This window comes from Saccoglossus kowalevskii, chromosome 16 (assembly GCF_978046115.1).
Source record: "Saccoglossus kowalevskii chromosome 16, keSacKowa6.1, whole genome shotgun sequence".
Classification (NCBI taxonomy): domain Eukaryota; kingdom Metazoa; phylum Hemichordata; class Enteropneusta; family Harrimaniidae; genus Saccoglossus; species Saccoglossus kowalevskii.
The window spans coordinates 19,086,552-19,158,640 of NC_140656.1; the positions used below are offsets into that span (position 1 = coordinate 19,086,552).

The 72,089-nt window shown below is 35.3% G+C and overlaps 1 protein-coding gene and 1 long non-coding RNA gene across 2 annotated transcripts; both read right to left on the minus strand.

Annotated features, from left to right (window-relative positions):
* Nucleotides 1-27,143: 27,143 nt before the first annotated feature.
* Nucleotides 27,144-28,535, minus strand: LOC102806863 (uncharacterized). Its single transcript, XR_014926654.1, has 3 exons — nt 28,435-28,535; nt 28,179-28,249; nt 27,144-27,210 (listed from the first exon to the last, which is right to left on the minus strand). It is a non-coding gene; the product is annotated as an uncharacterized LOC102806863 (long non-coding RNA).
* Nucleotides 28,536-56,745: 28,210 nt separating this feature from the next.
* Nucleotides 56,746-57,597, minus strand: LOC144347314 (uncharacterized). Its single transcript, XM_078007386.2, has 2 exons — nt 57,226-57,597; nt 56,746-57,050 (listed from the first exon to the last, which is right to left on the minus strand). The coding sequence occupies exons 1-2, from the start codon at nt 57,595-57,597 to the stop codon at nt 56,829-56,831; spliced, it is 594 nt and encodes a 197-aa protein (XP_077863512.2). The 3' UTR covers nt 56,746-56,828.
* Between the last annotated feature and the right edge of the window lie 14,492 nt (nt 57,598-72,089).

The following is a 72,089-nucleotide window of genomic DNA, read 5'->3' on the forward strand; positions in this document are numbered from 1 at the left end:
TATCTTGTTTACAAATACGATCAGGGTAAACAACTAAACTCTGCTTCACACATGCACCCTTAAATTTTCATTAAGAACCAGTTATTTAGAGAAGCTAACACACCATCTTAAAACTGTGCAGTTCGCGTCTAGCATATGAGAGTATAATTTAGTTCAACAACTAAGAGTAAACAACTAGATATCAATTCAGACAAGCAGGCATACTAAAATGTGAGATTTATTTTTCAAAACGAACACAATAAGGCGGCCATATTGAAATACACCTTTGCAAAACTGACCAATTACACAATTATGTACTCCAATACACGACTGGCAATCACTTATAGTTACCACCAATGACATGTTATAGTTTGATTACAAAACAAGTCCGAGTGAACAACTAATTGTAACAAACATAACAAATAAGACAAGCACCCACACTATGCACACGCTCACATACACTCTCCCACTCTCATGTCCTCAATTGCATGATACAATTTGTTCAAATCAAACAGGCAGTCATACTAACAATATCAATCATTACAGTGTACAGTAATAATGAAAACAAAATACATTGACTCCAGAAATATGTGGACTTGGTTACACTTCAAACAGCATAAATAAAAGCCAGAAAACGAGATGATGGTCATCTTCGCCAGCCAAGGACCATTTATTCTGCCTAAGCCTTAACATTGACCCTTGGTAAATTTCACCACGATTTACTGTATGTCGCACGCCCTCAAACGATTATAAGATTCACTTCGGCTCATGTGCATCACCTAATCAGAACTCATGAAAGAAACAGCACATACTCGAAAATTATAATAATAATAATATATTTATTGCATTTAGATATTGACTCAGAAAAAGAAAATGAGACGAAGATAGTGGTGTTACTAGCTTTTTCTCTAAACGAACTTACTGATCATCAAAAAAACCTCTTAGTGGAAAATTACGTGTTTGTTGCAAACGCAGTCGCTACGAAGAGACCGAATCGGACAAGTCGATATGTTAACAGTTTTTTTCAGTTTACTAAAACACAGTTTGCACAAATATTTAAACATCCCTCATTGCTTATTCACTTGCCTGCAAATAATTTCCACAGTTGGAATAAGACATTTTGAAAACGTGTCAACGAATATAGATCTTGTGTTCTTGATTCTAGGTAAATCAGCAAAACATACACGCCGCCATTGTTTTAATATGTCATGAGCTCTTCGATCTTCACATTTATGAAACAGCAACTCTGATTGTTGACGCGAGCTCCTTGACGCGCCCAATGAAATGAGTATTTGAGATTGGCGAGCTCATGTATATAGATAAATATTATATACACAATTCTTGTGAATGAGGATTTTGTAATAACTATTTATATTCTGCAATTTGTATTGCAAAATTATCTATATTATTATTAAAGATAAATAGTATAAAAAACGACTCACTGTAATACTGGCACACATAACCCCAGTTTTGCTTTGTGCATGGAACGTCATTCCATTTAAACCCAAATTCCCTTCTGTAATATAAAGATAATAACGCTATGCAGTAAATATGAGACAAATCAAACAAATATGAAACATCAATATGAAATCAAATTGTTCATCCTTAAACAATGAAATATAAATCTTATATATTAAAATTACCTCATCTCAACACAATCCTCTCCACCATTATTAGGTTCACCAATATTCCAATCTGTATATGTTACACGCCCCCCTGTCATGTATTCAAATGTACCTTCGTTGTACAGATCATTTACACCAATCCAAACATTGCCTATAAGACATTTTCAAAGGTAGCTTGTAATAATATACTAAGTCAAAAATACCTAACTGACAAACAACATCATATCATGTATCAAAATTATACAAACAATAATTGTATTGTATTTGATCATTCAGAAACATTATCGAAAAATTTAACATGTTTCCCAACAATGGAGTAGGAATATTTAGTAATTTGATGTAAGGCTAGTGGGATTTTTTGGAGTGTCAGTGTCACATCCTTTTTTCTATAAACATTGAAAACCCGTTATTTTTTAAAATCTGTTTGTTGATTTAGTAAAATGTTGAATCTTTAAAAAAAGTAATATTGTTCATTGAACATACTACTATACTACATTAATTAAACATTGTCAAATTGGCACCATGCAAATATATCACGATTTGATGGCTCGGAAAATTAGAATATAGATCAGAATATTGTTGCAAATGAACTGGTTGCATACAGTTGTTCATTGCTATTTTTTGTAGATTGCAATTTTCAGTCATATTTGCATGTACCCGGGCATTATTGATGTGTAGCTTACCTTCAGCTGAAGACAGCAATGCTCTCACATATGAATTTTCCTGACTGGAACGGATGTCTGCTAGGTGAGCATTACTAAACTTACAATATGTTCTTGCCTGATTCCATGTAACTTCTCTATTTTGTTTATGTAAGACCACATATTGACCTTTCAACAGAATTACGTAAAAAGCCAATATTTTAATTATTCATTGCCAGAAACACTGTAATACATTTTTATCATTTGCAGAACTGGTTTGAGACAATCATTATTGCCATAGAATTGTTGAAATCAAATCAAATGTGATAGCTTTTAGTCTGGGTAATATAATATAGGTTTTGACTGATATTACTGGTTTTCGAAGTTGCAAACAGATGAATATGTCTATTGGATTTGAGTAATAATACTCTTAAGAGCGAACATTCGGGCGTTTTCACTCCCTGGTAACCAACACTGGTGAAAACAAAGTATTATAAATTTCGCAGCATTGTGAATAGTGGAACATACTCAAAAGATGATTATAAAATATAGAAAACAGGTACAAATATTCTCTCTTCTGAATGCATAGCAAGATTTAGCAAGGCTGAACATAAATAATCAAAAAGAAACGTGGTGCAAAAAAGTAATTACAAGATCTCAATATTATGCACTATATTTAGCTTTTTACAAATCGATAATAGGTTTAAATTTGGAACTGTAACATCTATTTTAATTATGAGCATTAACATTCTTCTTATTTAGTGATTGTTTATGCAAATTAGCCATTATCCCCACTTGTTTTTTTTCAGTTTACCAGAAAAGTTCAAATCTAATTAGCTCTCACAATTGTTGTTTATTTGAAGTGAAGCTTTCACACAACGTGTATCAGTTGTTTATTAACGAATGGGCGTCCAGGCGTATATATAGTTTTGTGTTTTAATTTGTTCGTCAAGCTGAATGTGTGCCGTATATTCAATCTCGGTCAGTATTTCACACTTCGAATGTTATTGTACGAGTATTCAAAGCTTTAAGAATAAGCTCAGATGTCCTGAAAATGAAATTGAAGGGAAACTATTGTAAATCAAGACAGGTTTCATTCAACTACAGACAAGACGACAAAGCCTGGAAATACCACATTTAACGTATTTTGCGACATCGCTACAGATGCATGCTAGCTGACAAGGGGGTTTCCGATTAAAGTAACCAAGCTGGCATCGCAGAGTGCTTGATTTTTACAGTGATGCACGCCTTAGCAACATAGAATGCTCTGTGACATAGCTCCGCCCCGAAGTAGAACGTAGTTGTTAAGTGTACTAAATTTCGATTTTTATATATAACCTTGACTGTTTATAGTATACTGTATGTTCGTGTTCACATTTATTGACAGTATATTTCAAAGAATCATCATTTTCACAGTTATATGTTTTCTCAGTATATCATTTATGCATGTAGTACTATGGGAAACTAGCACAACGAGCGGTAATTTGGCCAATATTTGTTCGAACATCGGAATAAGCGTTTCTTATGAGTCAATGAGAACGTCCCGCTCTAAACATGTAATTGTTACTTGTAGGGATCTAATGCAACGTTGTATGTATTTTTGCGTCGGGATTCAATGGAACGTTGTGTGTTTTTGGCTTTCGTATTAGGAGCAGCTGCGTTCTAGTTTTACGAGTTCTCCCCTGTTACACTCATTGTATGTACAGTATTGAAGAGTAAATTAATTTTGAGTTCGAGTCTCACGACGTGTTCGTTTCAGTTTCATCACCCCACTGCTGGGAAGATCTAACCAGTCAATCCAGAGCAGCATTATGCTCAATCTATTTTTTCAAATATTTGCTGATTCTTGTGTCAAAATGCAACTTTGCATCATTACACCTCGTGTTTTTATTGGGTGGACTCGATGGGCCGCGCCGTCATATGCCGATCACGTGATAGGCACATCGGTCGCGTGAAGGTCAATCGAGGACGTTCCATCTTTAAAAGCACATTTGAGTGACAGCCCGGTTTCGTAATGACACGACACAGGCAATGTTCGCTGGGTATAGTCGTATAGCTCAGAATTGTCTTACAGTTTATACAGTTTAATCAAAATTACAGTGGTGCGCGTCTAAGTAACATAAAACGTTCAGTGGGGTGGCCTCCTCCCCGAGAATAACAATAAACATAGTCTTTGCTTAATTAATGTAAATATTCTACTGCAGAAGGCCGAGCGTGTCAATACAATCAAAAATATTTATGTGCAAGAATTTACATTAATAATGACATATTTATATTCCTAAAACCTCTATTTGTGCTCATATAATCTTTGTTTGTATTCGTAAAAACTAATTTGTACTAGTAATACAAAATTATTTTTATAGCTTTTGTTTTTGAAAGTTGCAGTTGTATTCGTAAAATTCATAAATCATTTATTTTTTACTTGTAAAATATGTAATCAGTTAGTATATATTTTGATAGAGTTGTGTTCATGAAATCATCGCTTTTCCTTATCGACATAGTTCAACATAGGTCCCATAATGACGGCAAGTGTCAGTTCGATTTGAGTGCTTTGCCAAGCCATCGAATTATAAGTCTATGGCCAAGCAAAACTAAATGGTTTTGTGGAATGGTGATTCGTCTGTCGGGGTGAGCGACATCGCCGGTGTACAAACCAGACGATAACACAACCCTCTTCGCAGATTATAGAGTATATTTCTCTGTACGCCAGCCCATGGCATTGGTTGAAAAACAAAATAAATACTCTGATTTAGACCAACAAAATACCTTCTACCGAAGATTACATGTTATTGATTACTCGACTACAACTTGACTTTGTATTTTAATTCTATAATACTATCATGATTATCGCACATACTTTTCGACTATAGTATTAATAATGTCATCGTAATGCACGATTATATCGTGCATGTTTTTTATAGATTTTTTCAATTAAATGTGTGTATAAATGGCGAACGCCATGTTATCACGAAACTAACAAGGAACTTGTTGTGACCCTTTAGGTCGCCCTTTTGCGATACTGATGATGTTTATCACCGGTATGGGATTAAGTATGTGATGCAGTGATTGGCGCCATCGTTAAGATCGAAATTGGAGTTACATTTTCATAAACAAACATTCATTCGGATAGTTTACTAAAAACTGCGCCGTAACTGAAATTCTCCTGCTTACATTTCACAATTATGGTACATTACAAGACTGCGTTGACTAAAGAATAAAGAATAGTGATATCATCGATGCGTACACTTCTAGTAGCGATTTGTTTATGGGCCGGGTAGCTAATTGGGTAAGTAGTTTTGCACTGACTCTCAATTCACCGTGGGTGGCCGAGTTTCATGCATATAACTTTAGTATCAGTATAGCGATGAAAACCAAAAACAAATTGTCAATAAAAAATAACACACAAAAAATAGCATCCGTGTCAGACATTGTTTGTGCACAATAAAACTGAACCCGCACCCAACGCTTATAGTAGTAACCTTCCGTTATGATTTATAAATTGTAAATACGAAACTATTCAGTGAATTTATTGACATGGTAATAAAAATTAGCAACAGCAAACAGAGTGTTTGATCAAGGAGAGCATTTTATAGGCTAGGTTTCTTTATCAGGTCACAGGTTAGTCAGAAATACCTACGTCACAAAGATTATTCTGTAGTTTTAACAAATACAGGTGGGTAAAAAAATGACTTATTCACTATTGCGGTTGTTACGTCCTCGTCAATTGAATCATAAGTATAGATGATCAACTTCATATGAATTACATTGTATGTGTTTTCGCAATACTTACAACTTGACAGTATAATAACATTATAAACTGCAGTATATCCTTATACTTGTGTGCCTATTGTTCTAAGCATGGTGCTTAATGTCGACAACAGTTTTCGTTAAGAGTGCTTCGTAGGTTTTTACTACCCGAGTTTACTCGTTTCTATGATCTAAAAAACGACCGTTGACTCGGAAAGAGATTTTCATTGAAAATATGATACTAGTGGAGTTTACAATTTCGTCCCGACTATTCATTAACTACTGCATACGATTCCATTCAACAATGTCCAATGTGGTTTTTTCACAAACATTGTTAACATCATTTACAAAAATGATATAACTAAACTCACCTGTCGCGTTGACATTCTCTAAGCTGCACATCAATACCAAAACCACTGCAGACCAACAAGGGGGAAACATCATTGCTGAAACAATTGTGTCAGATTTGGAGAATATACCAAGTTCCGTCTTGTTTTGGAATTTGTGAACTCTCTGTATTGTTTAGAGTGTGTGAAATTAAGTACTGTGTAGTGGTCTCGCCAAATTCAGATTGTGCCGAAGACGAACGAGTCACGTGATAATACTTTGACCTCTACTTTACATATGCAGTACATGCAAAGACATGTACTAGCACTTGGTATGTCTCGTATTACATTGGTTCAAGTGTTACTATTTGGGTCACAGTTTCAGTCACACAAACAAAATCTGCACGCATTATATCGAAAAATTCATCTGAATACAGCTCTCCTCGAGTTGTGAGAATTGTGTTGCCATAAATATTACTATTCTCGCTGCACTTGTCTTGGCTCTTTTTCAGTGGCGTAAATATTGCTACTGACAATACAGCTTGGAAGAGAAAACACTTTTGGATCACACGTTAAAAACTACGGATTTTTTGGCAAAGCTATCCAATTCAGTCATTTAATACTTGTGGGAGGTGGGAGGTGAGTCACTAACCTTCCAGGGACAAATGACAATATTGATGCCAACAAAATAAGTTAACGAGAACGTTGAGCATGTTAATCTTGTTTTCTCGACATATCACATTGATACTAAAAACAATACATTATTTGTCAGCAAAAAAACAACAACCTTATTTTGCCAGCAAACACGGCAGTATTTACTTGATGAAGTACAGGAATCTAATCTAAAGCCCCAAACTTAAATCATTACTTGAACAATTCCCACAATATCAATGACTGAACAAATGTGATACCACAGTAAAATACATTTTGTAATACATTTTAAGCTACAGGTTTTATTATATTTAAGGTGTATTCTTGCTCATTAGTGTTTATTTCTGAAAAAAACTGACACATGCATGTGTTATCACAGATCACCTGGTACATTCTCTCACCATGAATCTAATAATATAGTTATATTATTAAGCTAATCGTTCACACACTCTTTAACATTTGCTAGGAGACTATAAAATGGGTTAGATTTAGCCCGTACCGTAACGTAGCACAGGCTAACGTTTCTGCAAATCATGTGTGTGTATACATATATATTCAACGATCTAAAAACGCAAAACGTGACATCATTACAGTCAATATTGTTCCCCAGTGGGATATTTAGGAGTATTATGTATCACTTAATAGTGCTTCGTATCACATATTTATCTGCTAAGTTGTAATGTGATGAATAAATATAAATGTATGTGAAGGAATGTTGTGATGGTGGTAGCGCTATCGGATATGAACTAAGGTTACTGTGAAACAAAATGGATATATAATGATATAATCGGTCTAAATTATCATCGGACAATTCGAGTTGGAATGTGTCGTTAATCACGCCATATCCCACATCAATCTCTTTCCTATAGGTTTTATCGCTTTAAGCAACAGTACATCTTCCACAGACAGCCTTCAATTATTTGGTCAATCACCTCACTATACACAGCTATTGTATGTGACAACAGAACTATTTATTAATGTATAACTTCTGTTGAAACGTAAATACAAATAATGTTGATCGGCAATTAGGCTGTGCTAGGTAACCTTACTGTGGGGAAACAACGTCCGTGTATGTATATAAGGAAGGAAATATTTAACACTTATTTCACTCAAATAATTGTCCTACAATTCCTGTTGTCTAGTTTTAAATTATAACGAACGCATCGAGAGCAGCCAAAGCGATCTCTATAGACAACATGTGCATATATATATAAGAGTGGAATAAATCTATATACTGTGAAATAATTTATTTTCACTGATTTTTTTGGTGAATTGAATGTGAAATATAGGAAAAAGGGTATATTCGCTCGATTTTATTATCACTGAATCACTCTTTCAGCGAAAATAGCAAAAATTAATTCCGAGCGAAAATAAAGTATTTTACAGTACCCTAAGAAGTTTGAATCCGGTCAGTGGACACCGCCATTACGTTTGTTGTTTCACAAATTATGCGTGACGAAACAGCTCATTCATGATAAAAAGTCATTAGGATGTTGACAACAGACTAAAAATATTTCGACATAGAATAGTCCTTTGAGTCATTTTGATCAGCCAGACGCCATCATGAATCCTGCTCAACTCGCGCGTGAACTAACAACTTGGCTTCCGTAGTTAACGGCATTCTATGGTTACGCCAGTTCTATTTTTAGTGAATCAATAAACTTGCTCGGCTGTGCTCGCTCGCCAGGCAATGTCTGCTACATATTAAAATTTATCATTTATTGTGTAATATAATGTGTGACAACTTTGGAATACTACACTTTTTAACGCAGATATGCATATTTTGAAATTCAGATTTAGTGCGTAAAAATATGTTAAAGTTACAGCGTTAACATACAGGGACTTGTAGTTCGAACATATTCGAATTTGAAAATAAATCCTTTCCAAATCTGCTTTGTGCAGTGATGATAGTAGTGCTATCATTCCCCTTCCCAGAGTTCCTTGCGACTAGAACATCGAAAGTATCTCTGCCACCACACATCCCCCTGAGGTGAGACGCCACAAGAATTTTACTGCGCGTATTTCTTTCTAAATTTCAAAATATTTTACTGATAGCTACCAATGATGTTTTTGTAAATGCAGAGAAAGGGGTGAAATAGTTATAATTTACAAAAAAGTCATCGCGCACGCATTTACTAAGATGTTAAAGCGGGGAGTCGTCACCTGCGCATGCGTCAGATGCTCATTGCGTGTCATTGTTTACAAACAAGCGTCTGCCTATGAGCCTTTGTGTTTATAGAGTGTGTGGTTATCGCCGTTTGGGTCTAAATTCCCGCGCGTGCGCAGGTGACGACCCTCCCGCTTTAATTCCAGGCGAGGAAATATAAACCAAAGAAAGCATATCATGGTATTGACGGCCTTACTCGACCTTACTGCCACTCCGTTTCGGCTATAGAAAGTAACAAATGAGCTTCTAAATTGGAAAACAGACAGAATCTACAAACAACGCGTACGCTTTCGCCAGATTCTAAAACATTTCACTGTTTTGGTGGGTGCCTTTGAAAGTAGTACCACTGTGACGCATCACCCAATCAACGACTAGTGTTGAAAAGATATATTTTGAAGACTGCAAACATTAAAACACTCACAGTACAAGGCTAGTTCACCAACATGTCTCTTGAATGTGAACGTATATGGTTTAGTGACTAACTTTTTTTAAATATTAGAATTTCTTTTATTTTGGAAGGTACTTCTAAAAAATAGAACCGTTGTAATGAATTAGTTTTAATATTTTATTTTAACTTCAAAACTAGATGTGATTCACTGACTGGAAGATGGTATATTGCAGACATTGAGCTGCGCCTAGACTGCACCCCAATGGGTACAAGTTATAAGTCCTGCCTGCCGCAATATGTTTTGAGGTCAGTGCACTGTATTGCTTCATTAATTAAAGCATCACTCGATGTTCACTGCTTGTAATATTTATGAATTAATTTTAATATTTTTTTTAATTTCAACACTAGATGTGATTGACTGCCTGGGAAATGGTATATCGCAGAAATTGAGCTGCGGCTAGGCTGCAATCCCCTGGGTGCAAGTTATGAGTCCTGCTGCAATATGTTTTGAGGCAAGTGCCCTGTATTGCTTCATTAATTAAAGCATAACTTGATGTTCACTACTTGAAATATTTATGAATTAATTTTAATATTTTATTTTAATTTCAACACTAGATCTGATTCACTTCTTAGGAAATGGTATATCGCAAAAATGGAGCGGCGACTACATTGCAACCACCCTGGGTACAAGTTATAGGTCCTGCGGCAATGTTTTGAGGTCAGTGCACTGTATTGCTTCATTAATTACGACATCACTTGATGTTCACTGCTTGTAATATTTGCCAAGAAATTAATTTTAGTATTTTAATTTATTTTCAACACTAGATGTGATTCACTGCCTGGGAAATGGTATATCGCAGAAGTTCAGCTGTGGTTAGACTGCACACCCCTGGATATAAGCTCTAAGTTCTGTCGCAATATATCTTGAAGTCAGTGCCTAGTATTGCTTCATTAATTAAGCATCACTTGATGACTGCATATAATATTAGAATTCTTTTCAATTCTTTAAAAAGATTCTTCTCATTAGTAAATAGCGCCCTCACATAATTAGAATGAGTGGTTGGTCAAAAGTTCAATCAGTCAGGTGCATCTATTGGCTGAGCTTGTTGACCGTACATAAGGGCTAGCCCACAGACATTCTGACGAATTGACTAAATTTTCAAAGGTAGATTTTTCAAGGGGTTCGTGATTATAGACGTCTTCAATGTAAACAATTTAGATAATTTAAATGTAATAAAATAAATATAACACACCATCTTGTACTTTTGATTATATCCGAATTGTCGTTATTTATGTTGGTACGGGATTTGTATAAATACAAATTACATAAAGAAACTGGTGTAGGAGAACTGGCAGCACACGCATGGGGGGGGTGCACAATTTGATACACATTTTAAATATATAAATAGTTTTGCACGTGTTTTATTTTTCTTTGTTTTGTACCCCACATGTTTCAAGACATTATTAACGTTTTCACAGTAGCAGCAAACCTAACCGTGTAGTATCATATCACACACATGAACTGCTACATAATTTATGGAATTATTACCACACAGCTATGTATATGAATACGTTGGGTTATTACTGACAGTAAGTGGGTGTATAATACTTTCAAAATTTGGAATAAGTGTAGCATGGAATACTAATTCCACACGCTGAAATCAAATATTGGGCACTTATTGAATAGCTTATGATTGTCCTGATAATTATTTTTATTACGCTATTGACAAATGATAGTACTAAGGATTAAGTAATTGACTGTGATGACATGAGGAGATGGCAAAAACATGTAAACCAGCTATAATAAAATAAAATGATATAGCAGAATCCCACACCCTCCCCATGGCTTTCGTTGCATATGGAAGTTATTTTCACAAGTAAAGCTGTATATCCTGCGGCCATACTTTCACGAACAAGGCGAGTGAATGTACAGCAGAATACACCGCTTCTCCATATTTGTTTATTTCATATTAAATAAAGAATGTGCAATAAACCGGAATGGAATTTAGGTTGGGGAACCCCATTGGCCATTAATAAGTACTAAGATAGTGTTACGTCCTAGCATAGCGTGTCATTGTACATGTTTAATCTGAGTCACTGTCCGAATAAATAACTCGTGGACATTTAGTTGGGACCACGACAGAACCAGAACTTGAACTGTACGATTATGATACACAGTTTATGTTGAAGTTAAAAGTCCCCCACAGAATTTTGCATTGGCAAACATGCCGTGCAACTGCGGTACTCCACTGACGGGATGACTTTCTTCAACAGCTGAGCTGCACGCTAAATCTTCGTTTGCGATGTTCCTTGCTGGCAGTGGATTGAATGAGTCTTGGTTACCTTGCTCATTTGTCGTTAGTAATCATTATTTTGTAACTGAGTAACGCCCAAACGTTACCAACAGAAACCTCCATTTTGGTGGCTCATAGTAATCGCTGATTTTACTGCGGGTGGATCTTCTGTGATCCCTTCAAGGTTTATAAAACTCCGTTTCCTGGTTGTTAAGATATTTTAAGTTCTCTCAATCGTAGTATTCCATGTGATGTACACCTAATATGTCAAAAATTAACGAATTGAACCGGACAAAAATGTGTTTACAAAATAATAATAATTCGATGGCCAATGGAAATACCATTTCATTTGCATATCGACCATGAAAATGCCGAAAACATTATTACATGTGTGATATACAAAATAGTTTTAGTCAAAATAAGTGACTGCCTAAAAGTACCATTACTGTTGTTCAAATTTCATTTCATTCGGCAAGTATATTCGTGTAACCCAAGGAAAAAATATTGTACTTCTAAATATTGTTTATTTCTAATATGTTTCAAAAAACGCTACTCATAAAGGGACTACTCTCAGACCTCATTTGCATACGAGGTGTGGAAATACCGATTTTGATTTCAGGGACGAATCAAAGTAAACTGCAGTACATATGTAATAAATATAAAATACACAACATGTCTGATTATTTTGCTAAGATATCACTCTAAGAAATATTTTGTTCAGTTGGTTCTTGTCCTAACTTTAAGGTGGAAATTAGGGTTTAGATTTCAGAAAATTTAAAAAAAATATCTTATTACCTATTACTATATGCTAAACTCAACTAAAATACCAATTTGTAGGCAAGGGTTAAAATGTAATAGCTGAACACAAACTATCACAAATAAAAAATGAAAAAAAATACTTGCATCGCAAAACTTCGATATCACCTAACTAAAATTAGTTTGCCTGAAAGCAGATAAATGCTATTTGCAGCTAATAATATGTGTTAATTTTGCTTCCTGTCCATGAAGGTGATAGTGGTAATCGCGGAGCGCGTGAATAGGACGCACTGGATGTTCTCTCTCATTTCTGTGCCGTTTCATATACATTGGTCATAATATCATGCAAGTTGAGGGTTGCATAGTTATTTTCGTCAACAGCAACAGCATTATTTTTATCAACGGCTTGAGTGTGCGTATTCTTGTAATTTCTGAAAATAATGATTGATTACAGTACAGTTGGGAAATGACGTGCAAGTGTTATAATATGTACCTATAATTTATTATTATCTAAAATACAAGAGACGGTTAAAATAAAGCTTACCGATTTTTAAGGTAACCGACTACCAGGCCTGCGCCAAGTCCCAAACACAGACACATCACAGCCATACCAGCAAACATGCCTGTAAACAAAACAAAAGTGAGTGTCATTGTCAGGCAGATTATTAACTTGGCAATGTGTATGTTTGTGTCTATTCTTCAATCGTGGACTCCAGGGTAGGATAAAAAACTGGGACAAATAATGAATTAAATTATAAACTGTACAAGCTTGGTTATACTTGCTCTAATTTATAAATGTAATAATTAATAAATTGATTTGGTATCACTGCAATAGCCTTTGCGAGTATTTTCAAAAATATGTGCTGGCCTAGTCGTATTAGTAGCTTTATAAACAAAATTCAAAGTTCTGTAATGGCCATATTCGTTATTTGAATTTATGTGGATAAATACAATACGAAATATTTGGTTTCCACAGTTATAGTCCAGCGTCACCTATATTTTAATGATATGTGTTTATTGTAATTTCAAAACTATGTATTCGACTGATATCAAAAATGACCTAAACTCAGATTGGATCATAATTTATGTGGATAGTAATTCATGAACTAGTCTTTAAAATATATGGTGTTAGAAAAGTTGTCAGCAAATTTGTCAATAAGCTATGCACGTTTATCACTGATTTAGTTACATTATGTTCAGTACATGCAACACCTTGCCATTTGTTATCACAGAATACATCTAAGAAGTAATATAACAGTATGACTTAAGATGCACACACGTTTGATAATTCATCAGATTATCACGTCTATAAATATTAAATTAGTTATATGTGTAAACTTGATTTATTTATTTGATTTATTAGATGTGTAAATACATGTCCCCATTATACTTTTACACTGAAAGATATTTCAGATATGTAGAGAACACAGTTCCCAGATTGCATCAGGTTTTGTCCAATTTGGTCATGCCTGTAATGACATTTGCCTTTATCAATATATATTCATACATTATCATTATCCCAATCTGATACTGAAAAGTTGGTACATGCTTTCATATCTTCTCGCTTAGACAGCTGTAATTCATTATTGTCTGGTCTCCCTGTAACTAAGATAAAACCTCTTATTCGTGTACAAAATGCAGCAGCCCGCCTTGTCACTCGTGCTCGAAAATATGACCACATTACAGACATTTTTATTAAACTTCATTGGTTACCAGTTGTACAAAGAATCAATTTCAAATTACTTTTACTAGTGTATAAATCTTTGTATGGTTTTGCCCCTCTCACACGTTGTAATCATACATTTATAATTACATTGGCTACCATAATTCACACCATCTGAGCAAGATGGCCATTCAGTATTTGATCCATGTGGCAGAATATCACAATTGGTAACTGCAAGTAACAATCAAACAATACTTATCATATGTTGATTCATTGTTTTTGAAGAGAAAGGTGAACTTATTAACGCAAGTTTGCAATATAACATCTATTTACTTTTGCATAGAATGTCCTTAAGATTCCATTGACCTCTACTCTCACACGTTGTAATCATCGATGTCACAGTTCATACCCTCTAATACATGTATAATTACATTGGCTACCATAATTCACACCATCTGAGCAAGATGGCCATTCAGTATTTGACCCAGGTGGCGGAATATCACAATTGGTAACTACAAGTAATTGTTTGATATCACAGGATTATATTTGGCATGAAAAACCAATATAACATACGTCAGATGACACTTTAAGTTCAATGTGAATGCAGGTGTTAACGTATTTGATACTATACCTATGTATTCGCACTGACTGTTATAGTTTAGCGTGAGTTACATGTTGTGGTATATTACATGTGACAACTGGAAATAAACATACATATTATTGTAAAGGCTTGGGTCGAACTACTCAATCAAGATCCCAATGGATAAGAAGCATCTTAATTTTTAAGGTGAATGTTCCAGCGAAGCACTCCACTATCACCTTGAAGTATTTCACGCTTGGCCAAGCTATCCTCGGGTGGAGCTAAATGACAAGACGCTTCACGTTGCTAATAAAGACGCGCACTGCTTTACCATATAGATTGAATGTCGCCGGGCAACTCACAGATATTTAGACAAAAGCTATTCAAGCTTAGTTTCCAAGTCTGATGTGTTCGTTTATTAGTTGCACTGGAGATGGTTAATCATTATGTTATTATGCTTTACCGGCTTTGCGACCATCGAGAGTGGTAATAGGGTTGTCACCACTGTTGAGTAGAAGAGTAGGTGTTATACCTTTATGCTCATGATATCACTGCAAGACTGCAACATATATCGGCAGAAATGAAGCCGAAAACATCAGAAATGCAAAGCTCAAAGCGCTCTTTGGCAGTCATTGTAACAAAGCTTTCTATTGGTCGGTAAACTTTCTATCGCGCAACCACGTGACATACGCGGTTATGAATGGAGTTACCGCACGGAGTTGCAGAGGGAGGAATGTCCAAACGGAACAACACTGTGCAGGCGGACGATGTATAAGAAGACAACTTCACATATATTATCAAGAATAAAGTCAACAATATGGATGAACTGACAACGAATACCTTTGAATAAGAATTATTGTCTTTCTTAGTATTTCCCTAATAAACATAAACCTTTGTACATGCCGTTACATGTGATACTCGATATATTCCATTCGCCATTTGACTGACATGATGTAACCAATGGTGTCACAGCTTCATGTCCAGTATCACATGTATATTGACATTGGCTACCATAGTTCACGCCATTTGTACAAAATGGCGATCCAGTATTTGTTCCTGATGGCGGTACATCACATGTGATCCCTAATAATAAATGTAATAGAGTTAATTTATTAATTGGATCTTGGTACAAACAGGATAAACTCATGCTGTGAAATAATAAAACTAACTTTACATTGATAAGAGTTAATGTGAGAACATTAAGAGATTGTTTCGAACTTATGTCTAAAATATGGAATGTGTCATACCCAGATAATGTATACTAATGTTTCTGCATTCCAAGACAGGGACTACGTCAAACACTTATATATACAAATACTGATTAAAGTGTCACAACATGATAAATCGTTGAATTTATTACACCGTTAAATATAATTCAACTTTCAGTTTAGTGTTGTTTGTACATATGCCAATGATGCAATAACAACAGATCACGGATGATACAAGAAATGTGTGAAATAGGATACTTCTGAGTCTGTTTAAATCGAAGATAAAGGCCGAACTATGTAACCTACTTGAAGGTTTGTGCACTCGCCTTTGCATGCTACAAACCAAATTTAAACCAAATTAGTGTGGTTAGGGTTTCTAAAGATGTTTAGATTAATTTTATGCAATTTTGTAAAACAATTTACATGACATACAGTGTATGTCGGTGATAAATATGTTTTATCAACAATTTTAAATTCAGACAGGCTGTTGAACAACGTTGCTGTGGACATGTTAACCGTTTCCAGTGATCTTGTCTCTGCTAAGCGTTATTTTAATATTAAAGGCATGTTTGCAGTATACCAAATATCAGATCTATATAAACTATATGATATGCCTATCATTCATGACCACGATTATTCCAAGTCTGCCACCAAATGTACATCTATAAAATATCTGAAAATTAGTATGTGCATAATTAATTCGGTCACACGGTCAGTAAATATTAGTGAGGTCAAATACATGTCATGTACATAATAGCCTACTATTTATAATTACATTTATAAAAATTTGCAAGTAATGAGGTCACATGACCAGTTGGTACACAGACAATATTGTGAGCACCCTGCTAGCATCAAACAATTTCACACACAAAACGGATATTCTTATTTGTACACATCAACTGTGTATCTGTCAAGAATAGTTTACACTACTTTAATTTAATATTTAAACGGCATTAGACACAAGTATGTTGATGAATGTTGATGGCCATTAGTTGGAATCTTGCAATTGGTAACTTGTTATGTTTTCACTTGGTTAAATATTTAAATGCCAATGTAATCACAATGTATTTACATTGCTCGAAATATACATTTCATACATTAACGTTGTACTTAAGTACAATCCGAATTGCCTGTCAATGTCATTTTTTTATTAATTTTTCTTTGTACATACGAGCGCTGAAATGTACCCCCGCCACTGCTTTGCACAGTGCTCGAAGAGGGTGGTTCGACCCAGTTCTGTTTTTGCCACTGTCTTCTGTGTACGTTCAAACATAAAAGTGTTATTTGTAACAAATCTTTTATAATCCCGGAATACAACTAGACGTTTATCTCAACTATGTGTCATAACGCGCGAGCATAGATTAATATGATGACATTGGAGCAAGTAATATATTTTAATGCTCTATAGAATATGTTTGTATCAAGAAGGCAGATGTATGTATGTATGTATATACGGAACGACGATCTACATAGTGTTGTTAAAAAATTAAAGAATTTAAAATCCAGTTCAGGTATTAAATTTTTTTTTTTTTTTTGAAAAAGCTATATATCAATAATGCGACAACAAAACATCAAAATGCCTAGGACCTCAGACAGGGCTTGGAACCTTTGATATCACTTCAAGCCAAAATGGCTGCAGAATTCGTGGAGCGATCAGATCAAATCAGGGGCAATACGCACACCAATTCCTGAAATTAACGTTCAGCGGTGTTCACAAATGCACAATCCAAGATAGGGGCAAAACCATGTACCTGGGCAATTAGTTTCTATTCTTCTCATAAGAAGCTTTGAGCATAGATACTATATGCACAATTTCAAGTCGAATGGTTAAGCACTCATGAAATCCAGATGGTGGCAAAATCATGTGACTGATTCGAATATTTGTTTCTCTCTGGCGTTGGCGTAGTTCGGTATTTTAAATAAAAGTGTTTTCAAGATGGTCGACAAGGTAGTGAAGGGAATCTGCCACTGTACACGATCAAGTCAAAGCATAGAAAATTGACAACGGTTTATAGGAGTCTGATTTTTCGTTTCTGAGATCTGGATGACGAAATAATACGTAGCAGAAGAAGTAAAGACAACAATAACAATAGGATTTTAAACCACATAAGTGGAACAATAGCTACACCATTATATACAATGGACATTGGCACAATGATAAATGCTTAAAGAATGAATGCATGCATCAATCTAAATTATGCCTTTGTTACATGTGTGTAATTTTAATTTGGTTAACCTGTACATGAGATGGTAAAATTGAATATTGCTGTTGTTTTGTGTTCATATTTGACCTAAACCTGTGACCTCGTGACAATGATATAAGTGTCAAAAGTAAGACATACAGTAACATTGCAATTAAGTTTTTAAAAATGCACTAATTATACAAAAATGTTCCGACACACAATACAATTATTGCCACTCGTCACAAAATGTATCTTGTTTACAAAAGACGATCAGGGTAAACAACTAAAATTTGCTTCACACATGCACCCTTAAATTTTCGTTAAGAACCAGTTATTTAGAGAAGCTAACACACCATCCTAAAACTGTGCAGTTAGCGTCTAGCATATGAGAGTATAATGTATTTCAACAACTAAGAGTAAACAACTAGATATCATTGAATATAATAAGCCATATTGAAATACACCTTTGCAAAACTGACCAATTACACAATTATGTACTCCAATACACCGTCTGCCAATCGCTTATAGTTACCACCAATGACATGTTCTAGTTGGTTACAAGACAAATGCGAGTGAACAATTAATTGTCACTCATAAAAAATAAGACAAGCACCCACACTATGCACACGCTCACATACACTCTCCCACTCCGATGTCCTCAATTGCATGATACCATTTGTCAGATTGGACAGGTAGTCATACTAACAATATCAATCATTACAATGTATAATAATGAAAACAAAATACATTGACTCCAGAAATATGTGGACTTGGTTACACTCCAACAGCATGAATAAAAGTCAGAAAACGAGATAATATATTTATTGCATTTAGATATTGACTCAGAGAAAGAAAATTACAATAGAGACGAAAATGGCGGTGTTACTAGCTTTTTCTCTGAACGAACTTACTGATCGTCAAAAGAAAGCTTTTAGTGCTGTATCTGTGGTAAATGACGTGTTTGTTGCAAACACAGTCGCTAGGAAAATACCGAATCGGACAAGTTGATATGTTAACAGTTTTGTCAGTTTACTAAAACACAGTTTACACAAATATTTAAACATCTCTCATTGCTCATTCACTTGCTCACAAATAATTTCCACAGTTGGAATAAGACATTTTGAAAACGTGTCAACGAATAAAGATCTTCTGTTCTTGACTCCAGGTGAATCAGCAAAACATACACGCCACCATTGTTTTAATCTGTGATGAGCTCCTCGATCTTCACATTTAAGATACAGCAATTTTGATTGGTGGCGCTAGCTCCTTGGCGCGCCCAATAAAATGACTCAATTTAGGTGCAGTGAAATACAGCTTTTCTTAACACGGTCGGCTTTAGCGAAACTGTGCGATTCGAACGATGGAATGGTTTAGTCCAATGAATCTACAAAATAATCACTGATATATGACAGAAAATCATATTTTTAAAAGCTTTGTATTTGTTCTAGTATTTGAGATTGGCGAGCTCATGTATATAGACAAATATTATATACACAATTCTTGTGAATGAGGATTTTGTAATAACTATTTATATTCTGCAATTTGTATTGCAAAATTATCGATATTATTATTAAGGTAAATAGTTTAAAATTACGACTCACTGTAATACTCGCACACATAACCCCAATTTTGCTCTGTGCATGAACCGTCATTCCATTGAATGAATATATAAATTACATTGTATGTGTTCTCTGCAATACTTACAAGTTGACAGTTTAATAACATTAGGTGTCATTATAAACTGCAGTATTTACTTATACTTTCCCATTGTTCTAATCATGGTGTTTATTTTCGACAGTGAACTGTTTTCGTTAAGCGTGCTTTGTAGGTTTTTACTACTCGCGTTTGCTTGTTTCTATGTTGTAAGAAATGACCGTTTACTTGGAAAGGGTTCTTTTATTGAAAACATGATGTTAGTGGAGTTTACAACTAATCAATAACTACTACATTCGATTCCATTTAACAATGTCCACTTTTTTTTTCTCAAACATTGTTCACATCATTTATAAAAATTTAACTCACCTGTCGCGTTGACATTCTCAAAGCTGCACATCAATGCCAAAACCACTGCTGACCAACAAGTAAGAAACATCATTGCTAAAAAAACTGTGTCAGATTTGGATAATATACCAAATTCCGTCTTGTTTTGGAATTGTGTGAAACTCTGTACTGTTCAGTGGACTCGCCAAATTCAGATTGTGCCACAGAATAACGACACAATTCTAGAGTCACGTGATAATACTTCGACCTCTATTTTACATATTCAGTACATGCAGTGACATGTACCAATACTTGTTATGTCTCGTATTACATTAGTTCAAGTGCTACTATTTGAGTCAAAATTTCAACAAAATTACCTGCCAATAATAAATGGCGATAATGATAGCCGGAAAAAATACGTTAACGATAAACTTTGAGCATGTCATTTTTTCGTTATATCACGTTAATACTAAAAAGAAGACATCATTTGTAAGGCAAATAAAAACCCTTATTTTGCCAGCAAACACGGCAGTATTCACTTGATGAAATTCAAGAATTTATATATGCATACAGGTAAACTCGTATTTTCTGTACAACAAAATATTAATTGAAGTTGCAGCTGAAACCTAAACCATTACTTAAAATATTCCCACATTTTGCAATATCTGTACAAATGTGATACCACAATAAACTCATTAAAATACATTTTAAGCGGCATGTTTTGTTATATTTAATGTGTATTCTTGCTCATAAGTGTTTATTTCTGAAAAAAATTATACATACATGCGTTATCACGGATCACCTGGTACATTCTCTCACTGTGAATGTAATTGTAAGTCTTCCAAATGGACTTTGAATATAGTGATATTTCGAGCGTTTAGCCCAAGTTATGCGTTCGCGCACACTTTGTTAACCGTACTAAGGGTATAAACTGGGTCTATAAAATGGGTATATAGACTGAGTCTATAAAAATGGGTTAGATTTAGCCCGTACCATACCGTAGCACAGGCTAACGTTTCTGCAACTTATGTATGCGTATATATTCAACAATCTAAAAAACGCAAAACGTGATATCATTACAGTCAATATTTACCATGATGGGATATTTGGGAGTATTATGTATCACTAAAAAGTTTTTCGTACCAAATATAGTGTGATGAATGAATATAAATGTATGTGAAGGTTTTATGTAATGGTGGTAGCAATATCGGATATGAACTAAGTTAGCGTGAAACAAATTGACTATATTAGTGACGTAATCGGTAGTAGTTGTCGAGACTCTACTGGACAGTGTAACAAGATTAGCCCTAAATGTGCAGCATATAAACATTCGGTTGCTCAGGATTACATCAAAGTCGAGTTTGTGCTGTTTCCTCGACTTTTTTCACCGGTTTTTCGACCGGCATGCTACAGTGGTGCACGCCTTAGCAACATAGGACGTTCTGTGACGTAGCTCCGCCCCCGGGTAGAATGTAGTTTTTAAGTGTACTAAATTGAACATTGGAATAACGGGAAATGATACAGAAAGTTAAGATGAACAAATAAACAAGAACATTAATTTTGATCGATGTTTTTATTTTGCTAGTTAATAACACAATCGCATTCCATATAAATCGTTATCGTGTGTGGGGGAGATTCGTTCGTTTTCTTGATCTTTATATATAACCATGACTGTTTATAGTACACTGTATGTTCGTGTTCACATTATTGCCAGTATATTTCTTAGAATCATCATTTTCACAAAATAATATATGTTTTCGCCTGTATGCATGTAATACTATGTGTCGTCACTGATTGGCCGTTTCCATGATTTCAGTACATCACCATGGGTACTCGCATGCGCAGACATAAATCCCGCCCGCATCCCTTCAGACCGATTCACTAGTCGATTATTTGTAGATTTTCAAGTTCTCATGATAATATAATCTAAATATTTGTTTGTCTAAAACGCAATGGTTCGTATTTAAACGTTTTAGATAATTAAGGTTTAATAAAATACCTATTACCAGTAACACACCATCTTGTACTCTTGATTGTGTCCAAATTATTTATATTGGTGAAATCTCGTGTGTAGTCTGGTAACATATCACACTGATGTACTGATAAGTGATATGGAATATATAAAACGCAAATCACCAAAGCGTGACGTCACACCTAGGTGAAAACTTGGTTATGTATATGATAAGTTGGTTTATTACCCAATTACTCACAATAAGTGCGTTATGATACGCAAACGGGGAGGAGTGTAGCGTGGCTAGGATGATTCCTGGGTGCATGACGCACTAATTCCTTACGCCTAAAATTCAACCAAGCACATCAAACATCGTGCAGTTATTAAATAGCTTAATGGTTGTCATGTTAATTATTTTTATTTTTATTATGAGAGTGCAAGTGAATAAGTAATTGACTGTCATTACATGAAGAGATGACATGAACATATCTGGTCTTTTTGCTGAAATACACTCGAAGAAATAATATTTATTTCACAGTTCTAGTTCGTCTCTTACTAGTAAATCGAAAGTTTAGGGTTGTTTGGCTATAAAAAAATAAGTTTGGTTATGAACAGTAAATATATTAATGTTTGTGGGGTAAAAATGTAATGATTTAAATAAATGTCAAACTTACATCACAAAGACATGTTAAAATACATTTGTATCGCAAACAAGAATAATAAATATGCCTGAATGCAGACAGAGCTAATAGTATGTGGTATTATAATATTGCTTGATGAGAATCACACTAATAATTAATATGGTGAATTGCTTTGCTTATAAATGATACCATAGTGTTACTGAATTTTCCAATTCACGTTGTTATCATATTTTCATATGAGGGCGCTGAGCATACCGGGGTATCATTCTGATAGGTCGGTTCTTTGTCTATCGTCTCATATATAGGTGGCACAATATCATGTAAGTTGAGTGGTTTATATTTATTTTCATCAGCAGCAGCATTATTCCCATCGACGGCTCTGGAGTGTGTTTTCTTGCAATTTCTGTAAGTAATGATTAATTCACAAAGCTTAACAGTACATAATTTGAAGATAAAATGTAAGCATAACATATCTGCGTTATAATATGCACCTATAATATATTATTATCTAACATACAGGAGACGAATAAAATAAAGCTTACCGATTTTTAAGGTAACCAACTATCAGACTCACGCCAAATCCCAAGCACAGACATATCACAGCCACGCCAGCAAACATGCCTGTGATCAAAACAAAATTGAACGTCATAGACTCCAGAAATGAATAAGAAACTGGGACAAAAATAAATGGAATCAGAATATAAACAGTACAAGTTTGGTTATACTAACTCTAATTTATAATGGTAATGATTAATAAATTTATTTGATTAAATTATCACATTATTTGTCACACAATTGGTTGATCCATTAGCTGTGGACCAGAGTTGTGATTCATACGAGACTCGATTTCAAAATGAAAAGTATTTCACACATTGGGCGTTTATGTTCACCTGGGGATTTTTTTCAAGCAAGTATGCCAGCTGAATTTAAAGACAGTCGCCAATTCTGATCTAATTAGCAGCATAGATAATTCTAACCAGGATTAAATTGAAAAGTATTTATATCGTTCTCTGGGGTCCATTGGCCAAGTCCATTTCAGAAGTCATCAATGATTTAAAAAACGCCAGTAAAGCTGGGCATAGCAGATCTGGGATAGATGTTCAAACAATGAACTACATAGCTGTTGACAGGATGTTACTCGTAACACAACGCAATCGATAATGAGACAAAATACAATCCGTTGAAAGAAAGGCGCCCTCACGTGCGATTCCTTCCCTGCGTGACACTATGGGTTTATTAATAAGCACTTACGATATCAAACTATTGTATTAGAGTGTCGGAAAAAAGTAAAAATAACCTGGAATTGATACTGTGCCAGGACTTTCTTCTAAATGTGGTATATTTGTAATCGGTGAACTATATTCACTCTGGTGCAATGTTGAAGTAACTATTCCTGCAAAAAGAAACTCATAATATGCAATAAGATTAACCAGTTAGGTTAAAAGACACGAAAATGCAAATGCATGCAAATTATGGACACAAACATTAGTTATGAAGCATAGTCGGTAATATCGTCATTATAATGTAAACATTTAAAACGGGGAAGGTGAAGTTATTAACGTAGTTTTGCAAAATAACATCTACTTACTTTTGCATATAATGTTGTCATGATTCCATTGACCTCTACTCTCACACGTTGTAACCATCGATGTCACAGCTTCATACCCTCTAATACATGTATAATTACATTGGCTACCATAATTCACACCATCTGAGCAAGATGGCCATTCAGTATTTGACCCAGGTGGCGGAATATCACAATGGGTAACTGCAATTACCAATCAAACAATATGTATCCTATGTTGTTTCATTGTTTTGATATTACGGGATTATATTTGGCCACAAAAACATTATAGCATACGCCTGGAGGCACGTTAAGGAGTTCAATGTGGAGGTAGGTGTCGACATTTTTGATACGATCATGAATACTAGTCCATAAACATGGATGAACTAACAACAAATACCTTTGAATAAGAATTTTATTGTTGCTTTTTAGTATTTCCTTAATGAACATAGACCATTGTACATACCGTCGCATATGATACTAGTTACATTCCATTCTCCATTTGACTGACATGATGTAACCAATGGTGTCACAGCTTCATGTCTAGTATCACATGTATATTGACATTGGCTACCATAGTTCACGCCATTTGTACAAAATGGCGATCCAATATTTGTCCCTGATGGCGGTACATCACATGTTATCCCTAATAATAAATGTAATAGGGTTAATTAATTAATTGGATCTTGGTACACACAGGATAAACTCGTGCTGTGAAATAACAATAATGTCAAATACTTTTTTATTTATGTGCACAATACCTAGTTAGTAGTAAATGTGTACAAATACCAGATCTATATGAACTAGTAATGCCCATCATTCATGACCAACATTATTCAAAATATGCCACCAAATGTACATCTATAACATATCTGAGAATTAGGTATTTGGATAATTAATACGGTCACACGGCCAACAAATAGTGTTAAATAGTCTCCCGCGAACCTCGCCGCCAATATTCCTAAAGGTCAAACAAAAGCACACAACCATAATATGTCAAATCATACTAATTTTAATAATACAATCAGCATAAACCATTAACAAGAGTAATATAAATTACACACCGGTCAGCAATATATTACACTAATAATAATGAGGTCAATACATGTCATGTACATAATAGCCTACTGTTTGTAAATGTGTGTGTATAATAACTTTTATAAAAATAGGATTAGAAAGTAATAAGGTCACAAGACCAGTTAGTACACAGGCAATACTGTCAGCTCCCTGCTAGTAATTCCACACACAAAACTGATATCCTTATTTGTAGACATTAACTGTGTACCTGTCAAAAGGCTACACGAGATGAAAGTTCAGTCATTGAACAGTTACAATAATTGCAATTCACAAAGAAAAATGATATATGGAACACAAAGTACCAAAATATCAAGACGTAATATCAAGTATTTGCGAAAGAGTGAAAATATCGGTAATATATGACATCCAACTTTATCCCAACGTTTTCACGCTTCAACATTCCAGGAAACATTCCACTTTCAATTGACTTGCTTAAGATAGTGGATAAAGAAATTAGTTCAGCACAGTCCTTGAGTAGAACATCTGATGCATTATCTTAGCCAAAATGCGTTTCGTGGATTGAAAGACACTAAGTAATGTATGAATGTCAATGGAGAAGATTACTATTTTGCTATAAACACGTTAATTAGCGCCAGGTTCTTCATAGAAGTCATATGCCCACTTTCCGTGCGTAACCTTTATTTAAAATACAGAAAAATTACGTTTTATTTAATTATGACTAGAGGCGAAGTAGAGATAGAAGTCCAAGAACGGATATTAATTTGAATAATTGGAAAAATCATTCTGCTTACGGATACGTAATTTATTAAAGTGTTCCATGTTTGCTTATACGGAAAAAATAAATTAAACGTTTCATTCTAGGCGAGCGCCGCCATATTGGATAACGCGGTTCACAACAATCACAAATATTTGAAACTTTTTGAAAAGAAAGTCAAGTCAAGGCCTAGAAAATTTTATATGAGTCTGATTATTTGTTTCTGAGATTTGGGTGACGAAATAATCCGTTGCAGAAGAAGTAAAGACAACAATAACAATAGCACTTTAAGCCACTTAATTGGAACAATAGCTACACCATTACATACAATGGGCATTGTTACATTATTCAAGACATGGTGAATGTAGTATTATAGTTATGGTGGGAATATTTAGCCTGGTGTATTATATAGATATTGGTTTAATGACAAGCTTGTAGTTTAAAAACTGTAAAGTTTGTGAATTGATTAATCTCAAAATTGTATGTGAAAAAAGGTTATATAAACAAGACTTACTGTTGCATATAATACTAGTAACATTCCATTTACCATGACTCCCACATGTTGTATCCATCGATGTGACAGCTTCATACCCATTAACGCATGTGTATGTGCACCGACTGCCATACTTTGCACCATTTGAGCATGATGACAATTCAGTATTTGACACAGATGGTGGTATGTCACACGTAATAACTGTAAATAACGAACAAATCATATTGTGTTTAATATGTTGGTGGAACATCAATCGTAATTCTTGCATTGAATGATTGGATAGCTACCAACTGATAACATAGTATACATTCAATCATGGGTTAATGTATATATATATATCATGTGAAAAGAGAAAATACGGTGATAAATAACCACTACTATGTTACATTGATTAACATTAAGGTTCTCACCTGTACAATTGATTATGCTTGGATTCCACTGTCTGTTCAGTCCACAAGTTGTGACCAATGACGACTCCGCTGTATAACCACGAATACATGTATATATACACAAACTGCCATGATTCATATCATCCGTGCACGATTTCAGTTGAGCATTTATCACAGATTGGGTATCACATGCTGGAAATAAACAATGATAAAGGCTTAAAGAATGAATGCGTGCATTTACTGTCTGGACACATAAGTGAAACAGGCGTGTGGTGAAGGCGGCATTTAGTACTGACTATTGCACTGGTGGCTGATACTGCCGGAGTTGATAACTATACCAAGCATAAATGTTGTTGAACCTAGTAGTTCATGTGTTCAGTGAGCATCCTTGTTTTATTTATATATGCATATAATTGTAATGAACTATATTGGTGCCCATCAGTCTAAATTATTTCTTCGTTACACAATTCGTTCATTTTAAATTGCACCCTTATTGAAAGTATAGGTTTTCACTATGAACCAGTTATTTAGCGAAGCATACACACCATCTCCTAATTGCTCACAATTAGTGTATATCATATGAGAGTATAGTTTTCTGCAACAAACAAGTTATACAATTATGTATCCTTGCTTCATCAACTTAGTGTAAACAGCTAGATATCATCATCGTCAATCACATGATATAGTTTGTTCAGATTAGACAGGCAGCAATGCTAACAATATCATTTATTACAGAGTACTGTGGGAATGAAAACAAATTCCTCCAGAAATTTGTACACTTCTACAACATAGATAAAAGTCACGAAACGCGATAATGGTTTAGTTCAACGAATGTACTGAATAATGTCTGATATATATGACAGGAAACTCAAATTGTTAACAATCATACGGTACTACCTGGGCGACAATAATGATATTCTCTAATTCAAAAATGTCTGTGTTGTTAGATTGAACATTAAGGTAACGCATCGGATGTGTTCTTGTATTTGTATTTGGAAATGAGAGATTGGCCAGCTCGTGTATATACAGAACTATTATCCACATAATTCTTGTGAATGACGATTTTGTAATAACTGTTAATATTTTTCATTTTGTATAGCAAAATGATCTAGATATTTCTGCATTATTATCAGTGTAAGTAGTTTAAAATTACGACTCACGGTAATACTCGCACACATAATTCCTTGTTAATGTGCATGGACAGTCATTCCATTTAAAATCATATTCATAACTGCAACAACAATATAAGAATAATAACGCTATTCAATAATAATAATAATAATAATAATAATAATAATAATAATAATAATAATGGTATTCAACTGTGCATTCCATGCCAAAATCTGAAACAACACTATAATATCAAACCATTTATCTTCAGACAATAAAATAAAAATCTTATATATTAATATTTACCTCATCTCAACACAATTTTCTCTGCCACTACCATCGCTAGGTTCACCATCACGCCAATTTGTATACGTTGCATCGCGCCCCGTCACATACTTGTATGTTCCTTCATTGTATAAATCATTTACACCGATCCACACATTGCCTATAAAATATTTTCGAAGGTACCTTGGAATAATTACTGAGCCAAAAACAACTGATAAGCAACAAAATATTATGTATCGGAATTATCCAAAAAATAATTGTATTTGAAGTATTCAGACGCATTCAAGAAAAAAATTACATGAAAACGGCATCTTATTGATGGAATGTACTATAAACTTTTATATGGTGAAGTCGAAATAACATATAATGTCACGTAAGTTGGTTAAAATTCAGCTTATCCGAAGAGAGGCAATGTAATCTCACACAAATAAACAACTCAAGTTAAATCTATGTGTGTAAACGTTTCAAAGATTAGCTGAATTCAATATGTATTCACCACCACTCGTAATCCTAATATTTACATCTCTTTTGTCCAAGTGAGTGCAAACAATTCATATTTCTTTTGCTACTAGCTACTAATTATTCATTTTGTCCATCAGTATAAAATAAACATCTGTTACACAAATTATTGTATTATTGTATGCCCAGCTTGCTAATATTGACTATCTATCTTTGTGTTCAAAGACACTAACAACGGAGATAATATGGAACGTGTTACGTATCATATCCATTTGCCATTTACGATGCCACGGCGATGCAGGCGGGCACCCTTAGGGTGCTTTCATGCTCGCTACGGTAAATAATAAACAAGCTATTCATTTTCACTCAACGGTTCCTACGAACTGATGACATCACTAAATTACTAGTGCCATAAATGCTACTACTGGTAATAAATTGATACAATTCATCGTTTCGTGGGAATTCTTTCTATTTCTAAAACTTCGTTTGAAAGCGACACTTGGGAAAAGCAAAGCTCAGTTCATCGCCTGCTATGTGAATTCACATCTGCGATTGGATAAGAACCCAGTTAGATTGCGAAGTTTTTTACCATGGATTGTTTTCTGCATATGGACCCGGGATCAATCTTTTTTCGGTGAGATAGTGATAGACACTGAATACTCTATTTTCCCGATTGCTTTCTCCTTCGATTATGGTTTGCATTCCATTGTATTTTGTTGCATATACACTTATTTCTTATCCCCTATTACGTATTCATTCGTATATTCAGTTATGATCTATTTTCATTTATTTTTGCCAGTTGTTTCGTCGGTAGAAATAAAATCTTGAAGATCAAGTTCTGGTTGAGCTACTATTTCTTATTACCCACTATATTAACCACTTCGTGTGCTCCTATACTTCAATGAAGACTTCTAACGTTGTAGTTGGACAGACTCTATTTATTTTTTAATGTATACTAACTTAACATGTAATACGACGAAGGCATGTGAATATCAATTAAATTAAACGCAGTACTATGGCACAGGTGCTCGTCTGTAACAGGAAATAAACAGACCACCAGACTATAGTTGAAATCTGTAAAGTTCTTTTTTAATCCAATAAGCATTTTGGTACTCATCTGTCAGAAATACCTGTTAGATTATAAAATGCGAACAAGACTTAATTTCACACACAGATTTATTGAAGTGTAATATGATTATCCAGCGCAAGAGGAATTAAGGCCGCCAGTACTTGTTAATAATAATATTTGATCTAGCAATGGTGTGGCTAGCACCTTTCTACTATAGATGTACAACCATTCCAATGCAATGTTTGGCTACAAGGCAGATCTTTCTTCCCCATCCACCTTCCCTTCACAGTATATTTGGCTCACTTTGTTATAACTTTTATCTATTTTGTGTAGCTATTCATGCGTTTTTTGTATCCAAACTGAATTTCCTTCGCTAAGGATATGGTAGTATGGTCAAAAAGCAGTCGGTCATCTTTGATCTGATTATGGAACAATGGTAATGAACATGTATTACTATATTTATGATGTGTGTGTCAAACATGAATGAAACAAAACAGCCTGTAAGGCATTTCATCACGGTGTGGAGGTGTTTAATCACTTTTATAATTTTATTTAATGTATTTCCTGGAAACCTATGTGGATGTACTGAATCACTGTTCTCTCATAGGGGGTGTTTAGAGTCATGTGGTTATCAATTTGGATGCAACCGCGTTTTGGATGCTTGAAATCGAATAAATGCGTTCCTGTATAGGGTTGCGTTTTAATCAAGTTTAATTAAGTTAATTAAAGAAAACTTGAATATCCCGTGACTGAACATAGAAATATTTGCAAAGCTTAGGTTTAGTATCGTGGGAAGGTATGGTACAATTATATTAATATTAATATTAATATAAACTGAACCATATCCCTTGATACAAAACATAAGCTACGCAAACGTATTAATAATCGAATTAACTATTAATATAAATTATGTTTTCCGAGGAATATGAAAATGGTCCTCGGAAGGTGTGTATGTCCTCGGAAGTTGGTATACCTGTGTATTTTGGTCCTCGGAACATATAGCACTGCAAGTACACGTTTTCGTAATTTCTCTCTAAGCCCATGCTAACGAGCTGTGCGTGAATACGTATTGACTTGTTTAAAATGGGAATGACCTGGTCGCTTACTAAATCAGTTCAGTTCTCCGCTCATATCTATACACTAAACATACTTTCAAATATGTTATTACATTATCGGTTATTTTGTGTTACATTATCGTTTTTTGTTGTTGTTGTTGTTGTTAAATTATTGGTTGCTAATTGTTACATTATCGGTATTTATTACATTATCAGGTCCAACACAACTCACTGGCTTGAAAAACATAGCCGTAGCCGTAGTTTTTGTTGTTGTTGTTGTTGTTGTTGTTAAATTATTGGTTGCTAATTGTTACATTATCGGTATTTATTACATTATCAGGTCCAACACAACCCACTGGCTTGAAAAACATAGCCGTAGCCGTAGTTTATGTTTTGCAAATTACGAGATCTTTAACAAAAATAGCAGATGATTAGTGTCGCGTGATGAACACTAAATTTGCACAGCTGTAAAGTGACATTGTGTCACACGCAACGTAATATTACCGTAATTGGTATAGTACAGGTGTGATGGTTCAAATACCAAAATGGCAACAGTAACAGAAAGACTTCCCTGGCGGCGATGATAAAATACGAACACGGAGCCAACAGATGAGGTTTCAACTGGTACTGGTATTATTATACTCTGCAAACATCAAGTACAATAGCGCGGTAAAACTCCACTACTCCAATAACTAGATACTTAAACTCCAATACAATTCAACAAGATCTCCGATCTGAACTCAGTGCTGAACAACTCCCCTATATATACTCCCACTGTCTATAAATAGACCATTACATCAGCATACATAATGAGTCTGGAACTTACTACCAATTTCTAGAATGTTCCATTACCTTCTAATGCCTCCTACAGTGTTCTATTACCTATTCAACCAGTTTCTAAACAAAATCTAGAATATTCCACCCAGACACAGTACGATTCTAGAACATCCTCAGTGACACGGAAGTAGTAAATAAGTCGTATGCGACACATTGAGAGAAATTAAAATGTGTCAAACTATTTCCTAGATTACTTTTTCAACGTGTAGTAGTTAAGTTGGGGCAATGCGACTAAAACTGAATCTAGGAATTCAGCACTCAACTTTTTAAAACATGGTGCATGAATACATCTGCTGAGACGCATTCAAGTTAACAGACTACCGAACTACGAGGAAACAGCTTCTTATCACAAACATAATTGCGCAATTTATTTGTTTTCAGGAAAAGTTATATTTTATAAATGAACATGTCACACATCTTTGATACAGACACGTTTTTAAAAAGCTTGAACCCTATATAATTAATAAATATGTAATTTACCGAGTCTTTTTGTAGCCATTTAGTCACAATCGGAAGATGAAAACAACTATTCAAATTAAAGCCGCAAGCGGCGTCACAGGGACCCAAGCTATCAAACATATATTCCATAAATAGTGAGGTCACTAGATTGCCATTAGGGTAGTTTGAATGACCTGTGCCATGATGTCGTATGCAGTTGATTCCTTGTATTTACTTGGTTTGATTATCGAGATATGGTTTTCAGAATATATAATGAGCCATTTGTTTATGCATGATACTGAGGTTATGATCTCTTATGTTAGTTACATCTTCCGTTTTATTATTTCATTATGGCACTGGTTGCATGTCCTGTTGCTAGTTATTTTGAAGATTCGGCTGGGCTTTCTTGCCAGGAATCCCAGGGCGTGACCCTGAGCCGACCGTCATCCCACGCCTCACTATCATTGTGAGCAAGGAGGACTGTCAGGAGCGAATTCTATGCCCAGTTCGAGCTCTGAGCTGGTACTGCGATCGCACCAAGGTGTCTAGGGGAAATGAGAAGCGCATGTTTGTCTGTTATGGGCAGGGCAAACTGAGCCACCCTGCTTCGAATATCATCATTCGGTTGTGGATTGTTGATACGGTCGTGGAAGCATATAAGTTAACTGCTTCTTTATTGGTTTGTTTGGAACGCCACCAAGTGAAGGCACACAAGGTGCACAGTGTAACTAACTCATTGGCTTTGATGTCTGGAGCCTCGCTGGAGCAGGTGCTTCGAGCAGGGTTCTGGAGATCTCAGAATGTCTTCATTAACTATTACATGATAGACCTCCAAGCGCTGCAGGAGAGTTTCTATAGGTTGGGTTCAGTGGTGACGGGTCAGACTGTGTTCGCTGACCCAGCCCGCACCACCAAGGGGCCCTATGCACGAAAGCGTTAGCACGATAGTGTCTTCAGCCGAAATTAGCCTCTTTTGCTTGACACTACCGGTTTTGTTCAGTGCTATCGAACCCTAGTATTATACTGTTTCGATGCATTAAAATTGTCGACCGGCTTTAGTAAGCCTCCCTAAATTGTGGGGGGTCTACCCTTGAGGCACCCGTTCCCTGAAGAGTCGCTTAAGTGGTTTTATCCTGGGACTAGACTCCTTGTTGGGGAGTAACTTTAGATTTCTCAGTTTTTTTACCTTCCTTTTTGGTGTTGTACAAACCCGTTTGTTTACCTAATCATACATACCAGAAAGTCTGTGGAAACCGCGCACCTCAACACAAGCTTCCAGTTGGTGCAGCGGAAACGTTTGTGAGAATGTCAGATCAGGCCTCTTATGCATGATCACCCTGCGGGGTGACCCTGAGGAGGGGCCTTTTTTCTATAGGGAATGCTACCCTAAGGTGTTCTTTGTGAACAGGGTATATTCCCTAATAGTTTCCGATCGGGGCTGTAATCTGTAGTCAAGCCTACGAGTAATAAATGTAATTTATTATTTCCACGGACTTTCTGGTAGGTGATGTAGTAAACTGTAACTCCAATCGGACCAATATAACACACATAACTGCTTAGTTGATTGGAGCATTCAGAAGAAACAAATGCCCAAACTTTTGGTTAATTTTGCATAAAATCCAAGATTGCGGCCAAATCATGTGAATGATCTGAAATCTGTTTCAGCTTCCTGAAAGAGTTCGATATAGAGATGTAGTTTAACAAACTAGAAGATAATCGACTAAGTGTGGCATGAGTAAAAAACTGCTTCCTGTTTAGAAGAAATCCAAAATGGCTGCTAAACCATGTGAACAAATTTTCCAAACTTAAATGTGCTTCATATCTAGACGCCAAATATTATATATGAGAGCATTTTGCTTGGAGGTTCAGAAAAAGAAGCTTTTCAAGTGTTTTTTGTCTTTTTTAAAAGAAAACAGACCGCTAAAGTTGTTATTGTTTATATCTGTTGCTCATGAGTTGCAATATATGCCATAACAAATTCAGATCACCTCGACCCTCAGAAAGTGGTGAAATAGCCACCGTTTTAATTTCAATCCAATATGGCTGCCGAACCAATTGTCCAATCAAAATTCTGAGTTGGGTGCAGCAGTTCACATTAGGGACTATCAGTATAGAGCATTATCAGACCATTCCGTTCAGCGGTTTTCTCAAACGGCTTTACGAAAAAAGTTACGATGGACAGAAGAAGAAGAATGAGCTGGTTGTTAAGTTGTTATTGCTAGTCTTTTGTACATTGCAATTTTCATTCATATTTGCATGTACCAGTGCATTTTTGATTCGTAGCTTACCTATATCTTGAGACAGCAAATCTTTCACATCTGAATTATCCTGATGAGAACGGATCACTGCTAGATGAGCATTCCTAGACTCACAATCGTCTCTTGCCTGATACCATGTGCGCTGCTTTTGTATAACCTTATATCGGTCTTTCAACAAAATTGAGTGAAAAAATAGTTTTATTATTCATTGTCAGAAACGCTACGATACATTTTCATCTTGCAGAACTGATATGACACTATAATTATTGTCATAGAATTGTTGAGATCAAATCGTAACTCAAATGTTTTCCAGTGATAGCTTTTAGTCCGGCTCATATAGTATATGTATTGACTGATATAACTGGCTTTCGAAGTTGCAATCAGTTAAATTTGTGTATTGGGTTTGAGTAGTAATATTCTCAAGAGCGAATATTCGGGCATTTTCACGTTTGGCAACTATCTCCGGTAAAAACAAAGACCGAAAACGCTCAGAAACTGTACTTTGGCTTGTTGCTGAGACTCTGCTGAACAGTGTCCTATAAATTCGGTTGCTTAGAATTGTCTTACAGTTAAGTTTATGCAGTTTAATCAACATTACAGTGGTACGCGTCTAAGTAACATAAAACGATCTGTGAGGTAGCCTCCGCCCCGATAATAACAATAAACACAGTCTTTGCATAAACAATGTATACACTCTACTATAGAAGGCCGAGCGTTTCAATACATTTGTGTTTGTATTAGTAAAATCCAATTTGTATTAGTAATACAAATTAGCATTTGTTTCTTGTTTTTGGAAATGTGCAGTTGTATTCGTAATTTTTTTATTTGTATTCATAAATTGCATTTGTAAAATATGTAATAAGTGAGTATATAGGGCATTACTTTGTTAGTAAACAACCATTTGTGTTCATGGCGGCAAGTGTCAGTTCGCTTTGAGTGCTTTGCCAAACCATCGGCTTATAATTCCATGGCCAAGCAAAAAAATGTCTTTATGGAACGGTGGTTCGTCTGTCAGAGTGCGCGATAGTGCCGGTGTACAAACCAGACCCACAACGGTGCGACCCTTTTTGTAAATTAGAGGGTACATATCTCTGTACGCCACCCCGTGGCATTGGTTGAAAAACAAAATAAATACTCGGATTTAGACCAACAAAATACCTCCCACCGAAGATTACACGCTATTGATTACTCGACTGCAACTTGACTTCGTATTTTAATTCTATAATGATATCATGGTTATCACACACACTTTTCCGACTATAGTATGAAGATATAGATGTAGGTTCGTGGACACTTGGAAGTGAAATTGTTTGTTATTATCCAAATAGTCTTGGCTATAGACTTAAAATTTCGCAGCATTGTGAGTATTGGAATATAAAAGTGGATTTTAAAATATATGAATGCTTAGCAAGGCTGTACATAATTAATCAAAAAGAAACGTGGTGCAGAAAAGTAATGACGTAATCATATTATGCACTAATTTAACTTTTTACAAAACAATAATAGGTTTAAATTTGGAACTGTTACAGTCATTTTAATTGAGCATTAACACACTTCTTACTATGAATGGTTTTCAGTTTACCAGGAAAGTTCAAGTCTAATTAGCTCTCACAATTGTTGTTTATTTGAAATGAAACTTTACACAACTTGTACCAGTTGTTAATTAACAATGGTCGTCTAGGCCTATATATAGTATGTTTTGTTTTCATATTACAAATTTGTCAAAACGAACTAAGATAATGCACGTTTTATGAAAGTGACGTTAATCGTCCAAAAAATGGATATTCCATTACGACGACATGCCAAAATCCATCATACACCGACGCTTGCTGATGGTCAATCGTCAGATAAAAAAAATAAAATTAAAATATTTACAATACGAGGGAAACGGGCGTAAAATCGTCCGCGGAGTCAAAACCTTCCGTGAAAACTGTCATGGCGTAGTGTTATAACTTCCACTAGGGGGGGGGCGAAACAATGGATTACGTAAAGCCGATGAGATGTCCATACAGCTATATAGACATAGCGATCACCATTGGATGGGTTGAGTATAAATTTACCTTTCCTCAAACCTTTAACAATAATTCTTTGTATGACGTAGTTTTTCGCGATTTCCGGTGAAATGGGCCATGTAGTGTTAGACGGCCAGATTGAAATAGGCCGTAACATTTTTCTATACAGCGGCTATTTGCAGTTTTTACTACTCAATCGCTCAAACGCCGGTGACAAAAAATCGAAATGGAAGGAAAACTGTTGTAAACGAGACAGGTTTCATTCAACTACAGACGAGACAATAGACTGGCGCAGTCGGGCGATTAATTTGATTTTAATTTTAGTTGAAATAAAATTAAAAAAATTCGCGAAATGGAGGTGTTAGTGCGAAATCACCCCGACTGGTTTATTCTGCATGGTCCTCTATCGACACTGCAGGAACCCGTTGATTTTTCAACGGGTAATTATGTTAATTCTAATTGACAATCATCTAAGCCAATCACAACGTTTCTTCAACTGACCTCTGATCGAGAAGATTTCGGCTAATTGTAGCAGCCGATTATTTTTTTTTTAATTCTACTAGTACGAATTACTTGTTTATACATTGTGATGAATTAGAAACGACGACTACGACAAACTCGAATTTCAATGTGCCGCCGTGTTGGGTCTGCAGTGTGACCTTTACTATGCTGACCTCATTATGCACGTATTTCCGCGCCCACCTCATTATAATATGTGATTCATGAATATTTAATAGCATTGAATTTCCTGCACAATAAACCAGTCGGGGTGATTTCGCACTAACACCTCCATTTCGCGATTTGTTTTATTTTATTTAAACTACAAAAACAAATTACTAGTAATCGCCCGACTGTGCCAGTCTAACGAGACAATAACAATTAAACGAACTCTAAACTCTCGGAAATACCTCATTAATAGAGCGCCTTAGTATCAGAGGTCGCCGAGCATGGCCGTACAACTTACTTTGCGACAGATGCATGCTAGCTGACAAGGGGGTTTCCGATTGAGGTAACCAATATCGCACCGAAGAGTGCGTGATTTTCCCGCGGTGTTTAAAAACAGCATGTCGTTGCCGATTTTTCTGCAATTTCCAGAGTAATTTTAATTAACCAAGCATTTTACCTTTGTGTATTTTTGCCGCTGAAACGTCTTGAGGTGGGTAAAAATGGTCGAGGACAGGAAGTTACACATTGCCAGACATTGTTTGTACACATTAAAACTGAACACGCACCCAACGCTTATAATAGTAGCCTTCCGTTATGATTTATAAATTGTAATTACGAAACTATTCAGTAAATTTATTGACATGGTAATAAAAATTAGCAACAGGAAACAGTGTGTTGATCAAGGAGAGAATTTTATAGCATATGTCTTTCACGGGTTTCTTTATCAGATCACAGGTTAGTCACAAATACCAACGTCACGAAGTTTATTCTATAGCTTTAACAAATACAGGTCGGTATAAACATATTTATGAGATGGTTGGTGATAAACCGAAGACTTGTTCACTATTGCGGATGTCACTTCCTTCGTCAATTGAATCATAATATTTTCATATAAGCGTCATTATAAACTGTAGTTTATACTACTCTTTTGTACTTACTTATACTTATATTTGTGCCTATTATTCTAAGCATGGTGCTTACTTTCGACAATGAACCGTTTTCGTAAACCACGGGTCCGGATGTATAAAAGGAAAGATGGTCGCCAGTTTTCAGTATGCAAATGACACTCAAGTGTGAAACGTCGCTTCGGGGTGCTCCGCAAAAACACTCCTTTCGCGCAATCTTAAAGTCTGTGGTGCTTTATTTTAATGTTGTACACAAACATGAATATATCCGCGATACAATTTCGATGTTAATTTACAAGTTCGGAGCGATGTGTGGGTAAGTTTATATAATTACGGAGTTGATGATGTAAGTGATATCACGGAGCTAATAAGAAATGATATGCCGTGAGATGTTTGTCCGGTCACTTCAAGGGCATCGTCGGCGCTCCACGAAGTGGTCCGGCCCGAACGAGTGCTGTGGTGTGCACGAAATGGGGGGGGGGGTGCGTAAACATTCCAATAACTTCCTTAGTGTATGTGCGCAAAAAAGACGTTCGCGGTTACAGGGCTTGTAGACTTATTTTTTCAGTGGAAATAGAGGTAAACTAGGTCAGTTACGAGGAGGGAAAATGGATGGTTTTCACCCCACTGTCAATGACAGGACGAACCAAGCAGTTGGTACTGCCCTAGATTAGTTTATTGGCGGATGTGACGGGTCTGTCTGGTCATGATGATGGCGGGGTTCGTACGAGGGGCTCGTCAACAAATAACTCCGATCCCCGACAATATGCTTCGAATATGCGAACGTCTCTCAGGGTACTGGATATGCCGTGCCACACAGCCGTATCACGAAGTTTTATTTTCTTTTTTAATTTGTTGGAGCCTTTTTTCACGTTGCATAACGTCATTATTGCGCATGCCTAGCTGACAAGACACGTTATGGCACACGTTGTACTGTGCGATACTATACATTGTGTATATGTCATTCAAATAAACCACAATTTTCGTTACAAGCACGGAACTGAATAAGGAGATCTATGATGCAAGTGAGAAAACAGCTTTAAGAAGAATGAGGGGCCCCGAAAGCGTTGATCGCGATTCAAGAAGTCCTTTAAAATCGAATTATGGCATAATGCATGATGTTAGAGCTTACGAAATTGTGGTATTGTGGTATTCTCATGACGCACTGGTAAAATCCCTGGGATTGCGGAGCCGCGCTTTATAAGTGCTTTGTAGGTCTTTACTACCCGCGTTTAGTCGTTTCTATGTTCTACGAAATGACCGTTTATTTGGAGAGGGTTCTTTCATTGAAAACATGTTTGCGGAGTTTACAATTTCTTCCAAACTATTCAATAACTACTACATACGATTCTATTTAACAATGTCCAATGTGTTTTTTTTTCTCAAACATTGTTCACATTATTTACAAAAATTAAACTCACCTGTCGCGTTGACATTCTCAAAGCTGCACATCAATGCCAAAACCACTGCAGACCAACAAGTAGGAAACATCATTGCTGAAACAATTGCGTCAGATTTGGAGAATATACCAACTTCTTTCTTGTTTTGGAATTGTGTGAAACTCTCTGTACTGTTTAGAGTGTGTGAAATTAAGTACTGTTTAGTGGTCTCGCCAAATCCAAATTGTGCCACAGAAGAACGAGTCACGTGATGCATGGGAAGGAATGTTGCAATGGTGGTAGCACTACCGGATATGATCTAAGGTTAATGTGAAACGAAATGGCTATGTAATGACGTAATCGGTCTAAAATAACAGGTGACTTAGAAACACGTCATGGGACAGTTCGAGTTTGAATGTGCCGTTAATCACGCCATATCCCACAGCAATTTCTCCTATAGGTTTTAGCGCTTTACGCAACAGTAAATCTGCCACAGACAGCCTTCAATTATGTGGCCAATCGCCTCACTATACACAGCTATTTTTCAACAACTTGAAGTGTCTTACCTGTAAACTTACTACAAAACGAAAACAAAGTTGTATGTGACAACATAACTATTTATTGATGTATAACTTCTGTTGAAACGTAAATAAAAGTAAATATTATCGGCAACTATGTTGTGCGAGGTAACCTCACTGCGGGAAACAACGTCTTGTGTATGTATCTAGTTGGGAAAAAAATATTAAACACTTATTTCACTCAATTAATTCTCCTACAATTCTTGTTTGTCTAGTTTTCCGGGGATTAATGTGAAAATATTTCTGGCTTGAACGGATTCGAATTGCGTTTGTCTAACAGCCATAGAGCTCAATGCATTTTGTTAGATTATATCGAGAGCAGCCAAATGCCATTCGCGAAGCGATCTCTATAGATAATATGTGCATATATAGAAGAGTGTGGAATAAATCTATATACCCTAAAAGTTTGATTGCGTGACGAAACAGCTCATTAATTCATGATAAAAAGTCATTGGATGTTGACAACGAACTGAAAATAGTGCTTTGAGTCATTTTGATCAGCCAGGCTCCACCATGAATCCCGCTCAACTCGCGCATGAACTAACAACTTGGCTTCCGTAGTTCACGTGCTCCGGCATTCGGCTAACTCGTCCTTACTGCCACTATGTTTGGGCTACGGAAAGTAAAATATGAGCTTCTAAATTTGAAAACAGACAGAATCTACAAACAACGCATACGCTTTCGTCGGATACTAAAACATTACAATGTTTTGGTGGGCGCCTTTGTAAGTAGTACCTCTGTGACGCATCGACCAATCAACGACGAGCGTTGAGAAAGATATATTTTAAAAACTGCAAAGAACAAAACACTCAGGGTGCAAGGCGAGTTCACCAAAATGTCTCTTTTTTTGCTTGAGTGTGAAAGTACATAGTTTAGTGACTAACTCTTATTTTTTTAAATATTAGAATTTCTTTTATTTGGGAAGGCTCTTCTTTAAAAATAAAACAATTGCAATGAATTAATTTTAATATTTTATTTTAATAGTTCTGCCGCTATATGTTGAGGTCAGTGCACTGTATTGATTCATTAATTAAAGCATCACTTGATGTTCACTGCTTCTAATATTAGATCTATTTAATTCTTTTAAAGAATAATTAACTCAATAATAATTAGAATAATCACTCAACAATAATTAGAATTAGTGGTTGGTCAAAAGTCAGTCAGTTGGTCAATGAGTCAGGTGCATCTATTGGCTAAGCTTGTACATAGATGCAAATGAGTATAGGAACCATTAATGCTGTAGGGTGTATTCAGTCGTTGGATAATTATAAAAGACTTTTAGGAAAGCAAAATGTGGGAGGTGAATCACTCGCCTTCCAAGGACAAATGACGATACTGATGCCGACAAAATAAGTTAACGAGAACGTTGAGCATGTTAATCTTGTTTTTGCGACATATCACGTTGATACTAAAAACAATACATCATTTTTCAGCAAATAAAAACCCTTATTTGTCCAGCAAACAGTATTCACTTGATGAAATACATAACTGAAGAAATGTGATACCACAATAAACTCCGTAATACAATTTATGCTACAGGTTTTATTATATTTAAGGTGTATTCTTGCTCATTAGTGTTTCTGAAAACAACTGGCACATGCATGTGTTATCACCTAAATTGTCATCTAACTGTAAGGCCGTCGCTGATTGGATGCTGAGCTGGAATGACAATTTTTGGTTTCGAATACTACAGGAAAGTGTTCTATGTTCTTCGTGTAATTAGGTGTTCGTATTTAAGGGATTTTTCCACACAAAAACGACGAATTCGGTCGAATTTTGTTATCGGTTGGCTTAATAATACCCCCAACAGATCGTATTTCTGTGAAAGATTGGCATTTTTGTCCTGATTTATAGGAATCTGAAAAACGCGTTTCACAACTTTTCTCTTATTTAATTTTATGCCGCATTCAAGATATATTGTAAATATCGCAATTATTTTATTATCACGCGTGCGCCAGCTGACTGTGGCTGGGACGACGTCAGGTATCGATCTACCCTAAAATCGTCGTACAGCGCACATTCGTTGAATTGTCGTATAAACAATTAATGTATCCCATCCCTATGGGGTGAGATTAGTGCCAAAATTAAATATTTTCTCATTATTTCTTCATGATTATTTTATTTAATCATTATTTTATAATTACATCATTGTTGTGTAATTATTATGCCATTATTATTTTATTGTATTTACATTACTTTATCATTATTAATTGTGTTATTATTATACCATTATTGTGTCATTATTTCCTTGTGTTTACATTATTATATCATTATTGTGAAATTATTATACCATTATTGTTTCATTATTTCATTGTGTTTACATTATTATATCATTATTGTGAAATTATTATACCATTATTGTTTCATTATTTCATTGTGTTTACATTACTATATCATTATTGTGAAATTATTATACCATTATTGTTTCATTATTTCATTGTGTTTACATTACTATATCATTATTGTGAAATTATTATACCATTATTGTTTCATTATTTCATTGTGTTTACATTACTATATCATTATTGTGAAATTATTATACCATTATTGTTTCATTATTTCATTGTGTTTACATTATTATATCATTATTGTTAAATTATTATACAATTATTGTGTCATTATTTCATTGTGTTTACATTATTATATCATTATTGTGAAATTATTATACAATTATTGTTTCATTATTTCATTGTGTTTACATTACTATATCATTATTGTGAAATTATTATACCATTATTGTTTCATTATTTCATTGTGTTTACATTACTATATCATTATTGTGAAATTATTATACCATTATTGTTTCATTATTTCATTGTGTTTACATTACTATATCATTTTTGTGAAATTATTATACCATTATTGTTTCATTATTTCATTGTGTTTACATTATTATATCATTATTGTTAAATTATTATACAATTATTGTGTCATTATTTCATTGTGTTTACATTATTATATCATTATTGTGAAATTATTATACCATTATTGTTTCATTATTTTATCATTATTGTGAATTTTATTCGCCATTATTATTTCATTATTCTTTCGTTATTTTATCATTAATAAATAAACAACCCCCTAAGCTAGCACCAAAATGATTACCACATTCAGGCAGCCCGCTGGATAAGTTTAAACGCAATATTTATTTATTTTCCCTTGATAACCTTATGTAACCTTCAACAAATCCATGATATGAAATTCATGCTGAAAAATATGAAGTATTTGCCAACCCGTAAAATGAAAGACACAAAATAAGGATGCCTAAAGGGTCTACCCTGTCATGGCCGCTGGCGGGAGAGAACGTGTTAATGTGAGCTCTGATGCCGACTCAGATAGCATCAGAGATGCCTGCAATTATTTAAGAAGCGCTAGTGACATTTTACAGAGATCAGTTGCTATTCAAGAAGCGCCATATGTCACATGGATGTCCATCGTGACAGAGATAGGGCGCAGTCTCAAGCAAGACAGTTGTCGACAGCGTCACCGCGTGATGATGCGCGTACTGCGTTCGGTGTGTCTCCGCCATTAGATATAAGCAGCACCATCAGAGACGAAATGAGAAGAACCTTTGGAAGACGTCGTTATGGGGAAGTTTCACGTTCATTTTCAAGCACCAGAAGATGTGGTACGAGAAGACGTGGTGCAGTTCGTCATGGTCAGGGCAACATCAACTTATCTCCGAGTCGTCCAACATGGTCACATGTATGGATAGCCCTCGCGTCTACTGATCAGCATTGGTCGCCAAGTCCAGAAGATAAACGATTACTGATCAAAGCGGGATTGGGGGAAAGAAAATTACGCATGCCTATTGGATTGGATAGTGCTGAAGTTGTGAAGTTTTTGGTTGAAGCATATCCAAAATTAGAATTTGCTGGTGGATTTGAAATATGCAGAGTGTCGCAAGGTTCGAGATCACTCACTGTAATGACTTGCCCACCAGAGGGGTACTCTCAAGAATATATTGCGTTTGAAGCAGGTCAAGCCAGGCTATTTATTAGACCAGTGCAGCATGATCTGGACGTAACTCCAATCTTAAAACCAAATGAAGTTGTGGAATCCATTGAGGTAAGGTTATTTGATATTTACAAAGAAAAAAACCTCTACTACATCCTTAAACCCATCATTTCACTTGTGCAAGTTATCAATTTAGAACCTATTAAAATTAAAGCCCTGCAATCTGTAATTTTTAAGAATGGAAAATGTTCACTTAGGCTGTGGGCCGAGGGGAATAGCAGGTATTTCTGGTACCTCACAGTGTGTCCAGACATATACTAGTGCCCGAGTAAGGCCATGCAATATGTGTTTTATAACGCACGACACGTTCATAATGTACTGTACTGTGACATTGCATCCCATTCAAGTCTCATCTCGTAGATAGCGAGACTGATGCTACGACCTTCTGACATGACATAGTCGGTTTGTAATAAAACAATAAAACATGTACATGTGTATTACCACATTCATAGGGAACAAATGTGTAATACATTAAAAATGTAGAGAAAATTTAGTTATTGTAATCCATCATATCGTGAGCAGCTATTTTTTCATCCACCTGGACATCCCAGTATCCTAGTTACCTCGGGCCTGTGCATTTGCATTTTTCTGATTTGGAACGCTTATGCGAGATTGAAACGGGATCTTGGTATCATGTCACCGTAGTTGCAAAGCCTAAGTAATGTACCTCTGGTATTGTACATGTATTTATACTAGTAATAATATAAAAGAAAGGTTGTAGATAATGCTAGTGTAACCCAGGTCCACTTTTTACATTATTAGTCCCCGTTCGGACGCAGTCCGAAAACGGGGACTTATGTTTTGCCCTGTGTGCGTCCGTCCGTCCGTCCGTGCGTCCGTGATCACCTGTATCTCGAACATGCATGGACCGATTAAGTTCAAACTTCACTCATACATCACACATTATATGGGACATATGCACATGCATTTTTTTCATGATCCGATTAACGATAGCCGAATAGCGGCCATTTTAAGGCCGAAAATGCATCAAAATCGCACATTTTCACCATTCCGGACCCGGATCTCAGTTATGCATGGACGGATTTTGTTCAAATTTGGTACATACATTAAACATAATAGAACCTTGATGCACGTCATTTTTTTTTGGATCGGGTTCGAAATGGCCGACTGGCGGCCATTTTGTTTTAAAGAATTCAGTTCTGGATCCGTATCTGAGACATGCTTGGATTGATCGAGTTCAAACTTCACACACACAAGGTACATCATGTCACAAATATGTATGTGCATTTGTTTCATGATCTCATTAACGATAGCCAAATGGCGGCCACTTTAAGGCCGAAAATGCATTGAAATCGCACATTTTCACCATTCCGGACCCGGATCTCAGTTATGCATGGACGGATTTCATTCAAATTTGGTACATACATTAAACATAATAGGACCTTGATGCACGTCATTTTTTTTTCGGATCAAGTTCGAAATAGCCGACTGGCGGCCATTTTGTTTTAAAGAATTCAGTTCTGGATCCGTATCTGAGACATGTCTGGATTGATCAAGTTCAAACTTCACACACACAAGGTACATCATGTCACAAATATGTATGTGCATTTGTTTCATGATCTCATTAACGATAGCCAAATGGGGGCCGCTTTAAGGCCGAAAATGCATTGAAATCGCACATTTTCACCATTCCGGACCCAGATCTCAGTTATGCATGGACGGATTTCATTCAAATTTGGTACATACATTAAACATAATAGGACCTTGATGCACATCATTTTTTTTTTCGGATCAAGTTCGAAATAGCCGACTGGCGGCCATTTTGTTTTAAAGAATTCAGTTCTGGATCCGTATCTGAGACATGTCTGGATTGATCAAGTTCAATCTTCACACACACAAGGTACATCATGTCACAAATATGTATGTGCATTTGTTTCATGATCTCATTAACGATAGCCAAATGGGGGGCCGCTTTAAGGCCGAAAATGCATTGAAATTGCACATTTTCACCATTCCGGACCCGTATCTCAGTTATGCATGGATGGATTTTGTTCAAATTTGGTACATACATTAAACATAATAGGACCTTGATGCACGTCTTTTTTTTTCGGATCAAGTTCGAAATGGCTGACTGGCGGCCATTTTGTTAAAGAATTCAGTTCTGGATCCGTATCCAAGACATGTCTGGATTGATCAAGTTCAAACTTCACACACACATGGTACATCATGTCACAAATAGATATGTGCATTTGTTTCATGATCTGCTTAACAATAGCGGAATGATGGCCATTTTAAGGCCGAAAATGCATCAAAATCACGTATTTTCACAATTCCAGAACCGGATCTCAGTCATGCATGGATGGATTTTGTTCAGATTTAGCACAATGTGTTGTACATATGCAGGTGCATTTCGGTCATGATCTGCTTTGAATGTATATGTCACTCAAATATGAACGGAACGAGGACGTGTCATTGACAATGACTTGTGTAAATTTAGTATTTAGATAGTTTGTTTTTATAGTCTGTACCTTTTTGTGAGCAGGTAAATTTATTTCAACATATCTGCATTATGCACAATTTTTAGATGTGGGTATATCGCCCTCTATAGTTGGAAATATGTAGATGGAGTTGGAAGACAGGGAATTTGGGTTTTTCTGTGAACCATTTTTAATCACATAAAGTTGTTCAATTTTGGGTTATTTTTGTATTTTGAACATTGAGTTGTCATTTGAAATCTATCAGGTCAAAAGCAGGGGGATTGGCACAAGAGGGTGCCATTTGATCTGAATGGAACGTTTCAATGTCAGTCATTCATAGCTCTGTCATCACATTTTAATGAAACTTTGTACATACATCCTCTAGGACTATGCAGAGACCTGATTAGTTTTGGAGTAAATAATTGTGCATATTAATTACCTAATTTGCATAGTTAATTCATTTTCAGCATTCCACTGATATCTCAAGTACTAATCATCACATTTCAATGAATCTAGGACTATGCAGAGACCCAATTAGTTCTTGGTATATATTATATGCACCTAATTTTCAACTTTTACACTGATATCCCAAGCACTAATCATCAATTTTCTCAATGAAACCTCGTACATAGATGCTCTAGTACAATAGACAGACCTAATTAATTTTTGGTTGAAATATGTACATATTAATCACATAATTTTGCATAATTAACCTATTGTAAGCTTTTACATTGATATCTAAAATACAAATTCCATTTCAATGTAACTTGATACAAAGATGCTCTAGGACAATGTACAAATCTGATTAGTTTGGGGTTAAAATCTATTAATTCCCTAATTACCTATAATAATTCATAATTTGTTGGTTCTAATCACAATTCTAATAAAACTTGGTACATGGTATGTTACATTGCACAGACCTTATTAGTTTTACACTCAAATCTGTTCATATTAATTTCCTGATTTGCATAATCAGTTTTCAGCTTTTCATTAATATCTCAAGTTAAGGTAATTTAGAATTGTGTCTCCAATACTCTCAGCACACAGGAGTTCTTTCTATGTTTTCTTTGATTAATCCTGTTAATAGTAACCCTTAACATAGTAATCATGGCAACAATAATAAATGTTTTTTGTTACTATTCGTATATTATTTTTAGGCAATTAATAACACTCCAACAGTAGCATGTAGCACCTGTGGCATCCAGGTACCATACTCTACTATACGAGAACACATTGATGGTTGTGCTGGTCTTAATGATCTTGATTGTGATGATTTGAAGTAAGTATATTGAACACTATGGAATTTTTGGTTGTGACATCTGATTTTAATACATTCCCAGATACCTGGGATGGTCCTCTGTCAGGTTTGTTCATTTCATGACATCCCATGCTAATATTTTTGTCATATTTGGTCAAAAATTATTTTCTCAACAGCCTACTGTCTGATTGCTTCGAAATTTGGCATGAATATTCTTGACATGAACTACACTCAGTCTTATTAATTTCATGACACTATTTACAAGGGTCTATTTTTAGCTCATCGCTCCATGACACCGACCGTCTGTTTCCCTGGTACTTTTGCCGAATTATTTGGTTATTATGTTTTTTGCTCTGCTGTCAACAAAGTTGACACAGTGGAGCTGTTCATATTACTGAATATCCATCGCCGTCTGTCGTCTGTCATTGTCAAATACAATTTTAACTTCTTCTGCGATATTTTCGACTTCTTGCAAAAAACGGCAAGTCATATTGCTTTGATATTACATATATAGGTACTACCGAGTACTACATGTGGACCTTTCTCAGATTTGTTCATTTCGTGATGATATCTTTAATTCTCTAATTTTGATGAATATTTTTGTCATTTTTGGTAAAAGTGGGATTTTCGAGTTCTTGTTAAAAATCACAAGTCTGATTGCTTTGATACTATACATTTAGTTCATTTTCTAATGATATCTTCAGTTCGTAATTGAAATGTGCATTGCCAGCAGTGGAGCTATCTCAACTGACAGGCTGCTTGTTGCTATTTTTCAATAATTATATCCTTCTTTTATTACACATTTACAGCACATCCACACACAATGACAATTTTCCAAATTCATATGCACCATTGTCAACACAGAGTAATGACTCATCAGCTGCTTTGACACCAAGTAATAGCTCAACCCCACCAAGGGTACCAAGTAGTAATTCAACTCATCCAGTGGCACCGTGTACTGTTAACATCTTAATCCCGTCAGTGGCACCAAGTAGTGATTCAACACCTGCATCTGTATGGAATGATAATATGTCTACATTTGCACCAAGTAATATATCAACATCTTCAGCTGGCCTATTATCAATCATGGATAAGTAAGTATAATCACCATCTGTATTATCATTTCTACCATTTGGAGGCATTGTTGTCATTGTGTGATATGTGCAATACTCAAGCAGGGCTGGTTTTTCTTTTGGAAGGAATGATTTCAGTAATTTCAAATGATGTGTTTGAAACATTAGTTTGTTAGTCCCCGTTCGGATGTAGTCTGAAAACGGGGATTTATGGTTTGCCCTGTGTGCGTGCGTCCGTTCGTCCGTCCGTCCGTGCGTGCGTCTGTCCGTGATCACCTGTATCTCAGACATGCATGGACTGAGTAAGTTCAAACTTCACTCATACATCACACATTATATGCACGTGCATTTTTTTCATGATCCGATTAACGATAGCTGAATAGCGGCCATTTTAAGGCCGAAAATGCATCAAAATCGTTCATTTTCACCATTCCGGACCCGGATCTCAGTTATGCATGGATGGATTTTATTCAAATTTGGTACATACATTGAACATAATAGAACCTTGATGCACGTCATTTTTTTTCCGGATCAAGTTTAAAATGGCCGACTGGTGGCCATTTTGTTTTAAAGAATTCAGTTCTGGATCCGTATCCGAGACATGTCTGGATTGATCAAGTTTAAACTTCACACACACATGGTACATCATGTCACAAATAGATATGTGCATTTGTTTCATGATCCGCTTAACAATAGCTGAATGATGGCCATTTTAAGGCCAAAACGAAAATGCATCAAAATCACATATTTTCACAATTCCGGAACCGGATCTCAGTCATACATGGATGGATTTTGTTCAGATTTAGTACATATATTAAACATAATATAAGCTTGATGCACACTAATTTTTCTTCGGATCAAGTTCAAAATGGCCGACGGCCATTTTGTTTTAAAGAATTTAGTTTTCGATCCATATCTCAGACATGCCTGGACAGATCAAGTTCAAACTTCACACAAACATCATACATTATATCATACATATGCCTGTGCATTTGGGCCAGTCCTTTTAAGGTCAAAAATTCACCAAAATTGCACATTTTTACCATTCCGGATCTGGATCTTAGTCCACCAAAAGTGGTCTGAGATTTCGGTCATGATCTGCTTTGAATGTATATGTCACTCAAATATGAACAGAACGGGGACGTGTCATTGACAATGACTTGTTATAAATGTTTTCGCACACAGTGGAGCTATCTGTTTTATTTATTCATTGGTTCAGAACAACTTATTATTTTCTACATGTAGATGTTATTCAGAAATTGTAACAGATGAAGAACAAACTGATGAAAGTGCAGAAGATGAAAGTATTCATGGGGAAGGGATTATCACCAATCAATACACAAGGTATTCTATTGCTTGGAATCTATGTATAAGCTGAAACTTTGTTAATATGACAATACAATATATCAGACTTGTTTTTTGTAAACAACAAATATTTTGTAAGAAATAGCATGGAGTTGAATCAACAGAGGTCTAGGTTATCAAGAAAAGACCAAACCATTCTTTTCTAATTGGTGTATTACACTTTGAGAGTTTCTCCCACTGAATGTGCATACAAAACGCAATATATATCACTCAGGTTATTTTTCTGTCAATTTGTGTGAGTTAAGGTTCAGCTGTTTTTGCCAAAAAAATATGAAAATTTTGATGTCACTCACTGGATTAAACTAACATAGTAAGACAAGTAAATTTATATCTTTGTTCGTATTTTTGTAGGGTTACATTGGAGTATGCAAAGGCTGTATTAGAATATCATGTAGAACAATTGGGACTCAAATATGTATATAACTCATATGCAGAAAATCAGTATCAAAACATAAATATTATGAGGAGGAATTTGTGGAAAACTGGAGCAAGATCTATCAGTAAGTCAGATTTTGATCCAAAACATCCATTCAGAGTACGATTTGTAGGAGAATCTGGTTTAGATGAAGGAGGGCCAAGAAGAGAGTTCCTTAGATTACTAATGAAAACCATACAAGAAACTGGAGTGATGGAGGGTAGTGGAAATAATTTATGTTTCTCCCATGACATTCAATTGTTTGCTCAGAATAGATACTATTTGGTTGGAAAAATGGTTGCCCTCTCATTGTGCCATGGTGGTCCAGGACTTTATTGTTTAGCAAAGCCTGTTTACCAATAATTGGTGTCGGGAAATGTTAAACATGTTGAAGCAGATGGTATCCCAGACTATGAAGTAAGACAGTTAGCCAAAAAAGTAGGTGAAGTTTTGAAGTTGTTATATTGTTGGTTACTCATATATATTACCTACTGGTTGATTAATGTTTGTATTATGCAAAGACTTGTGATATGGTTTCTGAAATTTATTACATTAGTGAAGCATCATTTCACCTATAATATAATTTTCTATGGCTTGTGTTGAGAAAATGTATTTTGAGGTTAAGAGTAGGATTGAAAGTGATTGTCTGGGAGCCAATTTATAATGAGTGTCATTTACTCTCTGTGTGACACATGAATTTGAACACCACTAATAAAAAGTTGTTAACTGATTTGCTGACTGATGCTGAAATTCACCACAAAGATAAGCCATGTGTACATGTCTAGACAAGGATTGAGTCTTGTGTTATAATAAATTATGGCACACGTTTGAGTAGAGTATTTCCTAAATTTTGAATTTCTTTCTGTTAGATCCAAGACTGCAACTCAGATGAAGACATGAGAAATGCTTTAGAATTGTTAGGAGATCATGTTATTGCTGTCTCTGGATACACAAGTCCAGTCGAAGAAGTAACTCTTAAGGAAAGGGAGCTCATCATTAAAAATCTTGGAGTGCACTATTGTGTTCACCGGTCATTGTCTGAAATTGAACAGTTTAGAGATGGTCTAAACACATTGCAAATAGCAGACTTGATTACTAAAGAGCCTGGTAAGTTAGTTTTCTTCCCTTTATATGTTAAAGTGTCTTCACAACTGCAGACACGACAGACAATGACCATGATGCCATGTAAAATATGGGTAAACTTGCAAATAATGATTTTACCCACACTGTATATTACATTGCAGCAGACTGAACATAAATGTATACAGTTGTGAGGACCATGGAATTTTACCTACTATGATATTGTTAAAGAGGAGCCCATCAATTTGGTATTGTCATGTTTTAGACAGTGGCATAGGCTACATGACTTTTTTCCATGCACAATTCAATACAAGATCTACTGTTTGATTTCAGTTGAAATTTGGCACACTGCTAATCTATGATGAGTTAATTTCCTAATGGGATATTGGTGCAAGTTTGTGCATTAGGTAATTAATACAGAAATTATACAAAGCTAGCCTAGGATCCAGGCTAAGTTCAACGGTTGCATTCGTCTCTACTAACACCTAGCCTTGATGCTAGGAATTTTTAATTAACGATGTAAATTTATACAGAACACTATAGTAACGAAAAATACACTGCCTAACTTCGCTTATTTTGATTGGAAAGCTCAATTTATGCTGGGGAGTTCGTATTACAGTAATATGCTGAGCGTTAACTCTGATTGGTTGGGAAAAAATGCAGAGCAGTGACTGGCAGTTATCAGAATATTTGTCATTACTACAGCAACATTTTTTACATGACCCTCTTTTATGACTTTCTGCATAAATGTAACTGTTAATTCAAAATTCAAGGCTTGGGCGTTAGTAGAGACGATGCAACCGTAAAACTTAGCCTGGCTAAGACGAAGCCTGCTGCATTTGTCTGGCATGCTGGTGATCTTCAACATTTTCATATCCACATAAATTTGTTTTGGGTTTCAACCTACCGTAATTAATTAATGAGATCATATCTAATTGATTTTGAATTTTTGTTAATATCTTGTTTATTTTTAGGTTGTCTGCAAAAGCTAATGTTGGCCAGTATTTTGATTGAATGTTTTTAATTCTGGTAATTACTTGCAGGTTCTATGGAGTACTTCTTATGTGCAAATAAGAGCATGAAACCAACTGTAAGCTATATGAAGGATATGACTGTTGATTACAGTCCAGAAGGTTCAAATGACAGAATTCTAGAAGAAACTACCATATACAACTGGTATGAATATCTGGATGATTGTGCAAAAGGTGAATTCACATTAGTATTTTGGACATTTGAGCTTTTGGTCCAGTTGTGCATTCATTCCTATAACTGATTTTCATTTTCCTCCTATGTGAATAAGAAGGTAGCACACTTTTATTCATGTGAGTGAATATTTATTGTGTTTTTGTAGGTTACTGAGCAGCCAAGCTTTTTAATTTACATGTTTTCCATTCATATACATGATGAATGTGCATGTCTCCATCTAATGAGCTATGCTGGCAATGGGTTGGTATAGGACAATTTTAGGCCTCTTGAAAGAGCTCTTAGTCGCGTGACCTGTATCTGTTTTAATACTATTGGAGACAAATAACTACAAAGTTTATTTTCTGTATATGCAAGTGCATATGTGACAACTCAAAAAATTAGTTTATTAGAACCACCTTCATCTCAATGAGCATCCTTCTAGTTAAATCAAGAATTGCCTAATGAGCTGCTTTCCCCCAAATTGACCATAAACACAGTAAGTTTGCACCAACCAATGCCAGGGACACTATGTATGTAGTGCCAGCTACTAAATGTTCCAAAAATTGAAGAAGCAATAAGGCGACAAGTGTGTGTTGCGATACAATGTCTGTAGTCTCCAGTGGTGGTTGTACTTTCATTTGGACTAAAAACATCCCTGTGTGTTTATCCTGGTGTGCATATTCAGTATGACTGTAAAACCTGTAATAGAAGCCATAAGTAATGGTAATGTACAACATAGGGGAATATGGCTTCTCTTAGAGCATCTACACATGAGAAATGTGTTGTCAGATCATATGACGAATATAATCAATGTGGAACATGGTTCCGTGGGCACTGATCACACGTCCTATTCAGATCACCTTATATTCTATTGAAATCTGGCAATAACAAGAGCAGTATTTATTGCCAAATGAAGAAAAACAAGTTTAACACTTTTATAGTTCTCAAACAAACATGTTTGTCCTGTGAATTTAAAACGGGCGAGAGCTCCAGACTTATACTTGAGAGAATAGCATCCTGTTCTTTACCTTTGCAGTAAATTTGAAAGCCAACTTCTTGGGTGTTCTGACATGGTGTGCACTTGGTCCAAGTTAATCTAAAACAGTAATTTGTTTTGAAGTGATGTTTGTTCTTTTTTTTTCCATGATGCTACTGGATTATATGGACTGGCAATCATATTTTTATGCTATATTGTATTTTCACAGGAGAAGTTAAAGCAAATTTTAATGATGGAAATGAAAATGCTGAAGTACCTGTTCAGATTTCTCTTGAGTTGCATTGATCCCACCACTGGGATTACATCCAGAGCCATCCATATCCTTTCTGAGAGACAAAGACCACATTTTTCCCACAGCTAATACATGTGCCAATATCCTATCACTCCCACTAGGTTTAACTGATGTGGAGGTATTTGGAGAAAGATTCACATATGCTCTTACTAACAGTATGGGATTTGGAGTTGTTTAGAAAGTTGTCATTGTATTCATAAAATATCCACAATGACCATAGTGTATATTATACCCAGTTACAATATTACCTACTTGGCTCCGTTTCTCCAAACTATGTCCTCTCAAAATATACACAAGTTTTCCACCTGCTTCATTTTTTAAAATTTTCCACCAAAACACAAGCCTCAAGAGTACCCAGACTACTTCACTTTTTTAAAATTTTCTGCCAAAAGACGAGCCATGAAAATTAGAGTTCTCCATCTATTCTTGGTTCCTATCAAACTTTTCCCTGCCTCTAGGCAGACTATGCAATCAGTCAATTGTGGTTTTCATATAATAAATTGAAGAAGTAACTGTCCAAATTTGTGTACACAAAATCCTATGCTTGCTTTCGCCATCGTCAACTTTACATTTTCGACTTCTTCTTAAAAACCACAAACTGTATAGCTGTGAAACTTTCTAGGAAGATACCTTGGGTGGTTCTCTCGATTTTTGGTGAATTGTTTTGTTATTTTTGGTAAAAAGTGATATTTTCATCTTCTTGTTAAAAACTGCAAGTCCGATTGTGTTGATATTACATATATAGGTACTACATGTTGACGTTTCTCAGATTTGTTCATTTTGTCTTTAATTCTTTAATTTTGGTGAATATTTTTGTCATTTTTTGTAAAAAGTGATATTTTCGACTTCTTGCTTTAATTGAAATGTGTATCGCTAAGAGCGGAGCTATCTCAGCTGACAGGCTGTATGCTTGATTGATAAAGTTTAAAATGTTATGACATTTTCCACAGGAGCAAGGTTGGAATATTTTCGCTATGTTTATAATATAAAATGTTATATTTTGACATTTGCCTTTTATATGTGTGTACTATTTCGCGTTAACTTTGTATTACTACTGTGAATGTTTTAAACAGTACATATACAATGCTTTTGTTTATCATGTGTAAACTGATGGGAACAGTCCTGTATTTGTCTACCATGGGCTACTATGTTAGCATTTCAGTGAGAACTTTGCACAAACCAAACCATTTCACATACTGGTAGACTGAACTTTTCCAAATTTTCTGTTTAAATTGCATGATACAATCTCTGCCAACATTTTGTGAGAAATAAACAAAACTGTAGGTACATGATTTTAGGTCTCTGAATTCAGTAATTTCCTATGATCTACGGTAATTACATCATACAGTTACCTGAGTTTGGCTCATTTCAGGGACCAATCAAACTTGTTTAACCTATATTTTTCCCAAACACACTACATTTGGATATAAACCTGGTAATCTAATAATAGTGGACTGATGACCAACAGTATAGTGTCATAAGACATGTACATTTATATATTAACAATGTTATTAAAAATTAAACTTTACAGAAAATGTTTTTATAACATTCTGATTATTTTGTTTTGATTATTTTTGCAATACAGCTGCAATAAAGGCATTGACTTGATGGAATCAAATATGGCAGTACTTTGGATTGTTGATTTTATTTGTAACAAATGTAACAAAAGTTGCGTTTTTCAATGAACATTTGCAGAAATCATGGCAATAACATCGCCGTATCAGTTTTGAGGCAGGATTCGCAGTGCATCATGGAGAATCAAACGTACGCTGAATGATAACAAGACAACCATTGGCAGTCGTTATTCAGCGTACATTTGATTTCTCATGATGCGTTGCGAATCCTTCCTCAAAAATGATACAGCAATGTTTTTGTCAAGAATTCTGGCAACGACCAAGTGGATTTGAATTTATAAGTTTTTGTTGTTTTATTTTCCGAGTTTGTTGATTTTTAAGGTTTTTTTGTGTCAGGAGTTTCACAACTTGTCTTTTTATATAGGTAGGAGAATATATACATTTCATTTTCATGAAATCAACAATCTACGCTATGTGTGACTGATTCGTTTTGAGATTTGAACAAATTTGTCAAAATATCGGACATCAAATCATATTCTGTAAATGGACAGTGTCATTATCAATGCTTGTTTATTATTGAGGCACAGGTACATTCTATATTGAACAAATATTACTCTAGGCCATTGTGTTATTTCTTTATATCAATCAAGCTTCTACTCATGGTTTCAATCTAATTTGTTACTGCTTGAAAGATGTGTGTCAAAGCACAACATTTGGGACTGAGACTGTCATTAACAACGACTTGATATGTTTTAAACAAGGAAAGGGGAAAAACAGAAAGGTAGTTATGAAATATCTTAAATGAGGGTGGGGAGAACATGGAGATACCATACTGGCCCTGATATAGGCCCATCCTAACACTTTCAAAATATTGCGATATAATTATAAGGGTATAAGCACAACTTTAGAATTTGATCTGGTTTTGTGTAGCGGGGAGGGGTGGGGGTGCTTACCAGTGTAAGTACAGTAAATAAAGTTAAAATTGTTGAAATATAATTGTCTTTTATTACAGTTTTTATCTATTGCTGTGATAATACGATACACAATATGAAACAGCATTAAACCTTACACCCTGTGTTCAATTGTTGTGTTTATAAAGGCTTTGACATCTTCATAGATCATTACTCCATTACTGTCATCATGGCAATTAAGTGGATCAATGGTACTGGATAGATTCTCAAGCTCATCGCCCATTAAAGGGCATGGAATATTTGGAATTATAAATTCATTTTCATTTTGTTCAGGTACAGGCCCATCATAATCTATTCCATATGCATCAATTTCCTCCTGAAATAATATAGCAGAAAATGTTTGTAACCTTATAACAAACACATAACAAACAAAAGGTGTTTAGTTCTGCTACTATTATTTTTACAATCTAACCATTTTGCAAGTATCCCGTATATGCATGATGCCTGGTATTTGCTTGTAGCAAGTGGTGTATTTACACCTACACACCTACCTGGTTACGTGGTTCAAATAGCTCGCCCATTGCTCGATTAGATGATTGTGCCATAGACAAAGATCCCTGGATCCACAGTTGACGAGGTGTTTTGTGCTGTGCCGAGCTAAGTTTGTGGTGGTTCCATCCTTCATTCCAGTGACTTAAATCACGATTAATAATCGGCAGGAAGATGTAATGGAGACTAAACATGTCAACATCATTCTCAATATCAAGGAGCAAATGGTCCTCCAAATGGTAAAATAAAAGGTAAAATTTAAAAAGGATCCCTTGAAAGACATCACGCCACAAGCGTTCAACCCTTTGATTGTGTACGCTTTTCTCCGCGATAAAGCTGCCTCTGCCTGGACCTCTATCAGGATGTTGCAACATAAACAGGGCAACCTGTTCATTCTCACCACCTTTATCTCCACGTATACGAGACGGAACACCAAACTTTTGTGTGGCATTCTCAAATAACTTCAGCACAGTGTCTGCTCTGTTGTTATCATTGCAGTGCAGAAAAACAACCATGCATGAGACAACCCATCTATTGCTCCGTGAATCACAAACTTCCACATGCAGGTACAAAAAGAGCAGGAAGCTAAAAATATGCAGTCTACAAGCGCTATTGTTAAATTTAGACACAATTGCATGTTTCATTCAAAAAGTTTTTATGTGATTTGCTGTCTATATAAAGATAATATGGGAAACGATGAAGGTGTATAAGTACCTAAATTAGTACAACTGAATTATTTAATGCTAGGTGAATGGTTAATGCAAAATCAATGTAGTTACACATAATACCCAAATTATTCATTCACTTGTTCACTTACCGTATCAACTTATGATTGCCGTCAATGTGCCATAGTGCATTGGGGCATGGTACATTATAGACTCTTCTATGGATTGTTTGAATCCTTCTGGCTATCACTCCCTCCGGATCAACACGTCTAAGGCTGGATCTCACGTGAAAAATTGGTACTCTTATGCCTTGTGCAAGGAGTAGTCCTTGCATACACTGTATTCGGTAATTTGCGAAGAATTTCCTGTACAACTCTGTCTAATTCATATTCAGTTATAATTGAATAAGTTGCTGCTACTGATAAGCCAAATTCAGACATTCTTCGAAAAACAGTTCTTCTTGAAACTCCAAGCATACTGGATATGTCAGAAACACTAAATCCTTCGCGTAACAGAAAATCCAGTTGTTCTTGTGGGATAGCATATTTTGGACGACCTGGGTCACCAGAGAATATTTGAGATGACTGATAAGAGAAACTAACATTGGAACTCGAATCAATGGTGTCTTTTGCTGCACATATCTTAGATATGACTTGGAAAGGAAAATCATGCAAAAGTTGCAATGACACAAGTTCATCTTTCAGTAAAACAAGTCTATCATAGACTGCGTCAAGATTATTCGACTCCGTTTCTAAGCATGCTGAGATTGCATTTATCTCAGAAATGACAGGCTGTGCCCAGTCACTAGCCATGTTGCATAATGCATTGTGGGATACGGAAGTCTACTTTCTTTGATAATAACAATAATGGTATAATAATTTCACAATAATTATATAATAATGTAAACACAATGAAATAATAATAGTATAATAATGAAACAATAACGTAATAATAATGTAAACACAGTGAAATAATGAAACAATAATGTAAACACAATAAAATAATGGTATAATAATTTCACAATAATGATATAATAATGTAAACACAATACAATAATGAAACAATAATGGTATAATAATTTCACAATAATGATATAATAATGTAAACACAATGAAATAATGAAACAATAATGGTATAATTTCACAATAATGATATAGTAATGTAAACACAATGAAACAATGGTATAATAATTACACAATAACGTAATAATAATGTAAACACAATGAAATAATGAAACAATAATGGTATAATAATTTCACAATAATGATATAACAATGTGAACAGAATGAAATAATGAAACAATAATGGTATAATAATTTCACAATAATGATATAATATAAACACAATGAAATAATGAAACAATAATGGTATAATAATTTCACAATAATGATATAATAATGTAAACACAATGAAATAATGAAACAATAATGGTATAATAATTTCACAATAATGATATAATAATGTAAACACAATGAAATAATGAAACAAGAATGGTATAATAATTTCACAATAACGTAATAATAATGTAAACACAATGAAATAATGAAACAATAATGGTATAATAATTACACAATAACGTAATAATAATGTAAACACAATGAAATAATGACACAATAATGGTATAATAATAACACAATTAATAATGATAAAGTAATGTAAATACAATAAAATAATAATGGCATAATAATTACACAACAATGATGTAATTATAAAATAATGATTGAATAAATTAATCATGAAGAAATAATGAGAAAATATTTAATTTTGGCACTAATCTCACCCCATACATCCCATCCCGCTTAACAACATCGTAGTTTATGATGCGTCCTCGCTGTTGAATATTGATATCTCGAGGTGTGTGGGTAGCCTTTATTCTATCCAAACATAGCTGGTCGTCTGGTTCGTTTATTTTTATTTATAAATGTATGGCTACTGGTTTGTCTTAATTGAGTCATAATGTAGAAAGTGGGTTGTTAACCTGGTTCCGAATTGTGTTTTGGTCTCCCCTGCGTATTGTTTTTGACATTGTTTGCATGTGATTTTAATATATCATAACATTTCTAGTGGACCAGGTGCATGTTATATGATCTGTTATTGTGCATGACGGGGTTAGTTTTGGTGCTCTGAAAACTGATATATTTGTGTCAAAGCGGGGAGTCGTCGTCACCTGCGCACGCAATCGTGTTCTAATCGACGATAACAACACGCGCTAAAAACGCAAGTGCTCATGGGTAGTCGCTTGTTTGTAAACAATGACACGCTGTGGCCATCTAACGCATGCACAGGTGACGACTCTCCCGCTTTAATATTTACAGACGCTGCTGAAGCCGCATTTAGTAAAACCTGGTTCTTGGGGTGTGCATTTTAACGAGCTGTGGACAAAAATGTACCGGATGTTCTTATTGCGACTCCGTGAAATAATAGGTGGATACAGGCATGGAGCTCCATGATACAGGATAGCGTTTTACAACGTGGTGTGATTGTGTTATTTCTTTAATATTAGGGTGTTTGGGCAAGGCGACTAGGGAAATACATAAATTAGGTTCAGGTTTATATGACAATAACTTAGCTCTAGGAACTTGCTTAGCATCAATGTGTGGCTCATTTTTTTTCAATCTAACATATATCGGGACCTTGACGTTCACAGTTTTGATCTATGAATAGTGACATCGCAATATTTTAACAAGGTAATACGTGATACGTACCTGACCCGATGTAGCGTTGAAGTCGGATTAACGTTCACTGACTGTGTACCTTAAATGCATTCTTGTACAGATGACCGTTAGAGTATACTGGTTGAAATAGATTGACTCCATTTTGTGTTTAAGGTTTGTTTAAGGTGTTTATTGCGGGGGAATATAATTGATAATTTGTTTGCAATAGAGGGATTCTCGACGAATTACGAAACATGTCACTATAGCAATGCGCATATTATCCAAAAACTTGAGTGTTAGGCATTACGATTGACTCTATTTGTTCTTGGAATAAATTCATTATGGAACAAACCAAACCCTAAAGAAAATTAGCGATTGTTTTCCTGTTTCGATGCGTTGTCGGGTGATGTGTTTTTCTGTATTACTCACATACTTGCAAGATGTCTAATATTGCTCTATTAGTATTAATAGTTCAGCAACCAAAAATCCGAGACACACTTGTGGAATTGTAGAAATAATGGTAATATAGGATGACTGAGCGACCAGAAACGACTCACTATTTTTTTATTTCAGATATTTTCCATAAGTTAATCCAGTGTAGTAAGTAAACAATGACTTCTAACGCATAGTTTCTACCAATATGTCACATTTCCGAATATATAGTGACATGGTAAATACTAGTTTCATACAAATTAAAACGTTTCAATTACAAATATGGTGTGTGTGTTTTTAGCACAGTGTCTAATGCCTTCATTTTTGAATGTACAAATGTGTATAGCAGTATACAAAGCTGTATACCCTCGCGCAACATGAAATTAGTTGTTGTTGTTATTGTTATTTATGTTCTGTCAACGGAAGTACTATTAGCTACATCGTGAGACATTGGGACGCTAAATAAAATGGGATTGTATATATCTGTATGCGTGGGCGTATTAATAAAAACGTATGCCTCGACGCTTAGATTATGAACTCCGACCGCTCTGAAAACCTAACCCTATTTTAATTGAGCCTACGGAGTCTGTTAAAGCGCCCATAAACATGGCGGCCACGTTGGGGCAGATTCCTATCCGGAAGGGCAATTGAAATCACTGATTGAAACCATGTTCCGCAAGTTAGGCGATACCGAGAAGAGTAGTCGAAAAATACGGAGCGACAGAGACACAGTGGAAATGGTTGTCCGGTTGCTGAATGAACGGTACAGCTTGAACTTAATTTAAGCGTCCTATCTCAGTATCTGATATTATATTTTCTAGTACTATTTCAAATGTTTAAAGCTTAGCTTTACTTTCTGGTGTTTTGTATTTTTATTTGTGTGGATATTCTCATCAAGTTTCGACCAGAGGAATAAATAAAACATATTCAATATTCGTTAAAAAGGTAGGAAAGAATATACTTGAGGTAGGGCATTCAAGTCGTTTAAGTATAAAGTCCAAAATCCATAACTTCACAAACAAAAGTTTGGGTTTTCCCCGAGTATGGTGTCATAATTTACCCATGATCCTTTGCTGGAGAATCAAGTTGTTGGAGTACATATGCTACTGAAAAGTTGAATATGTCGCACCTGAAAAGTGATATACAACATTTGAATTCTTGTGCATTTATGGAGCTCTTTCATCTTATAAAGGTATCTTCTCAGCCTGGATTTACACTTTAACCAATAATAATAAACACATAACATATAATCTTTAATTTTGGCCCAAACATCCTGAAGCAGATTTGCCAAAAATCTGAACTTTGTCAGGACAGTTCTGTAATTCTTATTTTATTATCTTCTTTTTTATTTGTTCAGATATTGTTATAACTGATGAGTTTAAATGTGATATACAAGTACTTGCTTCATTATTACAGTTTATTGGTTCAATTTTTCCATTCGTATACATTTACATTTACAATTGAATAATTACCAATACTGATTTTTTGACCATAGTTCTAATCTTAGTTATCTGTGTATATTTTAGGTACCCAAACTTAAAATTAGGTTTTCAGTTTCACTTTCCAGAATTTTCTTTCGAATGGAAAATGATTATTATCTCTCGTTACTAATGGTTATAACTTTGTGGGAACCTTGGTTTAGGTTCACAGGTGGCTGTGTTCGACTGATTTACATCCTAACCTACATAAATCCTTTTGTTTAGAAACTTATAATATTAAAAAAATAGCAAATGAAGTTGTTTATTCGCCATTAATGCTAGAGGATACAAATAGCCATTCAAATCAGGACAGAAATTCACATTAAACCATGTGGAAATCCACATAACAATTAGAGTATATAACTATATAAGATGAGCAGTAATGGTTGGGCAGCAGAAAATAGCTTAGAAGCTAATCTAGTCTGCTCCCGAATACTGATTGAGCTAGAAATAACATTAAAGGGGAGCAGAGGTGTGGCTTTTGACACTCTGTACATGAAATTTGCGATCTATGAATGAATTCTGTCGATAAAAACAACTTGTATGTGCTGCGAAATGCCTTAAATATCGGGTATAAAACGGGCTGTGAAGCAGACGACAAACTTCCGCTTTTCCTGGTGTCATTTCGCCTCTAGAGGGCCAGTCAAATGACGTCATCAGTGAACACTGATAATTGAAGCCATTCATGCTAGTACGCCAATCCCATAGAAATGCTACTATGAAAGACCTTGTTAACTGACTACTTAAAAGTTGAAACATGGCGAAATGTTGTGCGTATGAATGCCATAACGATTCATGTTAAGTTTCTCGAAATCCCAAATAAAAAATCACGTTGTTGGTTGCGAGAAAACGGCAGAACTAACCTGAAAATGAAGACACGTACAGCGCTCTAGCTATAGTAAACAGTGAGTAAATAATTATTGTTTGAGTTAAAAAATAAATTAGAAATACACTAATATCATTACAGTAATCATTTCACCCAACATCCCACTTATCGCTTAATTTCCGACCACACTGTATTTTCCGACCGGAAAACGACCGCATTTTTATCGTAATTTTTCTCTCACCGACCCATTGAAAACACCGACCGGTCGCCCAAACACTGGTCATTGGCAGAGTAGTGATCGAAATAGTGGTTTTGAGTGATACAGTTTGGGGATACAACGGGTACTAACTATTATTAAATTCAGAACTACTCTTCAAATCTATACCACATTGTATCATTCGCGGAGGAAACTTCACCTGTGTCCAATATTAAATAACTGACTTTGCCTAATTATTATGAAACCGATATATTACAATGTTGAATTTTTTAGAGCCGGTACAACATTGTAAACAAATTTGCGTAATTAGAAAAGCAGCGCACTAAGTAAACGACCTCAAAATATACAAGTTTCCGTACAGCACCGTCAGAACTAATAACAATTTCACAAGATCGACGCGCGGAGCATGAAAGAAAATGATTGCTAAGACAACGCGCCTGTTCAGTGCGTGACTTGGGGGTCAAACTTCGGTCAACACACACTTGATGTCAGCATCGCCGCGCAGTAAGTTACGCAATGAAAGTACATGTACTTAAAATTCTAAAATGATGTCGTTGATCATTCAGTCTTTTGCAAAATATTATAACTAGTTTCCAAGCTTTTGATGCAGCCAGATTTATTTAACTTTGTGGAAATATAATCTTTTTAATTTCTCAGTCATTTCTGGGCGACCTGCGGCTGTTTGTTTCCTACTCGCTCCTAAGCTAGCGATTGGTGAGAATGGTTATTAATATATTACCCAATACACTTGTAAATCGGACAGTCATACCGCAATTGTGTTGAAACATTTTGGGGGCAGTAAGTAACGTCAGAATATTGTTTAAAATAAAATATTCCATCCCAATCAAATCTAGGTCAAAGGGTCAAAGTGCGTGCATATAATTATAGATAGTTAAAAACTAAATATATTTGAATGTTTGACGGCTATTCAACGATTGTGCAAACAAGAATAAAAAAGGTAGTGTATACAATAGCGATATGACTGAGATATCATGGCATTTGTTTACAATATTGTACCGACTCTAGTATTTGACACAGATGAAGTTGTTCGCGAACGATACAGAGTGGTATAGATTTGAAGAGCCGTTCAGAATTTATAATAGTTAACACTTGTTGTATATCCCCAAACATTTTGATTACTCCTGTGCCGGTGACCAGTGTTTGGGCGAGCGGTCGGTGTTTTCAATATACGAGCGAGAGAGAAAAAACGGTAAAAATGTGGTCGTTTTCCGGTCGGAAAATACAGTGCGGTCGGAAATTAAGCGATCGTTTAAAATCTGGGAAGTTGGGCAAAATGAGAACTGTGGTTCAAGTGATATTAGCATATTTCTCATTTAGTTTTAACTCGTACAATATTTATTCACTCACTGTTTACTATAGCCAGAACGCTGTACTGTCTTCACTTTCAGGTTAGTTTTTCCGCCGATTTCTCGCAACCAACAACGTGATTTTTTATTTGGGATTTCGAGAAACTTAACATGAATCGTTATGGCATTCATGCGCACAACATTTCGCCATGTTTCAACTTTTAAGTAGTCAGTTAACAAGGTCTTTCATAGTAGCATTTCTATGGGATTGGCGTACTAGCATGAATGGCTTCAATTATCAGTGTTCACTGATGACGTCATTTGACTGGCCATCTAGAGGCGAAATGACACCAGGAAAAGCGGAAGTTTGTCGTCTGCTTCACAGCTTGTTTTATACCCGATATTTAGGGCATTTCGCAGCACATACAAGTTGTTTTTATCGACAGAATCCATTCATAGATCTCAGATTTCATGTACAGAGTGTCAAACGCCACACCTCTGCTCCCCTTTAAATGCAATAAACTAGGTTGACAATAAAGTTTCAGATGGTATTTGTTTTCTACCACAGTTATGTAAATAAAACATATCTGTGGTCACTATGTGAGTTTGCTAAATGTGCTTTTAATGTTTGCTTGAAGGTAGTAGTGCGATTGGAAATATTTCTATTTTGGTTAGGAAGGCTATTCCACAATTTGGTTCCATAGTAATCCATGGAAAATTGGCCAATGGTAGTTTGTTTTTGTGAGTGGGCAAAATTTTCATTTGACGAGGATCTAGTTTGGTATAAATGGTCAGGAAAAGAGAAATAGTTACGGGGTTATTATTGTTGTACTGATCATGACTAAAACATGCCAGCTTGTGTTGGTCATAAATGCAACGACAAGCCAGAAAATTAAAGAGAGGTCTGGTGTGAGTGAGTCTGTCTTTAAACATTATAATGCGCACCAGTTCTTTCGTTGTTTATAAATTGGATAGAGGACAGTTAGTACTACCTCATACTTCTAAACCATAGGATAAATGTGGGAGAATTAGGTTATAAAGTAATATGAGAACGAAACTTGAAAAGAAGTTGTGTTATTTTATGTGAGGTTCTCAAGTGAGGCGTTTATCTATAGTTAAGCCAAGGTAAGTAGCTGTATTAACATTGGATAACACATTATTATTGTTATTCAAGTTGTTGTTTGAAGGGATGATTTTCTGGGGAAGAGAGAAAATCATAGAGTTTTTTTTATTGTTGTTTGTTTGCAGCACACCAGTTTGCTACATGATTTAGTTTCAATTTCATTTTTATGGTAAGTATTATTAGAAAATGAAGGTAGATCATTGATATATAGGAGAAAGGGAAGTGTCCCTATGAATCTGAATAGCGTTTAAACTAGTGCAAAGGAATGCCACGAACGCCATAGTGATATAATTTGGATAGGTGAATATTATGATTAATAATATCAAAAGCTTTAGAGAAGTTTAGAAAGATTCCAAGAGTAAAGTTACCTTAATCAAGAGAATCATAAAATCTGATACAAGATCGATGAGTGCAAGTTTAGTGCTATACTTTTTGTGGAAGCCATTTTGTTTTTTTATTAATAATGTTAAATTCGTCAAGAAAAGTGATAAGACGTTTGTTTTTCCTAAACTTTTTTACTCAGGATAGGCAGAACAGAAATAGGTCGATAGTTGCTGGGCTGATAAGGGAACCTTTTTCATAAATAGATGACACTTTGGCAATTTTTAATTGGTCAGGGAAAATACCTGTACTGTAGGGAAAATTAATAATATGAGAAATATACGGGGCTGCATCACTTAAGTAAACGGGAATGTACAAGATCATGACCACATATTTGGATCTATTAGCTTAAGTTAAGTTGCTGCTTCAAATTCGACGGGACTAGGAAATTATCTAGTTATTAGCATGTGGGAGAAAGTGGGTGGGATCAATATTACTATTTATTTTGTTTGCAAGTTTCTCACACACATTCACAAAATACTTTTTTTCTCTGAGGGAGGTAACAGTCTTTAGGTGGGAATTGTCGTTGCTAAGATTATTTTTGTAGCGATTAAACTGATTTGGGAAGAAACACTTTGCTTTCCGCCTGAGAGTTACAAGAACATTTTATAGTGACTATAATGAGATTGAAGGGCCGGGCGTGATTCTTTTTCAAATCTGGCCATATAGGTTATGCTTGTGTGTAATAGATTTGAGGGTCCCATGAGTAATCTGGTTTTTTTAGGGGAGGGGGGCTATTAGATTTACTTCGGGCTTTATTTAAAGGAGCTACCTCAGAACAAATGTTATTAAAATAATAATGAAGTTGTTCGCATTAACAGAATTGGTAATACCGGCCCTGTTTGTATGACTCAATATTGTATCTGGAGAAGTCTCTTGAATACTGAGGCACGTTTTTTCTGGAAAATATTGTCAATACAGTTGATATAAGCAAAAATAAAAAGGTGATCAGTAATGTCAGCTAAGATAGCACCACACCTAACAAAATAATCAAAACAGTTGGTATAAACATAGTCAGTGGTGGTGGAAGAAAGGTTGGTTATACGAGTGGGTTGGTCAATTATCTGTTTGGAATTTAGGATGGATAAAAAGTGTTAACATAATTTGTTGAAGCCGGGCTATTAGTCTTAGCGGAATCAATATTAAAATCGCCAATTAACTAAGTGTGAATGTGGTGTATTTTATTATTTGGGCAAGGGTTTGTTTCACCAATACTAGTTCCTGGTTTCCTGTAAATAATACCAAGTGTGAATGTTTTAGCGGGAAAATGAACTCAAATCCACAGTGAATCTGAGTGAGGGATTTGGGTGGAACCTCATAATCAATTGTATTGTGAATATAAGCTGCCACCCCACCCTCTTAGCACTACCAAGGCGACAATTTGTAACAATTTGAAATATTGCGTTATTTAATTTGCAGAGGACAATTTCTGAGAGGACAATAATTTTATATTTTAAATATTTATATTTAAATATTATATATTTAAGTTGATCAAAATTTTATTTCAGAGAGCAAATATATAAATGAATAAGAGAAAGGGAATTTGAAGGAGTAACTGTAAACTCATGGTTGAAATCACGAGTGTATACGACTTACAATTGACTTGATGACAGGATTCTGAGTCTGTAGGAACATTCATGAGGATGTTTATAAAAAGAGCCGAAGAATCAAAAATAATTTCACACATGATCTACTGGATTTTGTGGAGGTCGTCTTCGTTTCGCTCAACTACTGGTCTTGATTCTTGGTCCTTCTTTGTGTAAATCCCACCATTCTATGTCCACATATATCGATGTTTGCCTTTTTTAAGTTTGTATAATAATAATATGTTAATAAGCGACGTGATGCGTTGCAGAGATTTTCATTGATATATATGTAATCACATCTCTTGATGATGTCCGATATCCCTTGTTGTGACATCCTTCAGTTTATGACGATGTTCATAAACTCATGATTCCCTGGTTACAAGGCGAAAATCGTGCATTAATCGGGCGTGGATAAGTGCGGTTGTCTGTATCTTCGCGATCATCACCTGGTATTTCAGAAATCCCGCTAATCTCGACATTTATTCGTCGATGGTACTGGTCAAATTCTGTCACTTCACATTGCAACTCACTTAACTTTTATTGACCATTGTCGCGGTTAAGTTTTGCATTCGATTTTCTAACGCAGTCATGTCATCAAAACTGCTGCTCAACACAGTTTTCTGTAATTCTTGTTTCTCAGTGGCCTGCCATTCTTGTTGTCAGTAGGGATCGATGTATTTTTGTTCTCTTTTTTGCTTGTTTGATCAGTGCTGTATGGTTTGTCTTTTAAATGTACTGTCAATAAATGTTTGAAATCTGTTCCCCATGGAAAATTGTAAGTGGCTTGCATATTCCTGTATTCCCTATCTAACAACAAGACTTACACCCACTCATAGCAAGGTGCTAATTGAGAAACCTTTATAGTATAAGCCAGATATTCTTTGATCTGAGCCATATTATAACCATTGGTTGATATTAATTCAAATAAAATCCTTGAATTCGCAGCAGACCACTGTGTTACAGAGTACCAGCATCCCTTATTTTATGTTTTTGTCAAATTACCTTAAACCCTGCAAATAGAAGTGTGCATGGAATCATGGGAAGAAACAATGTGCGAAGCCGTGTGATAACTGTCATAGAGATGATTGACAGGTTACACTTGTTTTCAATTCTGGAAGACAGTTGGAATCTACCAGGTGTGCTTGAGATTTACATAACAAAGGGTGTTTACAACTTTGGAAGGACAATTAGAATCTACCAGGTGTTCTGTTGAATTTGAATAACAAAAGATGTTTATGATCTACTTAGTTGCCTACGTGACACAGCTGCAAGCAAGATCACCAACACCCCTTCCCCTAAGAACAAAATTTTCAGTATAAACTTGGTTAACAATGGTTAAAAACTATTCTAGTTTTAATGCTTTGAGTCTATCCTGTAATTTCCTCATATTGCCAGATATTCCAAGCTCCTTAGTTCGACACTGTTCTTTCAAAGCCAGGACAGCAATTTTTTAAAACAGCTACCTAGAAAGGAAAGTAATACTTATATCAGCAGGTTCTGTGGTTGCGTCTTCAATAACTGGAGAGCTTAATTTGTTGTCACTGGTCGCTGAAAGGGTTAGAACATGGTCTTCTCACATTAGACCCATTAGTTCTACTGATGCAGGATCTTGTTTTTCTTAAGCTGCAAATATCTTTACTACAGTAATCGTGGGTCCTTTAACAATACTCCCTTCTTCTCATGTGCATTGAGCACAGATCATCTTGTCGTCTCTCAAATTTTAACGTATCAGCTGAGCTTTCTTCCTTCATCATTGTTTTTTTTTGTTATACTCATCTTTTTTTATAGTCATCTCAAAATCATATTTGCATCTTCAGTCTCTTTGGCTGTAACGTCTGTGTCAATGCAGAACGAATTGTCACAATTGTCGTGATGAGTATGACATGGATGTATCGAGTTAGTTGTATCCAACTTTATCGTCATTATGCTTGCGCATTGTCCTCTAGCGTGAGGCGTTCGGCATGACACGTCGCCTTTATAAATGTTAGTAGAAATGATCTAATTTAACCATGGCGTATTCTGGAAATTGTGTAGATTTGTTTGAACTTGTCCTGTTAAAAAAGCAGGAAAAATCTGTTTGAATTCTAGCGTCTACCATTTTTGCTGTGAACTGTCTAATTCGATATAACTATCTGATTGTCTGGAATTTGAACCAGGTCAGAATCTTGTATTTTTTCTGTCACTTTCGTTTTCATTCACGTGTTCTTCTAATGATAAATCAGGGTACTTTGAACTAAAATCATCATTACTAATACACTGCAGTGTCTTCGATTCGTTCTCGTGAATAGCAGCAGCAACCTAATAAATAATGTTAAACTTTAAATAAATATCCTAAATGCCATGATCTATGATTGAAAAGTCTACGAATAGTAGACGAGTGAACATGCTTGTTCCCACGGTAATGTACTGAACTCATGGAGAATGCCAATCAGTGATGACACAGAATTATGTGGCGACCACATAGTAATATAGCAATTCACCAGTCCATTCTTGAGTGTACTCGAAATTGCTTGATTCCAGGCCATACATGTGATAGAAATTTCATTTAAATACATGTGCTGTACCTGTTTGTATACTTTCTTAGTTTGTTTATTTTCACTAGCTATTTCAGACCGATTTAAAAACGTTGTCTCTCAAATCGATGTTGAAATTTGCAAAATATACAAACTGTTTTGAAAATACCACAATAATTATAACTCTGGAATTCTCTTATAATGTGGAGCATTATTCTATAATACTCTGCACTTATAAAACTCCCTTAATACTTATTGAAACCTTAAAGCAGTAAAATAACTGAATGTTGTAAATTTACCAACATCAAATATATCAAATATCAGTCCGAAGTGTAGAATATGAGGAGATCACGCAAAAGTATAACTAAACATCACAAAAATCGTTCATAAATTTGACAATTTTAAACATGCATTGTGTTGCACGAAACTAAATATTCGTACTGAGTATTTAAAAATGTTCACCATCCTCGATTTTCGTGTTTTCCTTGTTATGAGCCTTCGTCATACCATTTACCCATGCGATGTGTTCGTTACCTTATGACGGAGTTTTTCTTAATATAGTTTCTTGTCTTTTTCATTTTTTTTTGCCTGATGTAGTTTTGTTCATTCTCGTTGGTCTAGTCTTTACAACGCGTCTGATCCAGTCTACTTACATCGGCAACACAGTGGCCAGTGATTATGAGTAATAAATAATTAATAATGGAGTAAAAATGTAGGTTTGCCTTTTATACTAAATATCTAATAAAATAGGGCATGTATATAATTATATTATATTTCAGATAAGAAAGCACTGTCGATTGACCGGGCCGTAACACAATGATGTGTCAAAGATCTTCTACAACATTGATTAAAATCATTAAAAATGTATTATTTTGCTGTATACCATTTTCTACGAAGCCTGGAATGTACTGGAATTTCAAAATTTGATCATTTTAAAAATAATCAAAAGAAAAACCGCAACACTGAGGATGTGGTTTTCTAACGTATCCTCGGATTGGCTTCCTCCAATGGATTCCGTAAAATCAACTAATCACAGTGCGCCTCACATAAACATAAATAACCCGGTCCACGCTTACGTCAGCACAGTTCGCAAGAGGTCTTGAATCACGATGGACCTTTTCAGAATTTATAATAGGACTTGTGCTGTATATCAAAATTCCGAATTACCGAAGATGTTCTTATGACGACAGAAATGGAATTAAACTATTTGATGGAAGAATTTTAAAAAATGAAGGTTTAGTACTCATTTACTACCATAATTTTACACGTTTCCGCAAGTTATTAGTGGTTAGGCAAATATGAAAACGTCAGCGAAACTGAATCACACGAGCATGCCCAAGTCACTTTTCTGGGCCATGACATCTTCCAAATGAGATATATAATTTTTTTTTCACTCACATTTTATCGCCCGATATATAATATAAATAAGCTAGTTTACGTGGGACCCGACGTGATAGTCACATACCAACGTTGTTGGCGCCAATCGTCCCATGTGCAGTCAGTTACAATAATGGCGCCCCTATTGTTTAATAAGCATGTGTGATCGAACAGTATGTGTATGTGATGTATATATTTCACAGAAGATGCATCTTTTTTGGAATAACTTGTCAAATCTAAAGGTTATACGAAATTATTCCGAGACTTGTATGTGAAATTTGTATGTGGCCTTTTGAACAAGTACGAA

Bases quoted from the DNA above. Each gene is read 5' to 3' on its own strand.
- LOC144347314 (XM_078007386.2), bottom strand. From the start codon at position 57,597: ATGTTGCAACATCCTGATAGAGGTCCAGGCAGAGGCAGCTTTATCGCG. The intron at 57,051-57,225 runs GTAGGTGTGTAG...ATATTATTTCAG, and splicing joins TATTTGAACCACGTAACCAG to GAGGAAATTGATGCATATGG.